Raw genomic sequence first — 64471 nt, forward strand, 5'->3', positions numbered from 1 at the left:
TGAGAGAAAGGGAAATTACATATTTTTTCTTGTAAATCTGCTCTTGAAAACGAGAAAATCCAAAAGCAGATCCAAGCTCACACATCAGTATAGAGATAGATTTAAAAAATCCAGATTGTTTTCCTTTAACAAGGAGTGAAACAAGAGATCACATTTTAGAGAAAATCCAAAAGCAGATCCAAGCTCACACATCAACATAGAAATAGATAAAAAAATCCAGATTTTTTTACTTTAACGAAGACTGAAACAAAAGCAAATCACATTTTAGAGAAAATCCAGAAGCAGATCAGTATAGAGATAGATAAAAAAATCCAGATTTTTTTTTCCTTTAACAAAGACTGAAACAAAAGCAAATCACATTTTAGAGAAAATCCAGAAGCAGATCAGTATAGAGATAGATAAAAAAATCCAGATTTTTTTTCCTTTAACAAAGACTGAAACAAAAGCAAATCACATTTTAGAGAAAATCCAAAAGCAGATCCAAGCTCAAAAATCAAAGTAGAGATAAACAAAAATCCAGGGAGGTTTCACAGACTATTGAACATGTTGCCATCAGAGCTGGGAGATAAGTTACAGATACCAGGCTAAGAAGTGGTGGGAATAAAGATTTCATTCTCTTCATACTTGGACAACTCTTTATTAGTTAACTCCCCCCTCAAAATTCATTAACTGCCTCATTTCTCTTGTCATACTCCAGGCTGGGGTAGTTACTGAAGAAAGATCAAGGGTTAAGCTGCAACAACCACAACAGCACAAGGCTTGGAAAGAAATAATAATAAAAAAAAAAAACAAACCCTCCATCCAATTTCTCCCCCAAATTAAATCAAGAACATTCCTAATTAGTTTTTACACCGGAGACATCTAGTGGGAAATGAAAGAAGTGAAAGAGCCACGAGCTGCCTTCAGCCTTTCATTAATATTTGCTCCCCAATGCAGGTCAAACAAATCTACCTCACAGTTTGAGATGAGCAGCCTGAAAGCTGATGGATTATTTGCTGCTCGGGTTTGTGCCACCCATTTTGGGTAATTACTCCCAGGGCTTTTTCCCTCTTGGCTTCAGAGCTTCTGCAGGAGAATGAAACCAAGTTGGGCTCCCTGAGATCTCTTCTGCTTTTAATAACTTTGTGGTTCTCATCGGCAAAGGTCACTTGGCCATTTGTTGGGTTTGTGGGGGGCACCTTGGCTGTTGCAGGGGTGCCCTGGTATGAGGAGTGGCACCATCCAGGGCACCCTGTGCTGCCTCCCAGCCCTGATGCCCTGGCAGTGCCCAAGTGCTGGAGATTCTGCTCTGCTGTCCCAATTGAGCAAGTGGGCCCAGTTTGTCCCAGTGTGGGGGTGCCCAAAGCTGGGCATTCCAAACCCTCTGGGCCATTGCCCAGCAACTGTTCCCAAGGGCCCATTGGCAGCAGCTGCCCAGGGCACAGCTGAGCCCTCAGGCTGGGAGCTGGCTGGGAAAGAAGCCTGGCAGAGGAGCTGGGAGAACTGCCCTGCAGGGACTCCTTGGCACCTCCACACCCACCTGAGGGCTCAGCTCTGCTCAGGGGCCAGCAATCCAAAATCCCCCCTGAGTGCCAGAGTCAGATCCCCCAGGGTGGAACTCCCTGCCCTGGGGGAGGCACTGGGGGCTCCCACCCAAACCTCAGGGGAGACAATCTTGGCCTTTGGGCACCTCTGGCACCACTCCTGGCATCCAGAGCAGGAGCAGACCCTGCACAGGAGGAGCCCCCCACTCTCCACCAGACTCTGCCATCATCTGCACCAACAGCTTTGTCCCCTCCTTTGCCTTTGGCCTCGGGGGAACCACGTGGGGCTCAGCACAGGGGCCACCAAACCCCCCTGTGTTTGTGCCCCAGGGGGCTGGGTTAGACTGCTGGGCTTGGGGGTTAAACCCAATTGCTCTTTGTGCCACTGCATTGATTGCAATATTGGTATTAAATTGGAACTCTGCCTTATGATCTCTCTTGTGTTGGGTTTGTTTCTCCTGCAGGTTCACCTTTAAACCAGCACATTCCAAAGGGAAACAGGTTTTGGTGACCCCAGCGAGTTCCTCAGAGATGATACATCAATATCTGTGTGCAGGGGCAAGAGCAGAACTGGCTCCATCAGCCTGGAATCAAAGAGCCCTCTCTGGGCAGATGGAAAGGCTGTAAATCCATTTTCATCACCCCAGATGTCCCTTCAGAGCTGGGTGGTGGCACCAAGTCCCACCAGCTGATTCCCCGTGGGACAGAAATCTAAATAAAATAGCTCTATGTGGCAATTTCCTTCCTTTTCTCCAAAATTGTGATTTTTCCTTCCTGTTTTCTCCCTGCAGATGTCCTGGGAAGTCTCCAAACATTCAGGCAACTCTTGTGCTGAATTACAAACCTCCTCAAGACCTGCTTCCTTTTTAGCCCTCAAAATTCCACCCAGTTTAGGAGTTCCAAACCTCCTCCAGACCTGCTCCCTTTTAGTCCTCAAAATTCCACCCAATATGGGAATTACAAACCTCCTCCAGACCTGCTCCCTTTTAGCCCTCAAAATTCCACCCAATTTAGGAGTTCCAAACCTCCTCCAGACCTGCTCCCTTTTAGCCCTCAAAATTCCACCCAATTTAGGAGTTCCAAACCTCCTCCAGACCTGCTCCCTTTTAGTCCTCAAAATTCCACCCAATATGGGAATTACAAACCTCCTCCAGACCTGCTCCCTTTTAGCCCTCAAAATTCCACCCAATTTAGGAGTTCCAAACCTCCTCCAGACCTGCTCCCTTTTAGTCCTCAAAATTCTGTTGTGTTGAGTTCGTTTCTCCTGCAGGTTCACCTTTAAACCAGCACAACTGGTGGCTTTGCTGAGGCCCAACATTCCCCACACCATTCCCACCCTTCCATGGGGGTCACACACAGAGCAGGGAGTTCAGCAGGTGTTTAAGTCATCCTGAGACCAAGAATGAAACCTGGAAAGGATGGAGAGGAGGTGAATCCCCTGCCCTGTGTCGTGGCAGTCACTTCAAGCTGCAAACAAACCTTAAACCAGGCTGGGTTTATAGCCCAGTGCACAGATACAGATCCTCTGCCTTGGAAAGGACAAGTTCAGCTGCAAGGCCCTTTATTTTCTATTTCCTTCTTCCTTTCTGTTCCCTTCCATGTCCCAACCCCTGGGAGGGTTTAGAGAGAGGCACAAACTCCCCCTAGGGAGTGTCTCCCCAGTTTAGGGGTTGTGATATTTCCCAGCAGAGTTTTGCTGAACTGGAGCTGCTGGTGCTGAACTTCCCAGCTGGGAAAAAAACATCCTTTCTACTGGAGAGTGTGAAGTTCAGCTTTTCAGGGCAGGGAAATTCCCCCTGGGATGGGAAAAGCTGCAGCTGATCAGCACATCCATAAAAATAATAAAAGAGGCATCGTGACTGCACCGAGATAATGACAGGAAATAAAGGGGTTTGTGCACTGAAAATTCCAGTTTATTTAAGCAAAATGCTGCTCCAAAGAGACCTCCTGGGTGAAAACTCAGTGGGAATGCAGGGATGGGATCCCTCCTGTCCCTGTATGGGAACCAGGGATTGTCCTGAGTGGAAAGGGATTGCTGAGTCCCCACCCTGGCCCTGCACAGGACATTTCTGGGGTTCTGTCAAGTTTGGAATCAACTCTGTAACCTGTGCAAGGCTCAAATCCTTCCCCATCACAGACTTGGTCTTTGCCTACACACAGAGACTCCTACAAAGCACCTGGGAAAGGGAATCTGCAGTTCCAGAGCAATCCTGACCAGCACTTCACACAAATCTTACAGTCAGAGCCCACAAAGTGGACTTTGCAAAGCAAGAGAAGACACTGCTGGCCCTTCAAGGGTTTGTAAACCAAACTCACTGTTCATAAAAGGTGTGAAATGGGAGAAAGGGCCTAAGGAAAGGAGCAGCAAAAAGGTATTTCTTGGCACACAAAGTGTCACAGAACTCCTCCAAGTTGTATGGCTGAAAATCCAGCCCCAAGAGTGGCAGCTGATGGAACCCCCAGAGAATCACAGAATGGATTGGGTTGGAAAAGCCCTCTGAGATCATCAAGTCCAACCCTTGGTCCAACTCCAGTCCCTTTACCAGATCATGGCACTCAGTGCCACGGCCAAGCTCAGTTTCAAACCCTCCAGGGATGGGGAATCCACCCCCTCTCTGGGCAGCCCATTCCAATCCCTGAGCACTCTCTCTGCAAAGAATTTCTTCCTGCTCTCCAACTTCAATTTCCCCTCCCATCATCCACCTTCTGTCCTCCCCACTGGGAATAAATCCTCTGAAGAGAAGTCTAAAGGTTCTTAGACTCCTCTTCCAAGAGTTCTGAAGATCTCTTTATGTTAGAAATAGTGCAAACTCCTCTAGATTAGATGTATGGAAGGAAAACCTCCTGAGAGAGATGGGATGGGGTTCCCAGAGAAGCTGTGGCTGCTTCAGCCCTGAGAGTGTCCAAGGCCAGGCTGGAGCCCCCTGGGACAGTGGGAGGTGTTCCTGGGATAGTGGGAGGTGTCCCTGCCCAGGGCAGGGGTGGCACTGGGTGACCTTCAAGGTCCCTCCATCCCACCCCATTCCAGGGCTCCTGCCCATCCCTGGCAGCTCCAGCTCCGTCCCACCAGCAGCTCTGGGGGTCTCAGCCCCTCCTCAGCTCCAGCCCAGAGGCAGCTGAAAGACTTGGGGTTCAACTGGCACTGGGATGGATTTCAACTGGCAGGGACTGGGGTGAGGTGGGATATTGGGAAGGGATTGTCCCCTGGAAGATGGGGAGGGGCTGGAATGGGATCCAGAGAAGACCTGAGAGCCCCTTCCAGGGCCTGAAGGGGCTCCAAGAGCTGGAGAGGGACTGGGGACAAGGGATGGAGGGACAGGACACAGGGAATGGCTTTCCACTGCTGAGGGCAGGGATAGGTGGGATATTGGGAAGGAATTCCTGGCTGTGAGGGTGGGGAATTCCCAGAAAAGCTGTGGCTGCTCCATCCCTGAGTTTCCAAGGCCAGGTTGAAGTGACCTGGGACAGTGGGAGGTGTCCCTGCCCAGGGCAGGGGTGGGATTGATTGATCTTTAAGGTCCCTTCCCATCCAGACCATTCCATGATTCCATGTGCTGATTTAGATGGGATATTGGGAAGGAATTCCTGGCTGTGAGGATGGGGAGGGATGGGCTGGGATTCCCAGAGAAGCTGTGGCTGCCCCATCCCTGGGAGTGTCCAAGGCCAGGCTGGAGCCCCCTGGGACAGTGGGAGGTGTCCCTGCCCAGGGCAGGAGTGGAGAAAGAACTTTAAGCTCCCTTCCAACCCAAACCAATCCATGGGATTATTGATGCCTAAGGATTTAGTGTGTTCTTGTAGATTTTTAGCACCTCATAAGTTGCAGAGACTCTTCCAGGTTGCTCACATCCCAAAGTCAGTCACTAAAGCCCTTTCCCACAAATCTGGGACCTTCCTCATGCCCTGCCAGGGCCATGGTGTTTGTGGGAAGCCACCTGTAGAAAGCAAGAAGACAAAACACAAGAAGAATGTCCTGAAGACCCCCCATGGGTGGGGCACAGAGGGAAATGAAGATCATGGTTAGTTGTTAATATCTCATATGTTAATTACTACAGAGGTTCTAAAGTTGTCCCATTCCTGGTCAGGTGTGTGCTGACCTGGTGTGCACCTTGGAGGCTTCTCATAAAGGCAACCTGTGTATTTTCCTCCATTAAACTGGTTTTGAGTGTCTGTTTTCACAGGAATTAGGCAACACCATCTGGCAGCATCCAATCCCAAATTCCACAACCATTTAGCAGAAAACAAACTCCCTCAAACCCTCCGTGCCAGGACTGCACCCCTGGCCAGGCTGGAGCTGAACATGCACCTTGAAAGGGGTTAGATCAGAGCCCAGCAAGGAATAATTCCCTCCTTTCTCTGCAACAATTATCCCTCCCCAGTCAACCCCCCCAGGGTTGGATTTCAGGGATTCAGGGGCTGTTTCCAAGCCCAACCATTACCAGTGAACATGGTGACATTAATATGAGTAAATGCAGGAAAAAGGATGAAATAAAACATATCCTATTGAAGGAAATGAGAGCTCCTTAAGAAAGAAAAACACACATAGGAAAGATGTGGGCATATCAGGATACAAATGAGCCCCTGGGGAGCTCTGGATTCCACAGGCATGAGGTTATTGCAGGGCTTGATAGCACAGTGAGCACCTGCAGAGATGAATTACAGCCTTGTCCAGGCCATGAGCATCCAGCTCTGACATCTCAGGAAGTGCTTATGTTATATTTCAAATCCCACTGCCAACTGCACAAATATCAACTGAATCAATCACAGGTATAAAAGGCATTATCTGAAGGACTTGCAAAAGCTGAACAAGCCACCTCTCCTCTTCTGAAAGTAGTGGCAGCCTTAAATCATCAGCTGGGCTTTTTGTGCTGCTGCACCTGAAGGGCAGGAACTGAGAATCAGAGAATCAGAGAATGGATTGGGTTGGAAAAGCCCTCCGAGATCATCGAGTCCAACCCTTGGTCCAACTCCAGTCCCTTTACCAGATCATGGCACTCAGTGCCACGGCCAAGCTCAGGTTCAAACCCTCCAGGGATGGGGAATCCACCCCCTCTCTGGGCAGCCCATTCCAATCCCTGAGCACTCTCTCTGCAAAGAATTTCTTTCTGCTCTCCAACTTCAATTTCCCCTGGCAGAGCTTGAGCCCATTGTGCCCCCTTGTCCTATTGCTGAGTGCCTGGGAGAAGAGACCAACCCCCACCTGGCCACAACTTCCCTTCAGGCAGTTCCAGACAGTGCTGAGGTCACCTCTGAGCCTCCTCTTCTCCAGGCTGAACACCCCCAGCTCCCTCAGCCTCTCCCCACAGCACTTGTGCTCCAGTCCCTTCTCCAGCCTCGTTGCTCTTCTCTTCTCACTTGGGTTGGAAGAGACCTCTGAGATCATCAAATCCAACCCTTGATCCAACCCCACTGGGATCACTCTGGCACTCTGTGCCCTGGGCTGGTGATCCCAGTGGGGTTGGATCAAGACATGGTGGATTCTCTGTCCCTGGAGGTGTTTCAGAGGACACTCAGTGCCACATCCAGTCCCTTCTCCAGCCTCGTTGCTCTTCTCTGGCCCCGCTCCAGCCCCTCAATCTCTTTCCTCAACTGAGGGGCCCAGAACTGAACACAACACTCAAGGTGTGGCCTCCCCAAGGCAGAGTCCCCATAAGCTCTTACTAGATTAATTTGTTATTTTTCCTTGTTTGCCACGGGAGTCTTAATTACTCTTGCTCCAAATGCAGCTCCCATCCATCTTAATCAAGCAGGGACTATTTGGCCATGCTGTTAAATCATCTGGTGGAACAGCCCTGGAAAAGTTTGTTCTGCAGTGAAAAAATGGCTGAGAAAAGAAGCAAAGGCAAATATGTCTCTGTCCATCTCGGCCCCAGCAGCTGGAAGATGGAGTGGCCACTCTGCTCCACATTCCCAGAGTTCCTGGAAGGGAGTTTGGAGTCACTTCTTCTGGGAAACGTGAAAAAAAAGGGGCGAGTTTTGGAGTTGGAATGAGAAGGAAAGCAGGATCTAAACTCCATAGAAGGGATGGGATGGGGTGGGATGGGATGGGATGGGATGGGATCAGGTGGGATGGGATGGGATGGGATGGGATGGGATGGGATGGGATGGGATGGGATGGGATGGGATGGGATGGGATGGGATGGGGTGGGGTGGGGTGGGGTGGGGTGGGGTGGGGTGGGGTGGGGTGGGGTGGGGTGGGGTGGGGTGGGGTGGGGTGGGGTGGGACAGGATGGGGCTTGGATGGGATGTGGTTGGGATGGGATGGATCGGGATGGGATGGGGTGAGATGGGTTGGGGTGGGATGGGATGGGATGGGGTGAGATGGGTTGGGATGGGGTGGGGTGGGGTGGGACATGATGGGGCTTGGATGGGATGGGGTTGGGATGAGATGGATCGGGCGGGATTGAACGGGATGAGATGGGTTGGGGTTGGGATTGAATGGGATGGGATGGGTTGGTTTGGATTGGGATGGGGTTGGGATTGAACGGGACGAGATGGGTTGGGGTTGGATTGGGGTTGGGATGGGATGAGTTGGGTTGACATGAGTTGGGTTGGACCTTGAAGCTCATCCAGCTCCAGGACACCTTCCCCCAGCCCAGGTTGCTCCAAGCCCTGTCCAGTTGAACATTTCCATGTGTATTTTCCACTCCACACTTTGCCATGGGATGGTTTCAGCACTGGATGCAGCATCAGGGTAACTGGTGGGTGTTTAACACGGACATTTCAGTGGGGTTTGGCCTTTTCCAACCCTGTGCCAATTCCCAGCACCAGTTTTGGTGCCAGTCCCTCAGTCCCCTCAATGGTCCCTCTGGTTATGAGCAGTTCAAGTTATGAGCAAGTTATGAGCAGTTTCTCTTAAAAAAAATCAACCTTCCATTTTTCAGAAATATCAAAGAGAGTAAAAAAAAGCATCTGCAGGACTTGACCTTCTTTTCACCCTCTTCTTGCTGTTGAGTTTCAGACCCTTTGAGTGAGAAAACCGAATTTATTTCAGCTTTTGGCTGGTTTTGTGTTTGTTTTTTTTTTTTAAGTTGTGATTGAAAGTGCCAAATAAAAGACTTGGGATGTGAAAATTCTCTCTCTGCCCATCGTGGGTCACAGAACTCTGAGCACATCACAGGAGGTTTCCCTAATTCAGCATCATGGGCCAATTTCAGCCCCTCATGAATCTCTGGGCAATGTTTGGCCCAGGGAGTTTTTCCTCCAACTTTTATTCCACTGGTGTCAATTTTTATGGAAATGCTTTATGGAAATTGTGTGAACTAAAGAACAATTCTGAACCTTCCAAATCCATCTTGGTTTTAGGTCTTCCCTAATCCCTGCAAACCAAAATGCAGATTTTTGTGGAACTGCAACTTCCCAGCACCCAAAGAATTAATTCTGCAGAGCTGAACTGCCATAATAATAACAATAATAATAATAATAATAATAATAATAATAATAATAATAATAATAATAATAATAATAATAATAATAATAATAATAATAATAATAATAATAATAATTATTATTATTATTATTATTATTAATATAATAATAATGATGATAATAATAATAAATAATAATAATAAATAGTAATGATGATAATAATAATAAATAATAAAAATAATTATGATGATAATAATAAATAATTATAAATAAAAATAATAATGATGATAGTAATAAATAATAATAATAAACAGTAATGATGATGATAATAATAATAATAATAATAAATAATATAAATAATAATGATGATAATAATAAATATAAATAAAAATAATAATGGTGATAGTAATAAATAATAATAATAAACAGTAATGATAACAATAATAATAATAATAATAATAAAATAAATGATGATAATAATAAATAATAATAAATAATAATAATAAATAATAATAAATAATAAATAATGATGATAATAATAAATAATAATAATAAACAGCAATGATGATGATGATGATAATAATAATGATATTAAAAATAATAATAAATAATGATTATGATAATAATAAATAATAATAAATAACAATAAATAAATAATAATAATAATGATAATAATAAATAATAATAATAAATAGTAATGATGATGATGATAATAATAATAATAATGCTAATAATAAATAGTAATAATAATGATGATAATAATGAATAATGATAAATAAAAAATAATAATGATGATAAAAATAAATAATACTAATAAACAGTAATGGTAATAATAATAAAAATAATAATTAATATAATAATAATAATAATAATAATAATAATAATAATAATGATAATACTAATAATAATAATAATAGACCCCACTGGTACATTTAAGGAGGATGTTTCTCCTTGTTCTGAGAGTTTCATCTGATACAGGAAAGCTCCTGAACTGCCTCCAAGGTTGGTGGGAATTGTTCCCTACCTGGAGGAAACACAATCCTGTCCCAGCTCCTGGGCCACATTGTCCCATTAATCCACCCCAATCCCTCCATCCTCTGCCCTTCCCAGAGGTTCCTCTCATTTTAATCCTCAAAAAACTCCCACTCCTAAATCCAGATTTTCCAAGGAAATTTTCCTAATTAAGATTTCATTAAGAGTTTGCAGTGGCAGAAATGAGACGACCCGAGGTCGGATCACAGGGAAATGGAATGATAAAAACAAAAGAGGTTCACGTTTCCTAAAAAAAATATTTAAAAATAAATTAAAGAAGAAAAAGAAAAAAGAAAAAAAAGAAGAAAAAGAAAAGGAAAAAAAAGAAAAAAGAAAAAAAGAAAAAAAAAGAAGAAAGAAAAAAGAAAAAAGGAAAAAAGAAAAAAGAAAAAAGAAAGGAAAAAAGAAAAAAGAAAAAAAGAAAAGAAAGGAAAATAAAGAAAAAAGAAAAGAGAAAAAAAGAAAAAAGAAAAAAGAAAAAGAAAAAAGAAAAAAAAGGAAAAGAAAAGAAAGAAAAAGAAGAAAAAAGAAAAAAAGAAAAAAGAAAAAAGAAAAAGAAAATAGAAAAAAGAAAAAAGAAAAAAGAAAAAGAAAAAAGAAAAAAAGAAAAGAAAAAAGAAAAAAGAAAAAGAAAAAAGAAAGGAAAAGAAAAGAAAGAAAAAAAATGAAAAAGGGAAAAAAAGAAAAAAGAAAAGAAAGAAAAAAACAAAAAAGAAAAAGAAAATAGGAAAAAAAGAAAAAGAAAAAAGAAAAGGAAAGAAAAAGAAGAAAAAAGAAAAAAGAGAAAAAAGAAAAAAGAGAAAAAAGAAAAAGAGAAAAAAGAAAAAAGGAAAAAAGAAAAAAGGAAAAAAGAAAAAAGGAAAAATAGAAAGAAAAAAAGAAAAAGAAAATAGAAAAAAGAAATAGAAAAAAAAAAGAAGAAAAAAGAAAAAAAAGAAAAAACAAGTCCAGCCCCCCTCTGCCTGTGCTCAGCTGCAGGGAGGTGAAAGGCTAAATGTGGACAGACTGGGAAGATGGAAGTGGTTCCTAAGCTTTCTGCTGGGAATACTTAACAGCATAAGCATCTTTCCCCTGGAGACCTTCCCCACCATTTGGTCCAATTTCTTCCTCCAAGAACTGAACCAAGTGGTGATGTAATGCCCCAGGGAGAACATTCCTCTCGAAAAAGAGTCTCTTCCTAGGGAGAAGTTGGAAGAAAACATCTTAATATTGTTTAAACAGCTTTTGGCACAGGCACACCGGGAGTGCTGAGCTCAGGACTGAGCTCAGGAAAGGCTGCAAGAATGGGAAGGGTAAGTTTGAGGATTGAGTTTAAGGATTTAGTTTAAGGATTTAGTTTGAGGCTTCTCAACTACCAGCCCAAGTCCTCAGTGATCCTGAGTGGAATAAGGAATGAAAAGCCCTTTTTCAGAAGCTAAAAAGAGGGACAACTGTTAATAAATTTCTAATAAAAGAGGGAGACTTTAAGGCTACTTGGTGTGTCAGAAGGAAACCACTTGTTTAAATCTGCTTAAAGCCTTATCATTTTTACTCCTGCACAAAAAAGGCACTTAAACCACAAGGCTGAGGCTTTCTGGGGCTCTGGCAGGGGGAAACTGTGCCAGCCATGGGGAAACTGTGCCAGCCATGGGGAGGAGCTGCTGACAGCACAGCTTTGGCTTAGGGAGTGTGTGACACACCCTGTGCCCCCCCAGCTGCTCAACTCCCCTCCCTGCACCCTCCCCCTGTGTGCTGGTTTAAAGGTGAAGCTGCAGGAGAAATGAACCCAACACAAGAGAGATTATAAATCAGAGTTACAATTTAATACCAATATTGCAATCAATGCAGTGGCACAAAGAGCAATTGGGTTTAACCCCCAAGCCCAGCAGTCTAACCCAGCCCCCTGGGGCACAAACACAGGGGGGTTTGGTGGCCCCTGTGCTGAGCCCCACGTGGTTCCCCCGAGGCCAAAGGCAAAGGAGGGGACAAAGGTGTTGGTGCAGATGATGGCAGAGTCTGGAGGAGAGTGGGGGGCTCCTCCTGTGCAGGGTCTGCTCCTGCTCTGGATGCCAGGAGTGGTGCCAGAGGTGCCCAAAGGCCAAGATTGTCTCCCCTCAGGTTTGGGTGGGAGCCCCCAGTGCCTCCCCCAGGGCAGGGAGTTCCAGCCTGGGGGATCTGACTCTGGCACTCAGGGGGGATTTTGGACTCGTTGCTGGCCCCTGAGCAGAGCTGAGCCCTCAGGTGGGTGTGGAGGTGCCAAGGAGTCCCTGCAGGGCAGTTCTCCCAGCTCCTCTGCCAGGCTTCTTTCCCAGCCAGCTCCCAGCCTGAGGGCTCAGCTGTGCCCTGGGCAGCTGCTGCCAATGGGCCCTTGGGAACAGTTGCTGGGCAATGGCCCAGAGGGTTTGGAATGCCCAGCTTTGGTCACCCCCACACTGGGACAAACTGGGCCCACCTGCTCAACTGGGACACTCAAGATGTTTGTTGTCAGCTGGAACACCCTGCACCAACCTGGCACAGCTGGCACTGCAGAGCTGCACTTTGGGGTGTTACACAAGAGGAAGGAGCTCTGGGCACACAGAGCAGGAGGCAGCACATTCCAGAGCCAAGGGATGCAGGAAAAGCCAGGATGGTCCAGCAAACCTCTGTGAGGAGCAGAAATCAAATCTAAAACAAGCATTTGAGGCTTGTACTGCACAGCTTGGATTAGGTCATGCTTAGCACTGATAAAAGCTCCATGTGCACCACCTTATTCCTTATATAAACCTTAAGCTTTCCTTGCAAAACACACCCAGGGCACTTCAGGGATTTTTTCCTTGCCAGCAAAATGGCTTTTTATTCCTCATTAATATTTGTACCCACACAATTACTCCTTCCTCAATAGCACACCCGAGGCCACTCAGCAGCTCCAGGGCCCAGTTCAAATGTGAATTCCCTGCCAGCCTTAATAGATTTGCATTAGTGGGGATTCTTTACTCCCAAGGCTCAGCAGTTCTGACCTGCTGGGCCCAGGGTAGTTGTTTGTCCAAAGCTCTGGGTGCCACAGGCAGGTTATTTATGGCAGGGGGAAGTTTGGCTTCCAAGCACCTCCTGGAGAACTCACTGGATTTAATGGATGGTGATAGCAGAGCCAGGTTTTTCACCCTGATGTTACAAGTGCTGGCAAAGCACAGAGAGCAGAGGGAGCAACGTCTCCATCCAAGAACAGCACGAACCCAAAGCAGAGCAGGGAGGGAATGAAAAGCCCAGTTTGTTAATTCCTACCTTGTTTGGTTTTCTGCATCACTGGGGCTTTCTAGGAATGACCATCATTTGTGTTTGCAGCTTCTCCTCAGGCTTTGAGGAACTTTGTAACCTTTAACAGCTTGATGGTGATTTAAAAGCAATTTATCTGCTAATAAAACCAATTTATCTACTAATAAAACCAATTTATCTACTAATAAAACCAACTTACCTACTTTAAAATATTAAGTTTTGCATCTTATCTGTTCTCATAGGATGAGGTTGTGAGGGATAAAAGTTCTGGTGCCTGATAATTGAATTTTAGTCCTTCCCTGCTCCAGTTCTGAGGCCTCTGGGCACAGGGACAGCATCCAAAGTTGGTGTTGTTGTTGTAATTAATAAGAAATATCCGTGTTCAGGCTGTAAAACATGATGAAATATTTCAGTTGCACAGAGAAAAGGCTTCACTGCTCTGCTTGGCACTGCTAAAACCAGCAGAGAATCCACCATAAAGAGCATATTTAGGCCAGTCCACTGCAGGCTTCTGTCGAGAGGTTTTACTGCTCCTTTCTTGTGGCTGCAGATTTTTCAGTTCCTTGGTAGACCCTAAACTTTTAAAGCCTCGAATCACAACTATTTATCACCCATCAGGGAGCTCCATAAAATGTATTTTCCTCCAGCATGACTATTCTCATAAAAAAACTAATTTAAAGGGGGAGAAAAAAAAAAAAAAGACAATTAGGGATATTTTTTAAAAAATCTCCATTATAGCCCAACGAACAAGGATTTCTTAAAACTCCAAAGTCTGACCCACAAAAATTAATGCCACCTGCAAGCTGTAAATTTATGCATTATTTCATTTTTTTTTTCCTCCCCAAAGTATTTTCTTTGGCTGTTACATCCAGCTGAACGAGGCCTAAAAATTGTCAAACTAAATTCTTGTTTCAGAGTAAAGCTCCAAGTCCTGCCAGTTTGAGTGAAACCCTCAGCCAGGTTTGGGGAATATCTTGTATTTATTTTGGCTGCAGCACAGGGGAGGGGAGGGAGAACATTTTCCATCCCATCCCAACGCAGTCAAAAAAAAAAAGGGTTGAAATATTGCACAATAAAAGCCATTCATTATATCTGTCTCCTCTGCCTTCCAAAAACAAGAAGGGCTGACCAGTTCCAAAGCTGTGCAGGGGGCAGGAAGATGGGAGTCAAAGGGGTCATGGAAAGAACCCAAGACTAACACCAGCAGTTCAGGTTGGAGGCAGGGAATGTGTTCCATGCCCTCATTCCCAGCACACAGGTTTCCCTTCTTCCCTTTTTCCAAAGCCTGGCTCAAGGAGTTAATTGCTCTGTTATGCCCAATTTACAGGGCTTAATTACTAAACTAATACATTAAGGCTGTTTGTCTGCAAGTGACAGGCCCAGCTCCAGCTTTTCTGCTGGGACTCGGTGAAATCAGAGCTGATTTCAAGTTAAAAGGTTTGGATTTGCAGTTTTTCTCCTGGTTTCAAACCCCTGCAAGCTGAAGGAACACCCCACTCCACTCCAGTTTGTGTTTCCAGTGCGCACCTACCTGTTGAAAATGAAGTTCCTTTCCTTGCCCACTCTGTATTTAAACTATGCTTGAAATACTTGGATTTTTCCCCCCCTTTTTCCATTTCCTTGTCCACAGCTCTGACAATGCTTTGCTTCTTTCTGCCTGGGTCAGCCCAGCCCTAAACTCTTCCCAGGAATATGAGGGTGAGGATTCGGATGGAGGAAGAGGAAGAGCAAAGCACAAACATTTCAGTGTAATAAAGACACAACTCCAGGAGCTTTTTGCTGGGCTGGGGGAGCTGCTGGTTGTTGTTCCAAGGGAAATGTTCCCTCAGCTTTGGAAAATCAGACCTGAAGATGAAACTCTGCTGGTCACAAGTCTTGGGGAACTGCACAAACCATGGGGACCTCCAGAGGCCGTCCAGGTTCTGTCCCTACCCCGAGGAAGGATCATGTGTCATTCCTGAGAGGAATTTGTTTAATCTGTTCCTAAAGGCCTCCAGTGATGGAGATTCCACACCTTTCCCAAGCCCTGTATTCCCATTCCCAACTATCTCTTCCTTAATGTTCAACAGAAACATTTTTAATTAATTCAAACACATTTTTTACCCCTCTCTGCACAGACATAAAGAACAGATTATTGGCCCCTGCTTCTGTTACACCTTCTCTGTGACTGAAGATTCCGGAATCCTCTCTGGATTAAGGAGGAAATTTATTTTGAGGACAAATTCTATACAGAGGATGGACAAAAGGAAACAAAGGCCAGTCCCCAGTGGTGTCCCCAGGGGTCTGTGTTGGGGCCAGTCCTGTTTAACATCTTCATTGATGGTTTAGATGAGGGGACTGAGTCCATCCTCAGCAAATTTGCTGCTGACACCAAGTTGGGAGGGAGTGTCGAGCTGCTGGAAGGCAGGAGGGCTCTGCAGAGGGATCTGGATGGACTTGAGGGATGGGCTGATCCCAATGGGATGGAGTTCACCAAGGCCAAGTGCAGGTCCTGCCCTTTGGCCACCCCAAGCCCTGCAGAGCTCCAGGCTGGGCACAGAGTGGCTGGAGAGCAGCCAGGCAGAGGGACCTGGGGGGACTGAGGGACAGGAAGCTCAACAGGAGCCACCAGTGTGTCCAGGTGGCCAAGAAGGCCAAGGGGATCCTGGCCTGGATCCAAAGTAGCGTGGCCAGCAGGCCCAGGGCAGTGACCCTTCCCCTGGACTCTGCCTTGGGGAGGCCACACCTTGAGTGTTGTGTTCAGTTCTGGGCCCCTCAGTTGAGGCAAGAGATTGAGGGGCTGGAGCGGGGCCAGAGAAGAGCAACGAGGCTGGAGAAGGGACTGGATGTGGCACTGAGTGTCCTCTGAAACACCTCCAGGGACAGAGAATCCACCATGTCTTGATCCAACCCCACTGGGATCACCAGCCCAGGGCCCAGAGTGCCAGAGTGATCCCAGTGGGGTTGGATCAAGGGTTGGATTTGATGATCTCAGAGGTCTCTTCCAACCCAAGTGAGAAGAGCAACGAGGCTGGAGAAGGGACTGGAGCACAAGTGCTGTGGGGAGAGGCTGAGGGAGCTGGGGGTGTTCAGCCTGGAGAAGAGGAGGCTCAGAGGTGACCTCAGCACTGTCTGGAACTGCCTGAAGGGAAGTTCTGGCCAGGTGGGGGTTGGTCTCTTCTCCCAGGCACTCAGCAATAGGACAAGGGGGCACGATGGGCTCAAGCTCTGCCAGGGGAAATTGAAGTTGGAGAGCAGAAAGAAATTCTTTGCAGAGAGAGTGCTCAGGGATTGGAATGGGCTGCCCAGAGAGGGGGTGGATTCCCCATCCCTGGAGGGTTTGAACCTGAGCTTGGCCGTGGCACTGAGTGCTATGATCTGGTAAAGGGACTGGAGTTGGACCAAGGGTTGGACTTGATGATCTCAGAGGGCTTTTCCAACCCAATCCATTCTAGGATTCTGTGATTCTGTGGATGTGGCACTGAGGGAGAATCCGCCAGGTCTTGATCCAACCCTACTGTGATCACCAGCCCAGGGCACAGAGTGCCCTGGGCTGGTGATCACAGTGGGGTTGGATCAAGGGTTGGACTTGCTGATCTGGGAGGGCTTTTCCAACCCAATCCATTCTATGATTCTATTCTATGAAAAAAGTAGAAATACCTCCTGGCAATAACTGCAACCTCCTGATTTCTTGCAGTTCCAACCTCACTAAGCATCCACAAATTCTCAACAACCCTTTTCAACCAAGCTGTGCCAGGAGGAAAATCCAAGCTTTGTTTTGTTCCTGACTCTTCCCACCTCACAGCTGGAGTGCCCTCAGGAAAGCTCAAGGGAGAATTTCCTGTGCACAGAACATCACACAGAGCTTAAATCAACCCCCCCAGTATCAAACATGAAGTTCCTGCCAGCTCTTCTCTTGGCCTGGCAGTTCCAGCCTGGCATTCAGCATCTCAAACTCACCCTTTCACTCACCTCAAAGCTGCCAGACTGACCCAGACAGCTCGAGTGCAACTCCAGGGCTTTAGTTTAAAAAAAGAAATCAAGTAGTTTTCATATAAAAGCCCTAACTTTAGTACACAATAATTTCATTTTCCCAGATAAATTCCACCCTTCAGTTGCTGCTTTGTTTGGCTTTGAACATTACAAGTAGCAGCTCTAATTTACTAATTTTTTAGTAAATTTTAGATTTTTAGCCTTAGCAAATCCTCAAAGATTTGTCCACTCTGACACATTTGCAGTTCCCTTTCCAAGCAGAAACTCATGTCAGGCTGCCCTCTCCTGGCAGCCCAGAAACTCCTGCCAGGCTGCTCCAAATCCAGCAGCAAAGCCCAAAATAAACCATCAAGGAAAAGTGGGTTTGGAGGGATTTCAGACATGGAGATGTGGCACTTGGGGCCACAGTTTATGGCCCACATGGCAGGGCTGGGCTCTGACCTTAAAGCTCTTTTCCAGCCTCACTGAGTCCACAACTTGAGCAGCATTTCAGTGAATTTTCTTTCAAGCTGCCTCAGGAGTTGCCTTGGGAGAAACAAACATAAAATTCAAACTGCTCTGTTTGCTTTTAAGCTCTACAAAAGTAGCCAAGTACAGAAAAAGTATTTTATTCCACACCACTAATGCCACAACAGGGTTGCAGGGGGATGGGGTTGGCCATAAACCCATTTCCTCCAGGCTGGCACAGGGAGTTGCAGAAGATGGGAACAGGTTCCCCATCTCGTCCCATTCCCCTTTGGGCCAGAAGGTTATTATTATTATTATTATTATTATTATTATTATTATTATTATTATTATTATCATCATCATCATCATCAACACTTATCACTGTTATTTTATTTTATTATTATTTAACACTTTTATTATTGCTCTATTATTATTTATTAACATTTTTATCATTATTTTATTATTATTATTTAACTTATTTTTCTATTATTATTTATTACCACTTTTATCATTATATTATTTTATTATTATTATTTAACTTTTATTATTGCTCTGTTATCATTATTTATTAACATTTTATCATTATTTCATTATTATTTAACACTTTTATTATTGTTCTATTATTGTTTTTATCACTTTTATCATTATTATTTTATTATTATTTAACACTTATTATTGTTCTATTATTGTTTTTATCACTTAAATAATAATAAAATAATAGAATGATAAAAGTGATAATAATAGCACAATAATAAAAGTGTTAAATAATAAAATAATAGAACAATAATAAGTGTTTTATCATTCTATTATTATTTTTATCACTTAAATAATAATAAAATAATATAATGATAAAAGTGATAATAATAGCACAATAATAAAAGTGTTAAATAATAAAATAATAGAATGATAAAACACTTATTATTGTTCTATTATTATTTTTATCACTTAAATATTAATAAAATAATATGATAAAAGTGATAATAATAGCACAATAATAAGTGTTAAATAATAATAAAATAATATAATGATAAAACACTTTTATTATTGTTCTATTATTATTTTTATCACTTAAATATTAATAAAATAATGATAAAAGTGATAATAATAGCACAATAATAAAAGTGTTAAATAATAAAATAATAGAACAATAATAAGTGTTTTATCATTATATTATTATTTTTATCACTTAAATAATAATAAAATAATATAATGATAAAAGTGATAATAATAGCACAATAATAAGTGTTAAATAATAATAAAATAATAGAATGATAAAACACTTATTATTGTTCTATTATTATTTTTATCACTTAAATAATAATAAAATAATATGATAAAAGTGATAATAATAGCACAATAATAAGTGTTAAATAATAATAAAATAATATAATGATAAAACACTTTTATTATTGTTCTATTATTATTTTTATCACTTAAATATTAATAAAATAATATAATGATAAAAGTGATAATACTAGCACAATAATAAAAGTGTTAAATAATAATAAAATAATATAATGATAAAACACTTTTATTATTGTTCTATTATCATTTTTATCACTTTTATCATCATATTATTTTATTATTATTTAACACTTTTATTATTGTTCCATTATTATTATCTAATTATTATTTTGGTTCTTTCCTTATAAACTACCATTGAAATCTGCAGGAATTTTCTTCTAGATTACAAAACTATCCTGAGAAACTCCCTTGAGAGTCTCTGCAAATGGACAGAAAGCTCCAGCACGTGGGAACCAAACAGTTCAGGGCAGCTGGAGTTGAAAGGACACGTCCTTTATGTCCTGCTGGAACTACCAAAGACAAACCCACACCCAGCAGGAGTGAAGAATTTTTTATTCTCTTGATTATCTGCCACAACTGCACCAAACCCAACCCCTGGGCCAAGCCAGTTTGCCACACAGGTCTGATCTTCAAGCATTTCACAACTAATTTCCTTGCCTTGATGTCTAAACTATCCAGAAAGTGAACAAGGCCAAGGAAGGGGAAGAGAGAAGGGAACAGCACTCGAGAGAGAGAACATGAACTGGAACAATCAACTTCACTTCAGGAAATCAGCAACAGCTGAAACCTCGCCAGGGGTTACACCCTCCAGAGGTATTTCTGCTTTTTCAGGCTGTTTTTGGTGATTTCTGTCCTTATTTACAGAATTTGATATTCTCCTTTTCTTGGTTTGAGCCCCAGGAGCTTCCTGAGGTGTGGCTGAACTTCTCCTCCTCTGCCTCCTGCAAGAACCACCAGCGAGATGAGCAGAGTCCTCGTTTTCCTTCCCCAGGGCTGAGAACACGACTGGGTTTTGCACTCTGGGGTGAATATTCCCAGCTCCTGCCAGGATGGATGTGCTGATCCTCCTGCTCCTTCTGAGAGCAGACCCTGGCAGGGGAGGCTGTTCTGGAGCCTCCACAGGGAGCTGAATCCAAGCCAGTCCCCCAGCTCCTGGTGCTCTGCTCAGCCTCATGCTGCGCCTCACCCTCACCTCCCCACTGCTGCTGCTCCTCCCTCCAGGGAGCTGCAAGGAGCCTGCAGGGACAGACAGAAATTCTTCCACATTATAAGATGAAACTGGAAGATCAATTCCAGTTATTTTCAAGTTTTCAGCATGAGGAAAATAGGTGTCACTTCTTCTTCTTCTTCTTCTTGCTGGAATACCTTTAGCAGAGTCTGTCTGAGGACACAGAGTCCCCTGGGCACCCTCATGGACATCCTTGGCCTGTTGTTCCAGAAATTCCAGCCCAGTCAGGAGATTTCCTTGTAGCTGCTTATTTTCTATCAAGGAACTGCTCTCTTTTGCTTCATTTTCACATGCAGTCTCTTTTACTTGCTGGAAATACTCAGATGTATTAAAATAATCTTCTGCATCTGGCACAATGTTTGAAAACTGGAGGGATAAAAATAGGAATTCATTTGTTTAGATACAGGCAAAAAGTAAACCACAAAACTTTGTTTCAACTAAACAACTATTAGTGTTTTCCTCACCAAGTCCAGCCCTTATCATGGAATGGATTGGGTTGGAAAAGCCCTCTGAGATCATCAAGTCCAACCCTTGATCCAACCCCACTGTGATCACCAGCCCAGGGCACAGAGTGCCCTGGGCTGGTGATCACAGTAGGGTTGGATCAAGACATGATGATCCCAGTGGGGTTGGATCAAGACCTGGTGGATTCTCCCTCAGTGCCACATCCATAAAATCAAAGAATCACAGAATGGATTGGGTTGGAAAAGCCCTCCGAGATCCTCAAGTCCAACCCTTGGTCCAACTCCAGTCCCTTTACCAGATCATGGCACTCACCCCCCACCTGGCCACAACTTCCCTCCAGGGAGTTGGAACAGACTGCCTGGAGGGGCCACGGGATCTCCATCCTTGGAAGGAGGTAGAACTCAACTGAGAAGGGCTGTGAGCACCCTGGTGTAGGGGAAGGTGTCCCAGCCCATGGGAGGTCCCTTCCAACTCAGCCATCCCAGGATTCTGTGGGTCTCAAACAGCCTGAGCTTGGCCTCACACTGAACCAGCTTCCAGGATTGTGTGTGTCACTTTGGGGTTTTGGAGGAGGGAAGTTCTGGCCAGGAGAAGAGGAGGCTCAGAGGTGACCTCAGCACTGTCTGGAACTGCCTGAAGGGAAGTTCTGGCCAGGTGGGGGTTGGTCTCTTCTCCCAGGCACTCAGCAATAGGACAAGGGGGCACGATGGGCTCAAGCTCTGCCAGGGGAAATTGAAGTTGGAGAGCAGAAAGAAATTGTTTGCAGAGAGAGTGCTCAGGGATTGGAATGGGCTGCCCAGAGAGGGGGTGGATTCCCCATCCCTGGAGGTTTTTAACCTGAGATTGGCCGTGGCACTGAGTGAGAATCCACCATGTCTTGATCCAACCACGTCTTGATCCAACCCCACTGTGATCACTCTGTGCCATGGGCTGGTGATCACAGTGGGGTTGGATCAAGGGTTGGATTGATGATCTCAGAGGTCTCTTCCAACTCAGCTGATTCTGTGATTCTGTGATCTCTGGCTGTTGGACACACAGGCCACTGAAGCACCTTCAGAGGGCACTACCTGGGCTCCTCTGCAGTGCTGAGGTGCAAATGAGGGTGTGGATGTCTCCAGAACTCTGCATGTGACAGGCCTTGCTTGGCCACCCCCTGAGTGAAGAGAAGTTGTGGCCAGGTGGGGGTTGGTCTCTTCTCCCAGGCACTCAGCAATAGGACAAGGGGGCACGATGGGCTCAAGCTCTGCCAGGGGAAATTGAAGTTGGAGAGCAGAAAGAAATTCTTTGCAGAGAGAGTGCTCAGGCATTGGAATGGGCTGCCCAGAGAGGGGGTGGATTCCCCATCCCTGGAGGGTTTGAACCTGAGCTTGGCCGTGGCACTGAGTGCCATGATCTGGTAAAGGGACTGGAGTTGGACCAAGGGTTGGACTTGATGATCTCGGGGGGCTTTTCCAACCCAATCCATTCTAGGATTCATCACTCTTAGTGGGTTCCCCACCCCAAACTGGCTTTCCTGCTCCTTAAGCAAAGCAGTTACCTCATGATCAGTGCCAGCACCAGAGTGCTGGAAGGTTCCACCCCTGGACCTGCCAGGTGCTGTCAGTTCCAGGTCCTCAGGGCTTGGAGACACCCAGATGTTCTTCCCTCTCATCCCTTTAGCCTTCTCCTGGATGTCCTTCCAAGCATGCCTGGATTTGGGACTATCCAAAACTGCACCCTCTGGATTAGAACACACACACACACACACACACACAGAGTTAATTGACTCTGGGAATGCACCAAAGCTCTTTTCATTATTACAACAAAAGCTTTGTAGTATTTTGCTTCCATAAAGTAACCTTGTAAACCATTCCAGATAAATAGTGGGAAAAATTCCAAGAGAAAGCTCTGCACATCCCTTAACTCTTCAAGCTCAACTCACCAGCTCCAAGGACTAAGAAAATATTAGTGCCCAATCAAAGAAAAAAGGTGCTTTCTTTGCCAGCCTTACACTGGAGTCCAACAAGAGTTAAATTTATTCAGTTGGACATTTTTAGATCCTTGAGACTCTCTTATTACAAAAGGAATGAAAAATAAAAAATAAATAAGAGCCTTGTTATTGATGACAAAGCTCGAGGTAACCAGGAACAGGTTTTTTATATGAGTGTTGAAATAAAAAAATAATAGAATTAATAGAAAGAGTAAAACTAAAAACTTACCTGAAAAAAGTGGATATGCCTTTGGTGAGTCTGGAGATGAGACAGAAGAAAAAACCTCTGGAATTTCAGGGATAGGGCTGAGAAGGGGTTTCTTGGAAGCCAGTTCTCTTGCCCCATATAAAGATCTTCTAACTCTTCTCTTTCTTCTTTTCCCATTGCCTGTTTGTCTTGTTTTCTGAGAAGATGGAGAAGCCTGATTAGAGCACAGTGTAATTATAATGATCCTCTACAGTATTTTCCAACAAAGAAGTGACACCAATTGCTGGATTTTGATGCACAGCAACTGTTTCCCCTAAAATGAAGCTTCCACTTGTTGTGCCATCTACAAGTTAATCTAAAAACTCAAAGCAAAGAATTACTTTAAGTGAATTTTTTCATTCACTTCACCAAATCTGGAAGGTGAAGAAATGAGTCTTTCAGCTCAAAACTGTAATTTCTTCACTCATGCTTGGACTGAAAAGGAATAATGTGCTTTTTCTTTCAATGTAAGAAAGAAAAAATCTTGTAGAAGCCTCAAAGCTTTGACACTTAGAACAGGCCTGGGGAAGTTCCAGCAAGGACTGGGCAAATTCCAACATCCAACTTGGTAAGAGAAGAGCCATAAACTCATTTGCTGAAGACTGAAAAGTGATCAAAAAGCCTAATTTTGGCCCTGAAAACATTTCAATAATCCTGCCAGCCAGTCCTGCCCAGCAGGCAGGGAGATGAGTGGCAGGAAAAGCTGGGAAACCACCTGGGAATGAAGAAGGAAACACAGGAAACACACACACAACACTCACAACTCTTCACAAAGATCAAAATAATCCTGGCAAACACAAGGAGAGGAGCAAAGGCAGTGCAGGGGCTGCCACTCACTTGTGTCCTTTTGGATGTGCTTGGATTCTTTTGCCCTTGGATCTTGCTCTTCCTTGGATTTCTGGTGCCTTCAGCATTGCCTGTGGATCCCAAGGAGCTCTCAGGCTCCTCAGCCTTGGCCCTGCACTGGGAGGGAAAGTTTTTGGGGGGTTTTTATCAAGTTTTCATCTTCTGTAATTCCTTTCAGAAAAGGTGGGTGAGTTTTTTTCATATTCCTCTTTTTTTTTTTTTGCCTTTCCTCTCCAATAACCCACAGAACTCTGAAAGCACTTCTGAATTAATTCTATGCCCCTTCAAACTCCAGCAAGCACAACATTTGCTGGAATTATTTGGGAAAGCTCCAGGAAAAGTCAATAGAAACAGTAAACTTAAATATCAGGCTATAAATAAAAATGTTTTTAATAACTGGAAACCACTTTCCCTCAGAATTCTCATTTCCTGAGGACAATTACAGGAGATATTTCCATAGATCTGGATATTCACAATCCTCAGACCTGAGGCTGTAACAGCATCAGGAGGTTCAAAAGACAACAATTCTGCCTGAAGAAGTTTAAAAAACCAACAAAAAATCATTGCTAAAGAAACTTACCCTCCTTTTAGGAGAAGGAGCTTTTGCTGTATCAGGTTTGTCAGTTTGTGCTGTTATAGAGGAGAAAAAAATGAATTTTGATTCAGTTTCAGTGCTAAAGTTAATTCTATTTTGAGGAATTTATCCCCATAATTTTGTCAGTTTGTGCTGTTATAGAGGAGAAAAAAATGAATTTTGATTCAGTTTCAGTGCTAAAGTTAATTCTATTTTGAGGAATTTATCCCCATAATTTTGTCAGTTTGTGCTGTTATAGAGGAGAAAAAAATGAATTTTGATTCAGTTTCAGTGCTAAAGTTAATTCTATTTTGAGGAATTTATCCCCATAATTTCTAATATTATGGGGATATTATTAAGTAGTAACTCAAACTTGAGGACTATCAAATGTGGCAAGATAAAAAAATAACACCTTGCTTTACAAAATAAAAAAACTAAACTTGAAAGGATTTGATAAAAAATAATTAGCATTAAAACAGCTGTCAGAGGTAAATACATATGAAAAAACCACTTGCAGTTCTTTTGTTGTCCTTTTGCTACATAAAAATCATCAAAATTATAATATCAGGAGCAAGACTGCAACGATTTAAAGCAGCAAATTGAAATTTTAAACACTTCAGCTGCTGCCAAGAGATTTAGAGGAAAGCAGAAACAAATTTTAGCACAACAGAAATATGTTCTCTGAATAAAAAAAACCCCAAGCTGACAAAAATATAAACTAAAAAAAATAATTCTCAACTTTAAGATACAAAAAGATTGTTCATTTACAAAGATCTGAGTTACCTTCAGCAGGTGAAGGGTCTTCTGCAGGAACAGGATCCTCCAGGAGCTCTTGGAGAGGCTCAACATGTTCCTTCAAAGAAAAAAAAAATGAAAAATGAAACAAAAATTGAGCATTCAGGGATTGTTTTTACAGTTAGGAAGACAAACCAGCCAAATTTACAGGGTGCCAGTGGCAGTGCAGGCTGGGCAGGGGGTGGGCAGGGCTGGGGCTCAGCCCTGGGCAGGCCCCTCTGCGCAGGGGGGTGTTGGCAGGCAAGCTCTGGTCAAAGATTTCAGGGCTTAGAACTTCTCCAAAAGTCACTTTTTTCTTCTTTGGTGTTGTGAAGTTGAGACTTTCAGTGGTGTCTGTTGGAATAAAACACATGAGGAGTTCAGTGAGTGTGAAATTGGGACAGAATGGGCTTTTTTTTGAGGGGGGGGTCTTAATCCTGCCCCCAAATCACTCCCAAAACACATTTTACACCTGCTGTTCATTCCCTCAGAATTTTCAGAGCTTTATCACAGTGTAAAGAATTAAGGAAGAGACTGGAAGTGACCTCCTGCTCCATAAGTCTCAGCTGACAAGTGTAAAATTCCCTGAAATCCAGTGGGTCTGTTCTGGTGTTGGAGGAGTTTTGGGGTTCAGTGACTTTATTCTGGTCTAAGGGACTTTCTGAAGATTTGGGGTGACAATAATTTGCTTTTTCTCAGCCATTCTTTTCCTTGGCAATTTTATTTTCCATGGATGTCCCCCAGGAGCTGATTCAGGGGTGGTTAATGCAGATCATCCACCACATTTGGCAAAGAGGCAGAACTTTATCATCTCATATAATACTCAGCCTATTAAAAAAAAACTGAGGCAGATTTAATAAAAAAAAAATGGGGCTCTGACCTGTTTCTGATGCTTCAAAGGCTTTTTCAGAAGAGGCTGGGACAGATTCACCTCCTCCTCCTCCATCATCTGCAACACTCAAGTATTCCTGTCAAATTTAAGTGATACAATTCAATACTATTTAATTATAAATAACAACTTTAATTAAAATATCCTTACCCAAAGTGAAGATAACTTGTGGTGGAAGCAACATTTTGTTTTAAAAACTTGTTGGATGAATGAATAAAACTTGGAAAACATTCATATCAGAGAATTCTGGAATGGTTTGGCTTGAAGGGACCTGAAAGATGATCCATTTCCACCCCTGCCCTGGGCAGGGACACCTCCCACTGTCCCAGGGACACCTCCCACTGTCCCAGGTCACCCCAGCCTGGCCTTGGACACTCCCAGGGATGGGGCAGCCACAGCTTCTCTGGGAATTCCTCCCATCCCTCCCCACCCTCCCAGGGAGGGATTTCTTCCCAATATCCCATCTAAACCAGCACATGGAATCATGGAATGGGTTGGGTTGGAAGGGACCTTAAAATCATCCAGTGCCACCCCCTGCCCTGGGCAGGGACACCTCCCACTGTCCCAGGGTCACCTCCCACTGTCCCAGGGACACCTCCCACTGTCCCAGGGGGTTCCAACCTTGGACATTCCCAGGGATGGGGCAGCCACAGCTGCTCTGGGAATCCCATCCCAGGCCCTCCCCACCCTCCCAGGGAAGGATTCCTTCCCAATATCCCATCTAAACCAGCACATGGAATCATGGAATGCTTTGGGATGGAGGGACCTCAAAGTCCTTCCAGTGCCACCCCTGCTCTGGGCAGAGACACCTCCCACTGTCCCAGGGTGCTCCAACCTGGCCTTGGGCACTCCCAGGGATGGAGCAGCCACAGCTTCTCTGGGAATCCCATCCCATCCCTCCCCACCCTCCCAGGGAAGGATTCCTTCCCAATATTCCATCTAAACCAGCACATGGAATCAGGGAATGGTTTGGGTTGGAAGAGACCTTCAAGATCATCCAGTTCCACCCCCTGCCCTGGGCAGGGACACCTCCCACTGTCCCAGGGACACCTCCCACTGTCCCAGGGACACCTCCCACACCTCCCACTGTCCCAGGGGGCTCCAATCTGACCTTGGGCACTTCCAGGGATGGAACAGCCACAGCTTCTCTGCCCAACCTGTGCCAGGACCTGCCCACCCCCAAAGAGAAGGATTTCTTCCCCAAATCCCACCTAACCCTGACCTTTTCCAGTTTAAAACCCCTTGTCCTGTCACTCCATGCCCTTGGAAAGTGTCTTTACATCTTCCCTGGAAGCTCCTTGAGGTCCTGGAAGGTGCAACTGGGTCAACCCCAGACCTTCTCATAACATGAAAGCTTCAAGCAAAGCTTCCAAGATGAGCAAGTAGCATTAAATCATTTTCTATCCATATCAATTAGTGAAGAAAGGATATTTAACAATGATTCAATAATGACTCTGCAGCAGCTCCTCCTCAGTGCTGGGACCTCCCTGGAAGTGCCAAACCAACCTTTGGGCTGTCCAGGAGCTGCTTCTTGGGGGTTTTCTTCAGGATGGAGGTCAGGGAGCCACTCCTGGGAAGGCCATTGAAGGGACAACCCCCATTTTGTCGTGGTGTGACAGGAGGTGTGACAAGGGCTTTGCTCCCATCCAACACCCCCAGGTTTGGTTCCTCCCCAAATCCAACCTGCTTCCTGCTGGGACCTGAGAGAACATCACTCCTGGTGGCAGCAGGGCTGAGCTCAGACCTGCCAGCTGTGGAGCAAAGGGACAGATGTGACAGTTAAAGGCTGAAGGAAAACTGAGGAGATTTATAGCTCATGTTGTTAATCCTCAAAAGTACAAACACCTCCACAGGTTCTGGGCAGCAACATCCCAGAAAAACCCACTGGTTGGGAAATTTTGGCTCTTATTGTGCCATTCAGTATTTTTGGAAATGTAGAAAACACACAACAAGGAGCTTTGCATGAAGGGAAACACATTTTGCAGAGGGATTTCTCCCTCACCCACAGAAAATCTGTGGAGGGGGGAAATCAATGTGCTTTCTACAGAGGAACTGCACACTCACATCCCTTTCTCCTTCACAGGCACGAGGAACTCAACTGCATTTTCCCCTAAAAAAGGCCTGACTGGAAAATTCCAGAAAACCAAAGGATTATTTCCAGCCTGTCTCCAGTTTGGGCTTTTCCCCACCAAGCTGGGACATCCCACCCAAGAGGTCCTGCCTCACCTCCCTCATAAAATCTATTTCCTTCCTGTGAGTTAAACCAGGTTTAAAGCTTTGCTGTGCTGAACAAACTCCAAAGTCTGGTTTTAAACCGAGCTTTGAGCCCCGCTCCAAAGTCTGGTTTTAAACCGAGCTTTGAGCCCCGCTCCAAAGTCTGGTTTTAAACCGAGCTTTGAGCCCCGCTCCAAAGTCTGGTTTTAAACCGAGCTTTGAGCCCCGCTCCAAAGTCTGGTTTTAAACCGAGCTTTGAGCCCCGCTCCAAAGTCTGGTTTTAAACCGAGCTTTGAGCCCCGCTCCAAAGTCTGGTTTTAAACCGAGCTTTGAGCCCCGCTCCAAAGTCTGGTTTTAAACCGAGCTTTGAGCCCCGCTCCAAAGTCTGGTTTTAAACCGAGCTTTGAGCCCCGCTCCAAAGTCTGGTTTTAAACCGAGCTTTGAGCCCCGCTCCAAAGTCTGGTTTTAAACCGAGCTTTGAGCCCCGCTCCAAAGTCTGGTTTTAAACCGAGCTTTGAGCCCCGCTCCAAAGTCTGGTTTTAAACCGAGCTTTGAGCCCCGCTCCAAAGTCTGGTTTTAAACCGAGCTTTGAGCCCCGCTCCAAAGTCTGGTTTTAAACCGAGCTTTGAGCCCCGCTCCAAAGTCTGGTTTTAAACCGAGCTTTGAGCCCCGCTCCAAAGTCTGGTTTTAAACCGAGCTTTGAGCCCCGCTCCAAAGTCTGGTTTTAAACCGAGCTTTGAGCCCCGCTCCAAAGTCTGGTTTTAAACCGAGCTTTGAGCCCCGCTCCAAAGTCCGGTTTTAAACCGAGCTTTGAGCCCCGCTCCAAAGTCCGGTTTTAAACTGAGCTTTGAGCCCCGCTCCAAAGTCTGGTTTTAAACCGAGCTTTGAGCCCCGCTCCAAAGTCTGGTCTTAAACCGAGCTTTGAGCCCCACTCCAAAGTCTGGTTTTAAACTGAGCTTTGAGCCACAGCAGCAACTTTAGGGGTGTTCCCCCATCAGCCTTTATGGCAAAGTCACACCAGAATTCTCCTCCCCACAAATTGTAGACAAGGGGACAGAGAGAGGAAACATTTCCTTACAAATATTCAATATTTGACTTCCTAATGAGAATAAAACAAAGATTATAAAGGTGATAAAACCTCTTACCATGGCCTGTTTCCAGCAGCTCTCCAGTTACAACAGTCCCCAAGGACTCAGGAGGGTTTTGCTGCTCAGAAACCCACTCCTAAAGAAAGTTACAAGATTTATATCTATTTATCTATCCATGTCTATACCTCATCAATTTATAAAGACACACATGATAAAGAAATAAAAAAAAACTACCTAAAAATGCTGCTTTGTGGAGGTTTTTAATCCCCCTCAAACAGATTTCAGAGTTTCCTCAATCATTCACTACTTCAGTTGAATTTCTTTTCCCCAAAACACCCAGGCTAAAAGTTCAAATAGAAGAAATGAAAACCCTGTTTATTTTAATCACTAATTAAGGAGTTTGCTGCTAATTGTAAGTACCTGGGGAGCAGCAGGTGCAGATAAAATGCTGCAGGTTCTGGGCTCAGACTTGCTGGTTTTGGTCACATTTTCACTGACATTTGCTCTCAAATCAGCTCCACTCTTGTCCAACAGGAACTTTCCCCTCCACTGCTCCAGGTTGGGCTCTTTTTTCAAAGGTACCTTGTTCTGAGCTGCAGCAATTAAATAGAAAACAAAAGCCAAAGAAAGCACAAAGAAACTTCAGGTTTGTCAATGAATTTGCTTTGTGTTTCTTCACTAAGAGATGCAAAAGGTTCGGGGTGGGAAGAACAGAGATGCACTTTTTTAGTTTTACTTTGAAAATAACATTAAAAAACATTCAAATTAAAGGAAATTATTTTCAAATAAATGTGTTGAAGAGCATCAATGTAAGAGAAATCAAATAAAAAATATTCTCAGTTTCAGGATCATCAATGTCAGAGAAATAAAATAAAAAATATTCTCAGTTTCAAGAGCATCAATGTCAGAGAAAACAAATAAAAAATATTCTGTTTTAAGATCATCAATATCAGAGAAATAAAATAAAAAATATTGTTTCAAGATCATCAATATCAGAGAAATACAATAAAAAATATTCTGTTTTAAGATCATCAATATCAGAGAAATAAAATAAAAAATATTCTGTTTCAAGATCATCAATATCAGAGAAATACAATAAAAAATATTCTGTTTTAAGATCATCAATATCAGAGAAATAAAATAAAAAATATTCTGTTTCAAGATCATCAATATCAGAGAAATACAATAAAAAATATTGTTTCAAGATCATCAATATCAGAGAAATAAAATAAAAAATATTCTGTTTCAAGAGCATCAATATCAGAGAAATAAAATAAAAAAATATTCTGTTTCAAGATCATCAATATCAGAGAAATAAAATAAAAAATATTCTGTTTCAAGAGCATCAATGCCAGAGAAATAAAATAAAAAATATTCTGTTTCAAGAGCATCAATATCAGAGAAATAAAATAAAAAATATTCTGTTTTAAGATCATCAATATTAGAGAAATGAAATAAAAAAAAATTCTGTTTCAAGAGCATCAATGCCAGAAAATAAAATAAAAATCATTCTCAGTTTCAGGATCATCAATATCAGAGAAATCAAATAAAAAATATTCTGTTTTATCATCAATATCAGAGAAATCAAATAAAAATCATTCTCAGTTTCAGGATCATCAATATCAGAGAAATTAAACAAAAAATATTCTGTTTCAAGAGCATCAATGCCAGAAAATAAAATAAAAAAATATTCTCAGTCTCTTGGAAAAGGTGTGAAAACACTCAAGCTTATGGAAAAGCACAAAGACTACAAATCCAGGAATTAAAACTAAGAAAAGAGTCACACAAATACTGGTTTTCATTTTAGTTCAGGGGTTATTCTGAGGAATCACAATTCAGGCTGCACTAAGATGGTTTAAAGCAGCAAAAAAAGCCTCAAATGAAACACAAAAACACCCACAGCAAGCCTGGGAAGGGAGGATTAATTTGCTTTATAGGAAGTATTTTTAGTTTCAGGCTTTTTAGCCTAAAGGAAGACTTGATGTTGAGGACAAAGCAGAATATTTAATAACTTACAAGAGGCTCCTTCCTGGGAAGCCTCAGCCAGGTGGGACAGCCCAGAGAGTCCAGTTTCCTCTTCAGCCTCTTGGAGGGATTCAAGGAATGTCTGAAAGGCCTCAATTCTGCCCTTCAGTGGCCTGACATCTCCATCTTTGAAAGGACTGACCTGCCAAAACAAAGTTAACCCCATCAGACTCTTTTTGCCCCACCATAAGGACTTGGTTACTTTGCATTGTACTTTGATGTAAAAAAAAAATATAAAGAACCAAGTCTTGTATTTAATCAGTTGTAGGTGTATGGTAAGAATAAGCAAAAAAGGAATTTTTTCAAGAAATATGTGAAGTTTTACTGTATTTAATAATCTGCTCCTCTAGACCATGTGCAGAACTTGCTTTGCCTGGGCTGGGTCAAGGCAACAAATCTGACTGAACAAGTCACTTTTGCTCAGCCTGACTGCACCTGCAACACTTTAACTTAATTCCCCAAAAACCAAGCATGGCAAACACAGGAAAGGACCACAAGCTGAAATTCGTGGGCAAGCTCAACATGCAGAGAAGATTCCAGTCTCTACACAGTGTGAACAAAACCTGGAATATCTCCTTATCCTAGTCAGGTGTCCAAGGGAAGGCAGCAGAACCAGGTGGTGCCTTGTGCTGGATCTCTCCCTCCTCCTCCCTCTGCTGGATCCCCTCCCTCCTCCTCCCTCTGCTGGATCCCTTCCCTCCTCCTCCCTCTGCTGGATCCCTTCCCTCCTCCTCCCTCTGCTGGATCCCTTCCCTCCCTCCTCCTTCTGCTGCTGGATCCTTTCCTCCCCTCCCTCTGCTGGATCCCCTCCCTCCTCCTCCCTCTGCTGGATCCCTTCCCTCCTCCTCCCTCTGCTGGATCCCTTCCCTCCCTCCTCCTCCCTCTGCTGGATCCCTTCCCTCCTCCTCCCTCTGCTGGATCCCTTCCCTCCTCCTCCCTCTGCTGGATCCCTTCCCTCCTCCTCCCTCTGCTGGATCCCTTCCCTCCTCCTCCCTCTGCTGGATCCCCTCCCTCCTCCTTCCTCTGCTGGATCCCTTCCCTCCTCCTCCCTCTGCTGGATCCCCTCCCTCCTCCTCCCTCTGCTGGATCCCCTCCCTCCTCCTCCCTCTGCTGGATCCCCTCCCTCCTCCTCCCTCTGCTGGATCCCCTCCCTCCTCCTCCCTCTGCTGGATCCCCTCCCTCCCTCCTCCTTCTGCTGCTGGATCCTTTCCTCCCCTCCCTCTGCTGGATCCCCTCCCTCCTCCTCCCTCTGCTGGATCCCTTCCCTCCCTCCTCCTTCTGCTGCTGGATCCTTTCCTCCCCTCCCTCTGCTGGATCCCCTCCCTCCTCCTCCCTCTGCTGGATCCCTTCCCTCCCTCCTCCTTCTGCTGCTGGATCCTTTCCTCCCCTCCCTCTGCTGGATCCCTCCCTCCCTCCTCCTTCTGCTGGATCCCCTCCTTCCTCCTCCCTCTGCTGGATCCCCTCCCTCCTCCTCCCTCTGCTGGATCCCCTCCCTCCTCCTCCCTCTGCTGGATCCCCTCCCTCCTCCTCCCTCTGCTGGATCCCCTCCCTCCTCCTCCCTCTGCTGGATCCCCTCCCTCCTCCTCCCTCTGCTGGATCCCTCCCTCCTCCTCCTTCAGCTGGATCCTTTCCCTCCTTCTCCCTCTGCTGGATCCTTCCCTCCTCCCTCTGCTGGATCCCTTCCCTCCTCCTCCCTCCTCCTCCCTCTGCTGGATCCCTCCCCCCTCCTCCTTCTGCTGGATTCCCTCCCTCCTCCTCCCTCTGCTGGATCCCCTCCCTCCTCCTCTCTCTGCTGGATCCCTTCCCTCCTCCTCTCTCTGCTGGATCCCTTCCCTCCTCCTCCCTCTGCTGGATCCTTTCCCTCCTCCTCTCTCTGCTGGATCCCTCCCTCCCTCTGCCAGATCCTTCCCTCCTCCTCCCTCTGCTGGATCCTTCCACCCTCCTCCTCCTTCTGCTGGATCCCTCCCTCCTCCTCCTCCTCCTCCTGCTGGATCTCTCCCTGCTCCTCCTGCCAGCACTTGTGTGTTCCTGGAAGGGCAGAACTGCCCCAGCTGAGGTTTGGGGAGGGCTCTCACCTCTGTCCCAGCTTCTCTCTGCCTGTTGCTCCTCTCCTGGGCCAGGAACTGGATCAGGGTGTTGTTCTCTGGGGAGCCTCGAATGCCAATGGTTGATCTTCGCCTGAATTTTAACAGACTTGGAGAATTCTCTGCAAAAGGAACAAGAGAAGAGAACAGAAAATAAAACAAAGAGAGAAAAAGATTTTAGCTGGGTTAAAACTTGGTTGTAGTAATGCCAAGGTCATGGGTTCAATCTCCTGTGTAGGCCACTGACTTAAGAGTTGGACTTCATGATCCTTGTGGGTCCTTCCAACTCAGGACAGTCTGTGAATTTTTTTTTAATGCCTAAAGCTTTAAAATGTTTTTCTTTTCTTTCTAAAGGTGATTTATGCTGTTTATGGAAAGACTTAAAGTTACCTGTTCAGCTCAAGAAATTTTCCTGAACAAAAGCAAATGAACTGCCTAAAAGCAAGTTAATATTTAACTAATCACATACCAAGTGAGGAGCAGGGTGGCTTTCACAGGTTCACTTGCTAGTTAAGGGACTGGCTTTAGAACTTGGAGAATTTGTCTTGCAATTCCCTTGTGAAACTCAAGAGCTAAATAGAATCACAGAATGGATTGGGTTGGAAAAGACCTCCAAGATCATCAAGTCCAACCCTTGATCCAACCCCACTGTGATCATCCAGAGTGCCCTGGGCTGGTGATCACAGTAGGGTTGGATCAAGATGTGGTGGATTCTCCCTCAGTGCCACATCCATAAAATCAAAGAATCATAGAATGGATTGGGTTGGAAAAGCCCTCACAGATCACCAAGGCCAACCCTTGGTCCAACTCCAGTCCCTTTACCAGATCATGGCACTCAGTGCCACGGCCAAGCTCAGGTTCAAACCCTCCAGGGATGGGGAATCCACCCCCTCTCTGGGCAGCCCATTCCAATCCCTGAGCACTCTCTCTGCAAAGAATTTCTTTCTGCTCTCCAACTTCAATTTCCCCTGGCAGAGCTTGAGCCCATCGTGCCCCCTTGTCCTATTGCTGAGTGCCTGGGAGAAGAGACCAGCCCCCACCTGGCCACAACTTCCCTTCAGGCAGTTCCAGACAGTGCTGAGGTCACCTCTGAGCCTCCTCTTCTCCAGGCTGAACACCCCCAGCTCCCTCAGCCTCTCCCCACAGCACTTGTGCTCCAGTCCCTTCTCCAGACTCGTTGCTCTTCTCACTTGGGTTGGAAGAGACCTCTGAGATCATCAAATCCAACCCTTGATCCAACCCCACTGGGATCACTCTGGCACTCTGTGCCCTGGGCTGGTGATCACAGTAGGGTTGGATCAAGACATGGTGGATTCTCTGTCCCTGGAGGTGTTTCAGAGGACACTCAGTGCCACATCCAGTCCCTTCTCCACCCTCGTTGCTCTTCTCTGGACCATTAACTATGTGGGTTATATCCTATAAACATTAGAGTTAACCCAAATATATCTCCTATGTATTACATATATTTGTGCTTTATATGTGTTTATATACACACACATATATAAATATATATATATAATATATAGGATTTTACACCAACTTTCTATCAGACTCTGCTCCTTGGGCACATTCACAGCCAGTCAGAGCACTTGGATCTGCCCTAAATTGGGTCAGATGCCCTGGAGATGCCCCTCTGAGAAAGGGCAACAACCACCATGCCAAGGTCAGGGGTTCAATCCCCTGTGTGGGCCATTGACTGAAGAGTTGGACTCGATGATCCCTGGGGGGTCCCCCCAACTCAGACCAGTCTGGGATTCTGGGATTGGTCTCTCCAGCCTCACCTTTACAAGGGTCACCAAAACTTCCTGCAGCAATCCCAAAGTCAGCAATTGTTCCAGCAGCAAAATCAGCAGGTTCTTCCCTCTGTTCTTCAGACACCCCCACCTCAGGTTTGCCTCCTGCTCTGCCCCCCACAAGAGCCAAACGGAAATCAGTGCCCAGAGAGACAGACCTGCTGCATGGCACGTTCCCCCTCCTGCCCAAAGGCAGGGTGGGCTCAGTGCCCACATCCCCCTGCAGGGCACCAAAGCAGCCCCCAGGGTGCCCCCTGGGCTGGGACAATTCCTCCACCAGCTGTTTGGGGTATTTCAGGGCACGTTTCCGTGGCCCTCTCTGGGTCCCATTGCTCAAATTCTCCTTCTTGGAGGCCCTGCTGCCTTTGGGTTTAGTCACTTTGCAGATCTTCTGGTCTTTTGGCAGAGGGAAAGAAGCTTCTTCCTTCTCTTCAGGGCAAGCACTCTCATTTTCTCTCACTTTCAGAGGACTCTTGGATTGTCTGGGCATTGTTTGTCATTGACTTTAAGAAATATTCACTCAGCCTTTGCTCCTGTAATTAGATTCCAAAAGGAAAACCAGATTATTATTAGATTATTACTTTATTTGCTCAAGCTTCTCCCAATCCCATATTTTCCCTGAGCAAGGTGTTTCAGTGTGGTAGAAAGGGAAATTTATCTCCAGAAAGCTACAGGGAAAGGACTGGAACTAGGAAGAAAAATGCACAGCAATAGAAAAAATGTAATAAACATAAGTAATATAAAGAATACAAGAAACTGGATATAAACAATAAACATGCACAGAAGTGGCTCACAGGGCCATGATTTCAATCTGTTAAGCTTATCAGGATAAAATACATGTATAAAACATTAACCACAACCACACTGTGACTGTTTTGCTCCAAGTGTTGCAACAAGTCTTAGCAGTTTAATAGTACTTTTAATAACACTAATTAGTATCAGCAGAGAGAGAAGGCAAGTCTGGCCCCCTCCCAGCCCCTGGGGACCCCTCAGAACCCCCCAGGGACCCCCTCCCAGTCCCAAAGGGACCCCCTCCAGCCCGTTACAGCCCCTCAGGGACCCCCTCCCAGCTCCTCGGGACCCTGTCAGGATCCCCCCTCACAGCACATCAGGATCTTCTAAGGGAACCCTCCCAGCCCCACAGGGACCCCCTCCCAGCCCCCTATAGCCCCTCAGAGATCCCTGGGACCCTGTCGGGATGTCCCGTCACAGCACCTCAGGACCCCCTTAGGGACCCCCGCCCGGCCCCTCAGGGACACCCTCAGAACCCCACAGGGACCCCCTCAGGGACCAACCTCCCGACCCCAGAGGGACCCCCTCAGGGACCAACCTCCCGGCCCCACAGGGGAGCCCCTCCCCAGGCCCCACAGGGGAGCCCCTCCCCAGGCCCCACAGGGACACCTCCCCAGGCCCTCAGCCTCCTCAGAACCCCACAGGGATCCCCTCCCGGCCCCTCAGCCTCCTCAGAACCCCACAGGGATCCCCTCCCGGCCCCTCAGCCTCCTCAGAACCCCACAGGGATCCCCTCCCGGCCCCTCAGCCCCTTCACCTCCGCCCTCCCCTCCCGCTCGCGCCTCACCCGCTCCCGCCTCACTTCGAAACCGCAGCTCCGCCGCGTATCCCTCCGCGCCACCGCCCCTCTGGCCCAGCCGTGCCCCTCCACAGCCCACCCCGCTTCCCGCAGCACCGGAGGGATGGAGAATCATCGCAGGAGGCTCCGAACAGCCGTGTGTGCTCGGGGGGCCGCGGGGCCCGGTGCGGACCGAGGGACTCTTTCGGCGGCGGAAGGATCGCGGCGAATTGATATCGAGGTAACGATCCACGTGAATTCATTCAACGGCCGCACCCACGTGACGCGCAACAACCAATCACAGGCGCCAAACAGCATATTATGCAAATAACCCATCTTTGTCCCGCCTCCCCAGGGCGGAGCGCGGTGGTGATTGGACAACGTGCGCTGCTGCGCGGCGCTGATTGGCCACGCCTCACGTCTGTCAACGCTCGGGCGCTTCCGGGTGCGGCGGCGGCGGGCGCAGCATGAGGCGGGTGACGCTGTTCGTGAACGGCACTGCCCGCAACGGGAAGGTGAGGCCTGGACGGACCCACCGCGGGGCTGCTGCCGTGGGGTGGGCACACACCGGGCATGGCTGGCCCCTCCGGAGGGGTTCCGGTCCCTCCAGGGCGGCCCGGCCCGCGGTGGGGCCCGGCCGAGCGCTCCGGTGGCTCCTGGGCCTGGTGGGCGCCCTGTGGGGGGCTGAGGGAAGGCCGAGGAGTTTAAGGAGCTGTTGGGGACGCTCTGTGGCTTTGCTGGGTCGGTGGGGTTGGTTGTGACAGCGCAGCCCGGTGGGGGGACCCTTTGGGGGTACCCACCCCGGGAATTATCGCCCCTGGGTGGTTAAAGCTCTGTGAAAAGCAGCGAGGGTGGAGAAGGGACTGGATGTGGCTCTGAGTGTCCTCTGAAACACCTCCAGGGACAGAGAATCCAACATGTCTTGATCCAACCCTACTGTGATCACCAGCCCAGGGCACAGAGTGCCAGAGTGATCCCAGTGGGGTTGGATCAAGGGTTGGATTTGATGATCTCAGAGGTCTCTTCCAACCCAAGTGAGAAGAGCAACGAGGCTGGAGAAGGGACTGGAGCACAAGTGCTGTGGGGAGAGGCTGAGGGAGCTGGGGGTGTTCAGCCTGGAGAAGAGGAGGCTCAGAGGTGACCTCAGCACTGTCTGGAACTGCCTGAAGGGAAGTTGTGGCCAGCTGGGGGTTGGTCTCTTCTCCCAGGCACTCAGCAATAGGACAAGGGGGCACGATGGGCTCAAGCTCTGCCAGGGGAAATTGAAGTTGGAGAGCAGAAAGAAATTCTTTGCAGAGAGAGTGCTCAGGGATTGGAATGGGCTGCCCAGAGAGGGGGTGGATTCCCCATCCCTGGAGGGTTTGAACCTGAGCTTGGCCGTGGCACTGAGTGCCATGATCTGGTAAAGGGACTGGAGTTGGACCAAGGGTTGGACTTGATAATCTCAGAGGGCTTTTCCAACCCAATCCATTCTATGATTCTTTGATTTTATGGATGTGGCACTGAGGGAGAATCCACCATGTCTTGATCCAACCCCACTGTGAGAATCCATGTCTTGATCCAACCCCACTGGGATCATCATGTGTTGATCCAACCCCACTGTGATCACCAGCCCAGGGCACTCCGTGCCCTGGGCTGGTGATCACAGTGGGGTTGGATCAAGGGCTGTACTTGGTAATCTCAGAGGGCTTTTCCAACCCAATCCATTCTATGATATCCTCACAAGGGTGGGACTAGTTGGTTTCCAGGCCTTGCCAGGAGGCCCTGGGGCTGCAATGCCAAATTTAAGCCTGGATTTGCTGTTGCCATTCATATTTTGGGTGCAGGAGGTGACAGGACTTGGCTGGTGTAGTTCTATTGAATGTTCCCCACCATCCTGATACTCCATCCTTAGAGTTACTGTGGCTGTACTTTAATCTTAGAGTTTATAAATGGTACCCATGATCCTAATTTCTTCATCCATTTGATGGGACTGTACTTTAATGGAATATTTCTATTAAATTTTATCCATTATCCTGATTTTTCCATCCACAGACAGTTGATGTGACTGTACTTTAATAGTATATTTCTCTTAAATTTTACCCATTATCCTAATTTTTCTATTTACAGAAGTTGATGTGATTGTCCTTTAATGGAATATTTCTGTTAAATTATATCCATGACCCTCATTTTTCCATCCACAGGAGTTGATGTGATTGTCCTTTAATGGAATATTTCTATTAAATTATATCCATTATCCTGATTTTTCTATTCACAGGAGTTGATGTGATTGTCCTTTAATGGAATATTTCTATTAAATGTTATCCATTCTATTAAATGTTATCCTGATTTTTCCATCCACAGGAGTTGAGGAGATTGTCCTTTAATGGAATATTTCTATTAAATTATATCCATGACCCTCATTTTTCCATCCACAGGGGTTGATGTGATTGTCCTTTAATGGAATATTTCCCTTTAATTTTATCCCTGATCCTGATTTGTCCATCCCCACAGTTGATGTGATTGTCTTTTAATGGAATATTTCTATTAAATTATATCCATGATCCTGATTTTTCCATCTCCAGGAGTTGATGTGTTTGTCTTTTAATGGAATATTTCTATTAAATTTTATCCAAGTCTGACTATTTCATCCACAGACAGTTGATGTGGATGTCCTTTAATGGAATATTTCTATTAAATGTTATCCCTGATCCTGATTTTTCCATCCACAGACAGTTGATGTGACTGTACTTTAATAGTATATTTCTATTAAATTTTACCCATTATCCTAATTTTTCTATTTACAGAAGTTGATGTGATTGTCCTTTAATGGAATATTTCTGTCAAATTATATCCATGACCCTCATTTTTCCATCCACAGGGGTTGATGTGATTGTCCTTTAATGGAATATTTCCCTTTAATTTTATCCCTGATCCTGATTTTTCCATCCCCACAGCTGATGTGATTGTCTTTTAATGGAATATTTCTATTAAATTATATCCATGATCCTGATTTTTCCATCCCCACAGCTGATGTGATTGTCCTTTAATGGAATATTTCTCTTTAATTTTATCCCTGATCCTGATTTTTCCATCCACAGACAGTTGATGTGATTGTCCTTTAATGGAATATTTCTATTAAATGTTATCCCTGATCCTGATTTTTCCATCCACAGGAGTTGAGGAGACTGTACTTTAATGGAGTATTTCTATTAAATTTTATCCAAGATCCTGATTTTTCCATCTACAGAATTTGATGTGATTGTCTTTTAATGGAATATTTCTCTTTAATTTTATCCCTGATCCTGATTTTTCCATCCCCACAGTTGATGTGATTGTCCTTCAATGGAATATTTCTATTAAATGTTGTCCATGATCCTGATTTTTCCTTCCCTCAGTTGATGTGACTGTCCTTTAATGGAATATTTCTGTTAAATGTTGTCCATTATCCTGATTTTTCCATCCCCACAGTTCATGTGATTGTCCTTTAATGGAATATTTCTGTTAAATTATATCCATGCTCCTGATTTTTCCTTCCCTCAGTTGATATGATTGTCCTTTAATGGAATATTTCTACTAAATGTTGTCCCTGATCCTGATTTTTCCCTCCCCACAGTTGATGTGATTGTCCTTTAATGGAATATTTCTATTAAATTTTATCCATTATCCTGATTTTTCCATTCACAGACAGTTGATGTGATTGTCCTTTAATGGAATATTTCTATTAAATTTTATCCATTATCCTGATTTTTCCATTCACAGACAGTTGATGTGATTGTCCTTTAATGGAATATTTCTATTAAATGTTATCCCTGATCCTGATTTTTCCTTCCCTCAGTTGATGTGACTGTCCTTAATGGAATATTTCTATTAAATGTTATCCCTGATCCTGATTTTTCCATCCACAGGGGTTGATGTGATTGTCCTTTAATGGAATATTTCTATTAAATGTTATCCCTGATCCTGATTTTTCCATCCCCATTTCCCAATATTCTCCATGATCCTGATTTTTCCATCCACAGACAGTTCTTGTGATTGTCCTTTAATGGAATATTTCTATTAAGTGTTGTCCATTATCCTTATTTTTCCATCCCCATTTCCCAATATTCTCCATGATCCTGATTTTTCCATCTACAGAAGTTGATGTCATTGTCCTTTAATGGAATATTTCTGTTAAATTATATCCATGACCCTGATTTTTCCATCCCCATTTCCCAATACTCTCCATGATCCTGATTTTTCCATCCACAGACAGTTGATGTGACTGTCCTTTAATGGAATATTTCTATTAAATTTTATCCCTGATGCTGATTTTTCCATCCACATTTCCAAATACTGTCCCTGATCCTGATTTTTCCTTCCCTCAGTTGATGTGATTGTCCTTTAATGGAATATTTCTGTTAAATTTTATCCATTATCCTGATTATTCCATCCCCACAGTTGATGTGACTGTCCTTTAATGGAATATTTCTATTAAATGTTATCCATGATCCTGATTTTTCCTTCCCTCAGTTGATGTGATTGTCCTTTAATGGAATATTTCTATTAAATTATATCCATGACCCTCATTTTTCCATCCACAGGGGTTGATGTGATTGTCCTTTAATGGAATATTTCCCTTTAATTTTATCCCTGATCCTGATTTTTCCATCCCCACAGTTGATGTGATTGTCCTTTAATGGAATATTTCTATTAAATTTTATCCATTATCTTGATTTTTCCATCCACAGGAGTTGATGTGACTATCCTTTAATGGAATATTTCTTTTAAATTTTATCCATTATCCTGATTTTTTCCATTCACAGACAGTTGATGTGATTGTCCTTTAATGGAATATTTCTATTAAATGTTATCCATGATCCTGATTTTTCCATCCACAGACAGTTGATGTGATTGTCCTTTAATGGAATATTTCTATTAAATGTTATCCCTGATCCTGATTTTTCCTTCCCTCAGTTGATGTGATTGTCCTTTAATGGTGTATTTCTATTAAATTTTATCCCTGACCCTGATTTTTCCATCCCCATTTCCCAATACCCTCCATGATCCTGATTTTTCCATCCACAGACAGTTCTTGTGATTGTCCTTTCATGGAATATTTCTGTTAAATTATATCCATTATCCTGATTTTTCCATCCACAGACCGTTGATGTGATTGTCCTTTAATGGAATATTTCTATTAAATTTTATCCCTGATCCTGATTTTTCCATCCCCACAGTTGATGTGACTGTCCTTTAATGGAATATTTCTATTCAATGTTATCCATTATCCTGATTTTTCCATCCACAGGAGTTGAGGAGATTGTCCTTTAATGGAATATTTCTGTTAAATTATATCCCTGACCCTGATTTTTCCATCCCCATTTCCCAATACTCTCCATGATCCTGATTTTCCCTGCCCTCCAACCACTCCACGTGTCTTTCCTTCAATCTCACCCTTCTAAACCTGTCCATGATCCTCCTTTTTTCCCACCCTGAGTGCCAACAATGGGCCTCCAATTCAACCTTTGAGCTCAGGGAGGGACAAACACTTGGAGCATCAAAACCAGCACCAATTCTTTGGGAAAATCAAGATCTGACTCACCCTGTTCTTGCTCAACACTCATTTTTTCCCTGCTGCTCTTGGGGTCTTGGGAGCTGTGCAAGACCCAGGTGGGTTTGAACCAAAATCCTTCTGTATTTCCCTCCCTCTGTGAGAGATATTTTAATTAAGAATCTCTATTAATAACCTGGCTGGGTGTGGAATGGCAGAGTTGTACAAACCCAGTTTGCTGAAGCTGTTTTTGGTTTTCTCTCCCCAGGTTGTGGCTGTTTATGGGACGCTCTCAGACCTGCTCTCTGTGGCCAGTAACAAGCTGGGAATCAAAGCCACCAGTGTGTACAATGGCAAAGGGGGACTCATTGATGACATTGCCTTAATTAGGTGAGGCTTGGCCAATTAAATGCACATCAGGATTAATCATCCTCCCTAATCAATAACCAGGACTCATTGATGACATTGCCTTAATTAGGTGAGGCTTGACCAATAAAATGCATTAAGGGACCAGCCTGTTAATTCCCCTTAATCAATAACCAGGACTCATTGATGACATTGCCTTAATTAGGTGAGGATTGGCCAATTAAATGCACATCAGGATTAATCATCCTCCCTAATCAATAACCAGGACTCATTGATGATATTGCCTTAATTAGGTGAGGATTGGCCAATTAAATGCACATCAGGATTAATCCTGTTAATCCTCCTTAATCAATAACCAGGACTCATTGATGACATTGCCTTAATTGGGTGAGGATTGACCAATTAAATGCATTAAGGGACCAGCCTGTTAATTCCCCTTAATCAATAACCAGGACTCATTGATGACATTGCCTTAATTAGGTGAGGATTGGCCAATTAAATGCACATCAGGATTAAGGGACCAGCCTGCTAATTCTCCTTAATCAATAACCAGGACTCATTGACTGTAATTAGGTGAGAATTGGCCAATTAAATGCACATCAGGATTAATCCTGTTAATCCTCCTTAATCAATAACCAGGACTCATTGATGACATTGCCTTAATTAGGTGAGGGTTGGCCAATTAAATGCACATCAGGATTAAGGGACCAGCCTGCTAATTCTCCCTAATCAATAACCAGGACTCATTGATGACATTGCCTTAATTAGGTGAGGATTGGCCAATTAAATGCATTAAGGGACCAGCCTGCTAATTCTCCTTAATCAATAACCAGGACTCATTGATGATATTGCCTTAATTAGGTGAGGATTTACTAATTAAATGCACATCAGGATTAAGGGACCAGCCTGCTAATTCTCCCTAATCAATAACCAGGACTCATTGATGATATTGCCTTAATTAGGTGAGGATTGGCCAATTAAATGCATTAAGGGACCAGCCTGTTAATTCCCCTTAATCAATAACCAGGACTCATTGATGACATTGCCTTAATTAGGTGAGGATTAACTAATAAAATGCATTAAGAGACCAACTTGTTAATTCTCCTTTATCAATAACCAGGACTCATTGATGACATTGCCTTAATTAGGTGAGGATTGGCCAATTAAATGCATTAAGGGACCAGCCTGTTAATTCCCCTTAATCAATAACCAGGACTCACTGATGACATTGCCTTAATTAGGGGAGGATTAACTAATTAAATGCACATCAGGATTAAGGGACCAGCCTGTTAATTCCCCTTAATCAATACCAGGACTCATTGATGATATTGCCTTAATTAGGTGAGGCTTGGCCAATTAAATGCCCATCAGGATTAATCCTGTTAATTCTCCCTAATCAATATCCAGGCCTTCATTCCAAACACACATTTTAATTTCCAACCTGGATTCTCAAAGGGCTTTTCATCCCCCCAGCAAAAAACAATCCTGGATTTGGAATTTCAGGGCATTTCTTGATTGATTGATCATTTCTTGATTGATTAATCATTTCTCCATTGATTGATCATTCTCTATTGATTGATCATTTCCCCATTGATCATTTCTCCATTGATCATTTCTCTATTGATTGATCATCTCTCCATTGATTAATCATTTCTCTGTTGATTAATTATTTCTCTGTTGATTGATCATTTCTCTATTGATAATCATTTTTCCATTGATGAATCATTTCTCCATTGATTGATAATTTTTCTATTGATTAATCATTTCTCCATTGATCATTTCTCCATTGATTAATCATTTCTCCATTGATTGATCATTTCTCCATTGATTGATCATTTCCTCATTGATTGATCATCTCTCCATTGATTGGTCATTTCCTCATTGATTGATCATTTCTACATTGATTAATCATTTCTCCATTGATCATTTCTCCATTGATTGATAATTTTTCTATTGATTACTCATTTCTCCATTGATCATTTCTCCATTGATTGATCATTTCTCCATTGATTGATCATTTCTCCATTGATTGATCATTTCTCTATTGATTGATCATTTATTGATTGATCATTTCTCTATTGATTGATCATCTCTCCATTGTTGGATCATTTCTCCATTGATCATTTCTGTATTGATTAATCATTTCTCCATTGATTGGTCATTTCTCCATTGATTGATCATTCCTCCATTGATTGATCATTTCTCTATTGACTGATCATTCCTCCATTGATTGATCATTTCTCCATTGATCATTTCTCCATTGATTGATCATCTCTCCATTGATTGATCATTTCTCCATTGATCATTTCTCCATTGATTGATCATTTCTGTATTGATTGATCATTTCTCCATTGATTGATCATTTCTCCATTGATTGATCATTTATTGATTGATCATTTCTCCATTGATTGATCATTTCCCTGTTGATTGATCATTTCTCCATTGATTGATCATCTCTCCATTGATTGATTATCTCTCCATTGATTGATCATTCTCCATTGATTGATCATTTCTCCATTGATCATTTCTCCATTGATTGATCATTTCTCCATTGATCATTTCTCCATTGATTGATCATTTCTCCATTGATTGATCATTTATTGATTGATCATTTCTCCATTGATTGATCATTTCTCCATTGATCATTTCTCCATTGATTGATCATTTATTGATTGATCATTTCTCTATTGATCATTTCTCCATTGATTGATCATTTCTCCATTGATTGATCATTTCTCCATTGATCATTTCTGTATTGATAAATCATTTCTCCATTGATTGATCATTTCTCCATTGATCATTCTCCATTGATTGATCATTTCTCCATTGATCATTTCTGTATTGATTAATCATTTCTCCATTGATTGATCATTTCTCCATTGATTGATCATTTCTCCATTGATCATTCTCCATTGATTGATCATTTCTCCATTAATCATTTCTCCATTGATCATTTCTCCATTGATTGGTCATTTCTCCATTGATTAATCAGAGCTTGATACAAACTGTGATTGAGACCTTTGACCCTTCCTGGGGTTAAAATCCCTCCTGGCATGGTGAGATCTGGGAAATCTATTTATTTACCAGGAAATCCCACTATTCCAGGCAACCTTTGGATCAGAATTTTTCCTGAAAAAAGAGACAAATTCTGTCATTTTTTTGCCTTCCAGAATAATCCCAGACTGGGGAGAAAAGCAGCAATTTTGTAATAATTTCTGAGTACCAAAAATTCTCCTTCCTTGGTTCATACAGATAAATCTTTAGTGAAGTGAATCCATTAAAATCCACTGAAAAATAAAAATAAAAACCAGCTAATGAAGTTCCAGCTAATGGGAACTGGTTATAATTTACCTGAAAATAGCCAGGAGGGGGTTGCTTGTCATGAGATGCACAAAAAATTCTAATTAATCTTCTTTTTCTCCTCCTCTCCCCTCTCAGGGATGATGATGTTTTGTTTGTCTGTGAAGGGGAGCCCTTCATTGGTAAGTCTGTCAGTCTTAGATTTGGATATAAAATAAAAAAAAATATATAAATTCCCTTTAATAGAAAGAGCTTTTATTTTGCTTTAGTATCAATGTCTGATATTTGTATATAAAATAAAAAAAAATAAAAATTGCCTTTAAGAAAGAGGTTTTATTTTGCTTTCATATCAATGTCTTATATTTCTATAAAATAAAAAAAAATACATAAACTGCCTTTAATAGAAAGGTTTTATTTTGCTTTGATATCAATGTCTTATATTTGTATAAAATAAAAAAAATACATAAACTGCCTTTAATAGAAAGGTTTTATTTTGCTTTGATATCAATGTAAGTCTTATATTTGTATATAAAATAAAAAAAATACATAAATTGCCTTTAATAGAAAGAGCTTTTATTTTGCTTTCGTATCAATCTCTTATATTTGTATATAAAGTAAAAAAATATATAAATTGCCTTTAAGAAAGAGGTTTTATTTTGCTTTCATATCAATGTAAGTCTTATATTTGTATATAAAATAAAAAAATACATAAATTGCCTTTAATAGAAAGGTTTTATTTTGCTTTTGTATCAATGTAAGTCTTATATTTGTATATAAAATAAAAAAAATACATAAATTGCCTTTAATAGAAAGGTTTTATTTTGCTTTCATATCAATGTAAGTCTTATATTTCTATAAAATAAAAAAAATATATAAATTGCCTTTAATAGAAAGAGGTTTTATTTTGCTTTCGTATCAATGTCTTATATTTCTATAAAATAAAAAAAATATATAAACTGCCTTTAATAGAAAGAGGTTTTATTTTGCTTTCCTATCAATGTCTGATATTTGGATATAAAATAAAAAAAAATAAATTGCCTTTAATAGAAACAGCTTTTATTTTGCTTTTGTATCAATGTCTTATTGTATATAAAATTAAAAAAAATATATAAATTGCCTTTAATAGAAGGAGGTTTTATTTTGCTTTCCTATCAATGTCTTATATTTCTATAAAATAAAAAAAATATATAAACTGCCTTTAATAGAAAGAGGTTTTATTTTGCTTTCCTATCAATGTCTGATATTTGTATATTTAATAAAAAAAATATAAATTGCCTTGAATAGAAAGAGCTTTTATTTTGCATTCCTATCAATGTCTGATATTTGTATATAAAATAAAAAAAATAAAAATTGCCTTTAAGAAAGAGGTTTTATTTTGCTTTGATATCAATGTCTTATATTTGTATAAAATAAAAAAAAATACATAAACTGCCTTTAATAGAAAGGTTTTATTTTGCTTTCCTATCAGTGTAAGTCTTATATTTGTATAAAAAATAAAAAAAATATATAAATTGCCTTTAAGAAAGAGGTTTTATTTTGCTTTCCTATCAATGTAAGTCTTATATTTCTATAAAATAAAAAAAAAATATAAATTGCCTTTAATAGAAAGAGCTTTTATTTTGCTTTCTTATCAATGTCTTATATTTCTATAAAATAAAAAAAAATATAAATTCCCTTGACTAGAAAGAGGTTTTATTTTGATTTCATATCAATGTAAGTCTTATATCTGTATATAAAATAAAAAAAATATATAAATTGCCTTTAACAGAAAGAGGTTTTATTTTGCTTTTGTATCAATGTCTTATATTTCTATAAAATAAAAAAATATATATAAATTGCCTTTAATAGAAAGAGGTTTTATTTTGCTTTCATATCAATGTAAGTCTTATATCTGTATATAAAATAAAAAAATATATAAATTCCCTTTAACAGAAAGGTTTTATTTTGCTTTCATATCAATGTAAGTCTTATATTTCTATAAAATAAAAAAAATATATAAATTGCCTTTAATAGAAAGAGGTTTTATTTTGCTTTCGTATCAATGTCTTATATTTCTATAAAATAAAAAAAATATATAAACTGCCTTTAATAGAAAGAGCTTTTATTTTGCTTTCCTATCAATGTCTGATATTTGGATATAAAATAAAAAAAAATAAATTGCCTTTAATAGAAACAGCTTTTATTTTGCTTTTGTATCAATGTCTTATTGTATATAAAATTAAAAAAAATATATAAATTGCCTTTAATAGAAAGAGGTTTTATTTTGCTTTCTTATCAATGTAAGTCTTATATTTGTATATAAAATAAAAAATATATATAAATTGCCTTTAATAGAAAGAACTTTTATTTTGCATTCCTATCAATGTCTGATATTTGTATATAAAATAAAAAAATATAAATTGCCTTTAATAGAAAGAGCTTTTATTTTGCATTCCTATCAATGTCTGATATTTGTATATTTAATAAAAAAAATATAAATTGCCTTGAATAGAAAGAGATTTTATTTTGCTTTCGTATCAATGTCTTATATTTCTATAAAATAAAAAAAATATATAAACTGCCTTTAATAGAAAGAGCTTTTATTTTGCTTTGATATCAATCTAAGCTTTTATTGCCCGTTATTTTCAGAACAGGGAAGTAATTAAGAAAATATTCACAATTATTTCCTAATGGCCACTCTTTTGGCATAACAATTTAATGTATTCAAAGGATGTATTTCTGTGTAAATCAATAACCTGGGCTGTGTTTGTGCCCCTGCAGATCCTCAGAGTGATGGGAGAGCTCAGGAGGAGCTCACAGGGGCCCACACAGACTGGCTGACCCTCAACGTGGGGGGCAGATACTTCACCACCACAAGGTAAAAAAAAAAATGCTTTTAGACCCCCCCCCCCCCAAAAAAATAGGATTTCAGGGCAGCAAAAAAAGCTTGGAAAATAACTCACCATGCAGCAGGAGCTTCTCTGACTTCTCCAACTTTCCCCGTGTGTTTTTTCGCCGCCCCAGTTTGGCGAGAAATTAAATTGTTAAAACATTTTCTTTATGAAATAAAAGGCAAATTTCCCCTGCCTTGGTTTTCCAGGAGCACTTTGGTTAACAAGGAGCCTGACAGCATGTTGGCCCACATGTTTAAAGATAAAGGTGAGTAGTTTGACATAAACTTGATTTTTTTTCAAGTAATAAATTAGCAAAATAGGCAAAAAACACTGTCAGGACTCTAAAAACACCAAAAATACCAAATCAGAACATAAAACTGGTTTTTTAATAACTCCTTATTTCTCTGTTGCCCTCCTGATGTTTTTGGACTGAAAATGTAACTCCCATCCATATTATTTGAAATCCTTTTTTTGTTTGTTGAGTTGATTTTAGGTTGTCATTTTTTCTGTTTGTTGATTTTAGGTTGTCATTTTTTTCTGTTTGTTGAGTTGATTTTAGGTTGTCTTTTTTTCTGTTTGTTGATTTTAGGTTGTTATTTTTTCTATTTGTTGATTTGATTTTAGGTTGTCATTTTTTCTGTTTCCTGAGTTGATTTCAGGTTGTCATTTTTTCTGTTTGTTGAGTTGATTTCAGGTTGTCATTTTTTCTGTTTGTTGATTTCAGGTTGTCATTTTTTCTATTTGTTGAGTTGATTTTAGGTTGTCATTTTTTCTGTTGAGTTGATTTCAGGTTGTAATTTTTTTGTTTGTTGATTTCAGGTTGTCTTTTTTTCTGTTTCCTGAGTTGATTTTAGGTTGTCATTTTTTCTATTTGTTGAGTTGATTTCAGGTTGTCATTTTTTCTGTTTCCTGAGTTGATTTCAGGTTGTCATTTTTTCTGTTGAGTTGATTTTAGGTTGTCATTTTTTCTGTTTGTTGATTTCAGGTTGTCATTTTTTCTATTTGTTGAGTTGATTTTAGGTTGTCATTTTTTCTGTTTCCTGAGTTGATTTCAGGTTGTCATTTTTCCTGTTGCATCGTGCTGAGTTTTCTCAGGAGAATCAACCCTTGGGAGACCATCAGACTAAAATCTTAGTGCTGCTCTTATTCTTATGGATGTTATAAAATATTTGGGTTATTTACAGCAGCAGCAGGTTGATTTTAAGGTGGTTTGTCCCCCCATTTCAAGGGGATTTTTCTCCTTTTCAAAACAACGTGTGTTTCACATCCCGCCCCGCTTTGGTAACAAAAACCTGCAAGTGAAGCAAAATAACACATCAAATTGAATTCTATATATTAATTTATCCAACTTAATGATCTATTTATATGTTGTGGCCACAGATGCCTGGGGAAACAAGCAGGATCAGAGAGGAGCATTCCTCATTGACCGAAGCCCTGAGTACTTTGAGCCCATCTTGAACTATTTACGGCACGGACAGCTCATTGTTAACGATGGTATTAATTTGTTGGGTAGGTACCACCTGTCTGACCTCTCATTCTTCCTCCTGGGGAGCTGAGCTGGGCCCTCAGCTGAGGCCAGAGGGGCCTTTGGGTGCTCATCAACGTGGTTTGCTTGGAGTTCCTTTCGTCTGGTTTTAGTCTTGAGCGTTGCAGGTTCATGTGGTTGATTTAGTGGAGGTGGGCTGGAGTTAGTGGAGATGGGCTGGAGTCAGTGGAGGTGGGCTGGAGTTAGTGGAGGTGGGCTGGAGTTAGTGGAGGTGGGCTGGAGTCAGTGGAGGTGGGCTGGAGTTAGTGGAGGTGGGCTGGAGTCAGTGGAGATGGGCTGGAGTCAGTGGAGGTGGGCTGGAGTTAGTGGAGGTGGGCTGGAGTCAGTGGAGGTGGGCTGGAGTCAGTGGAGCTGGACTGGAGTTAGTGGAGCTGGGCTGGAGTCAGTGGAGGTGGGCTGGAGTCAGTGGAGGTGGGCTGGAGTCAGTGGAGGTGGGCTGGAGTTAGTGGAGATGGGCTGGAGTCAGTGGAGGTGGGCTGGAGTCAGTGGAGGTGGGCTGGAGTCAGTGGAGGTGGGCTGGAGTCAGTGGAGGTGATGGGCTGGAGTCAGTGGAGGTGGGCTGGAGTCAGTGGAGATGGTGGGCTGGAGTTAGTGGAGATGGTGGGCTGGAGTTAGTGGAGATGGGCTGGAGTTAGTGGAGATGGGCTGGAGTTAGTGGAGATGGGCTGGAGTCAGTGGAGGTGGGCTGGAGTCAGTGGAGGTGGGCTGGAGTCAGTGGAGGTGGGACGGAGTCAGTGGAGGTGGGACGGAGTCAGTGGAGGTGGGACGGAGTCAGTGGAGGTGGGACGGAGTCAGTGGAGGTGGGCTGGAGTCAGTGGAGGTGGGCTGGAGTTAATGGAGGTGGGCTGGAGTTAGGGGAGATGGGCTGGAGTTAGTGGAGGTGGGCTGGAGTTAATGGAGGTGGGCTGGAGTTAGGGGAGATGGGCTGGAGTTAGTGGAGATGGGCTGGACTTGATGGAGATGATGGGCTTGAGTTAATGGAGATGGTGGGTTTGAGTTAATGGAGATGGTGGGTTTGAGTTAATGGAGATGGTGGGTTTGAGTTAATGGAGATGGTGGGCTTGAGTTAATGGAGATGGTGGGTTGGAGTTAGTGGAGATGATGGGCTGGAGTTAGTGGCGGTGAACTGGAGTTAATGGAGATGGTGGGCTGGAGTTTGTGGAGATGGGCTGGAGTTTGTGGAGATGGGCTGGAGTTAGTGGAGATGGGCTGGAGTTAGTGGAGGTAGGTTTGACTTAATGGAGATGGGCTTGACTTAATGGAGATAGATAGGCTTGGCTTGATGGAGGTAGGTAGGCTTGACTTGATGGAGGTAGGTGGGCTTGACTTGATGGAGGTAGATAGGCTTGACTTGATGGAGGTAGATAGGCTTGACTTAATGGAGGTAGATAGGCTTGGCTTGGTAAAGGTGGGCTTGGCTTGGTGGAGGTGGGCTTGGCTTGATGGAGACGGGCTGGACTTAATGGAGATTGCTTAATGGAGGTGGGCTTGAGTTAATGGAGGTGGGCTTGACGTGATGGAGATGGGCTGTTTGTTTATCTTGGGAGCCTTTCAGTTTTCCCTCCTGGATTCCTGCCTGGAATTCTGGAGTTGATACGTTGCAAACTTCCTGGCTGAGTTATTTTTCCCTTTTAGCTTCAAGCAAGCTTTTCCTCTGCCCAGTTCCATCTAATCCCATGTCTGTGCTTGCTCCCCCATGGGGAGAAGGGTGATCCAGGATTAACAATTCCCTGGAAATAACAATCCCTTTTATTTTTCCAGGTGTCCTGGAAGAGGCCAGATTTTTTGGGATCGATTCACTCATCGAGCACCTCGAAGTAGCCATTAAGGTAACTTGGTGGAACACCTGAATGCCCCTGCCCTGCTCCTCCAGGGGCTGCATCCTTTAGTGCTGGCTGTGTCAGCTGTTCCACAACATTCCCAACAGAATTCCCAGCCAGCTGAGGATCACTCTCCCATCTCCAGGAAGGAGTTTGTGCGCTTCCTGCTGGCAACTCCCACCAAATCCGAGCTGCGCTGTCAGGTGAGGCCACACACTTGTCTTCCAACAAAATTCTGGGAATTTCTTCCCAACATCTGCTCTAAACCTTCCGAGTCCTGCCCTTTGGCCACCCCAAGCCATGCAGAGGTCCAGGCTGGGCACAGAGTGGCTGGAGAGCAGCCAGGCAGAGGGACCTGGGGGGACTGAGGGACAGGAAGCTCAACAGGAGCCACCAGTGTGTCCAGGTGGCCAAGAAGGCCAAGGGGATCCTGGCCTGGATCCAAACTAGTGTGGCCAGCAGGCCCAGGGCAGTGACCCTTCCCCTGGACTCTGCCTTGGGGAGGCCACACCTTGAGTGTTGTGTTCAGTTCTGGGCCCCTCAGTTGAGGAAAGAGATTGAGGGGCTGGAGCGGGGCCAGAGAAGAGCAACGAGGCTGGAGAAGGGACTGGATGTGGCACTGAGTGTCCTCTGAAACACCTCCAGGGACAGAGAATCCAACATGTCTTGATCCAACCCCACTGGGATCACCAGCCCAGGGCAATCTGTGCCCCACTCTGTGCCCTGGGCTGGTGATCCCAGTGGGGTTGGATGAAGGGTTGGATTTGATGATCTCAGAGGTCTCTTCCAACCCAAGTGAGAAGAGCAACGAGGCTGGAGAAGGGACTGGAGCACAAGTGCTGTGGGGAGAGGCTGAGGGAGCTGGGGGTGTTGAGCCTGGAGAAGAGGAGGCTCAGAGGTGACCTCAGCACTGTCTGGAACTGCCTGAAGGGAAGTTCTGGCCAGCTGGGGGTTGGTCTCTTCTCCCAGGCACTCAGCAATAGGACAAGGGGGCACGATGGGCTCAAGCTCTGCCAGGGGAAATTGAAGTTGGAGAGCAGAAAGAAATTCTTTGCAGAGAGAGTGCTCAGGGATTGGAATGGGCTGCCCAGAGAGGGGGTGGATTCCCCATCCCTGGAGGGTTTGAACCTGAGCTTGGCCGTGGCACTGAGTGCCATGATCTGGTAAAGGGACTGGAGTTGGACCAAGGGTTGGCCTTGGTGATCTGGGAGGCCTTTTCCAACCCAATCCATTCTATGATTCTGTGATTCTCTTTTATCTTAAAACCATTGACCCCTGTGCTGGCTTGTGAAGGTCAATAATAACGATCCCAGGCCTGGGGATGAAAACTGGAATACCTTTATTGAACACCCAACACCCAATTTAAGGTTTCAGGGCATCACATGCTAATAGGGAGGAAGGGTTATGGTAATCATGGGAGGGATTATTTTAATTAGGGGATTGCCCAATGCTTGGTAAGTTACAGAAACAGTCACTGTTCTGTTCTGTCAGGGATTTACATGAGGGAAGAGAGCAAGGGGTTACAGCATTGTCTGATAACATTCATTCTGGAGTCCTTTCTTATCTCAAGGCAGGAGACAGATTATCATCAAGTTGAGCATCACCAGGCCCTTTCTGTTCTTGGTGATGGAATTTCTTTCATCCTTTGTTGACCAAGTTTCACTGTTTAAGCTTATCAGTTTCTTGCTCTTTGGCAGCTCAGTTTTCAGAACCCAACACTGGCTCTCTCTGGAGTGTTGGGATCTGGTGCTGGAATGTGCCAATGGGAAATTCATCAGTGTGTTCTTTTGATTTTGGTTCTGAGCTGGGGCACAGTGACCTTGACTTGGCACTCAGGTGTTCTTTGGGCTGCTCTCCTGCTTCAGGGGGAGGGTTTCCTGGAGGAGCAAATCCTTCAGCTGCTCCATTTAAATGTCAAACAAACCAAGACAGTTCTTGAGAGCTTTGCATTTGCATTTCATTCCTCTTATGGTCTTGTGTGTATTTATCTGTACAGAAACATGGACTGGTTTGGGTTGGAAAGAACCATAAAGATCATCTCATTCCACCCCTGCCCTGGGCAGGGATACCTCCCACTGTCCCAGGGACACCTCCCACTGTCCCAGGGACACCTCCCACTGTCCCAGGGACACTCCCACTGACCCAGGGACACCTCCCACTGTCCCAGGGACACCTCCCACTGTCCCAGGGATACCTCCCACTGACCCAGGGACACTCCCACTGACCCAGGGACACTCCCACTGTCCCAGGGACACCTCCCACTGTCCCAGGGACACCTCCCACTGTCCCAGGGACACTCCCACTGTCCCAGGGATACCTCCCACTGTCCCAGGGACACTCCCACTGACCCAGGGATACCTCCCACTGTCCCAGGGATACCTCCCACTGTCCCAGGGACACTCCCACTGTCCCAGGGACACCTCCCACTGACCCAGGGACACTCCCACTGTCCCAGGGATACCTCCCACTGACACAGGGACACCTCCCACTGTCCCAGGGACACTCCCACTGTCCCAGGGACACCTCCCACTGTCCCAGGGACACTTCCACTGTCCCAGGGACACCTCCCACTGTCCCAGGGATACCTCCCACTGTCCCAGGGACACTCCCACTGTCCCAGGGATACCTCCCACTGTCCCAGGGACACTCCCACTGTCCCAGGGTGCTCCAACCTGCCCTTGGACACTCCCAGGGATGGGGCAGCCACAGCTTCTCTGGGCACCCTGTGCCAGGGCCTGCCCACCCTCACAGGGAAGGGTTCCTTCCTAATACCCCATCTAACCCTGCCCTCTGGCAGTTTAAAAACCATCCCCACTTGTCCTGTCTCTCTGCCCATATCAAAAGTCCCTCTCCCTTCTTTTTAGAAGCCCCTTTAGCTGGTGGGGGCCCTTCAGGACCTTCCAGAATCTCTTGTTTATCTTCTCTATCTATATTTATATACACACTTACATATATGTAGACAATTCACTGCCTTGTGTCCTGATCCAGCCCTTTCTCTCTGTAACCTTTCTAAGGGTTCCTTCCTTGGCATTTTCAGGGGCTCAACTTCAGTGGGGCGGATCTTTCCCGCCTGGATCTTCGCTACATCAACTTCAAGATGGCCAACCTGAGCCGCTGCAACCTGGCCCATGCCAACCTGTGCTGTGCCAACCTGGAGAGAGCTGACCTGTCAGGATCTGTGCTGGATGTAAGAGCTGCTGCACCTGGGAGGGCTGGGCTGGGCTGGGCTGGGCTGGTGTTACCAGGGGGTGGTTGGCACAAACACAGCAGTGTCAGACACCAAGGTCGTCAATGCAGCGCTCCAGGCTGGGCACAGAGTGGCTGGAGAGCAGCCAGGCAGAGGGACCTGGGGGGACTGAGGGACAGGAAGCTCAACAGGAGCCACCAGTGTGTCCAGGTGGCCAAGAAGGCCAAGGGGATCCTGGCCTGGATCCAAACCAGCGTGGCCAGCAGGCCCAGGGCAGTGACCCTTCCCCTGGACTCTGCCTTGGGGAGGCCACACCTTGAGTGTTGTGTTCAGTTCTGGGCCCCTCAGTTGAGGCAAGAGATTGAGGGGCTGGAGCGGGGCCAGAGAAGAGCAACGAGGCTGGAGAAGGGACTGGATGTGGCACTGAGTGTCCTCTGAAACACCTCCAGGGACAGAGAATCCACCATGTCTTGATCCAACCCCACTGTGATCACCAGCCCAGGGCACAGAGTGCCAGAGTGATCCCAGTGGGGTTGGATCAAGGGTTGGATTTAATGATCTCAGAGGTCTCTTCCAACCCAAGTGAGAAGAGCAACGAGGCTGGAGAAGGGACTGGAGCACAAGTGCTGTGGGGAGAGGCTGAGGGAGCTGGGGGTGTTCAGCCTGGAGAAGAGGAGGCTCAGAGGTGACCTCAGCACTGTCTGGAACTGCCTGAAGGGAAGTTGTGGCCAGCTGGGGGTTGGTCTCTTCTCCCAGGCACTCAGCAATAGGACAAGGGGGCACGATGGGCTCAAGCTCTGCCAGGGGAAATTGAAGTTGGAGAGCAGAAAGAAATTCTTTGCAGAGAGAGTGCTCAGGGATTGGAATGGGCTGCCCAGAGAGGGGGTGGATTCCCCATCCCTGGAGGGTTTGAAACTGAGCTTGGCCATGGCACTGAGTGCCATGATCTGGTAAAGGGACTGGAGTTGGACCAAGGGCTGGACTTGATGATCTGGGAGGGCTTTTCCAACCCAATCCATTCTAGGATTTGATCAATTGTAGTTACAAAAGCTTTTACACTTCACAGCAACAATTGAGTAGGAGTCACTTCCAAAGCAGAAAGTTGAAGTATAATCTGCTTGGTTTTCTTGTCATTCTCCCCTGTCCCTGCCATGCTGTGTGTGCCAGTGTGCCAACCTGCAGGGGGTGAAGATGCTGTGCTCCAACGCGGAGGGGGCGTCCCTGAAGGGCTGCAACTTCGAAGATCCCTCAGGCCTCAAAGCTAACCTGGAAGGTGAGAAGTTTCTGCCTGTGCATCTGTGCAAGCTGAAACCTGTGTTTGTGTTTTTATGTGGCACAGAAAAGGTCCAGCTGTGGTTTGTAGTACCCTGAGAATCACAGAATGAGACTGTTCTGAGTTGGAAGGACCCACAAGGATCATCGAGTCCAACTCTTCAGTCAATGGCCCACACAGGGGATTGAACCCATGACCTTGGCATTATTACAGCCAAGTTTTAACCAACTGAGCTGATCTCAGTGGCCCCTCAGAAGAGCTGGACTGAGTGTGGGACCATCTCAACACTGAATCCCCACTTCTGCCTTGTCCTCTCCCAGTTCCCAGTGTGGAGCTGCTCTGCTTGTGGCTGGTTTGTGGAGCGGCTGGTTTGGTGGAGCTGTTGAGCTTGTGGCTGGTTTTGTGGGGCTGCTGTGCCTCTGACTGGTTTTGTGGAGCTGCTGAGCTTGTGGTTGGTTTTGTGGAGCTGCTGTGCCTTTGGCTCGTTTTGTGGGGCTGCTCTGCTTGTGGCTGGTTTGTGGAGCAGCTGGTTTGGTGGAGCTGCTGTTCTTGTGGCTGGTTTGTTTTGTGGAGCTGCTGTGCTTGTGGGTGGTTTGGTGGAGCTGCTGGTTTCGAGCTGCTCTGCTTGTGGCTAGTTTGGAGCTGCTCTGCTTGTGGCTGGTTTTGTGGAGCTGCTCTGCTTGTGGCTGGTTTTGTGGAGCTGCTCTGCTTGTGGCTGGTTTTGTGGAGCTGCCGTACCTGTGGCTGGTTTGTTTGGTGGAGCTGCTGTGCCCTCTGACTGGTTTTGTGGAGCTGTTCTGCCTCTGCCTCGTTTTGTGGAGCTGCTGTTGGTACCTCTGGCTGGTTTGGAGCTGCTGAGCTTGTGGCTGGTTTTGTGGAGCTGGTTTTGTGGCTGGTTTGAAGCTGCTGAGCTTGTGGCTGGTTTGAAGCTGCTGAGCTTGTGGCTGGTTTTGTGGAGCTGCTGAGCTTGTGGCTGGTTTTGTGGAGCTGCTGTGCCTGTGGCTGGTTTGGTGGAGCTGCTGTGCCCTCTGGCTGGTTTGGTGGAGCTCCTGTGCCTGTGGCTGGTTTGTTTGGTGGAGCTGCTGTGCCCTCTGACTGGTTTTGTGGAGCTGCTGAGCCTGTGGCTGGTGTGGTGGAGCTGCTGTGCCTGTGGCTGGTTTGGTGGAGCTGCTGTGCCTGTGGCTGGTGTGGTGGAGCTGCTGTGCCTGTGGCTGGTTTGGTGGAGCTGCTGTGCCTCTGCCTGGTTTGGTGGAGCTGTTTTTGTGGCTGGTTTTGCTCACAGAGCTCCTCCTGTGTGTGTCCCAGGTGCCAACCTGAAGGGGGTGGACATGGAGGGCAGTCAGATGACAGGAATCAACCTGCGAGTTGCAACGCTGAAAAACGCCAAACTCAAGAACTGCAACCTCAGAGGAGCAACGTTGGCAGGGACTGACTTGGAAGTGAGTGAGGGTTCAGTTTATATCCCAGTCAGCTGGAATTTGGGGATTGCTGCTTTGGGCTGACTTCTCCAGCCCCAGAGTGGAGTTAACTGGAGTCAGAGTAAAGGTTTGAATTGAGTTCTGAGTGCACTCAATTAACACTTTGCTTTCCTCTGCCCTTCAGAACTGTGACCTGTCAGGCTGTGACCTCCAAGAAGCCAACCTGAGGGGCTCCAATGTGAAAGGAGCCATCTTTGAGGAGATGCTGACCCCCCTGCACATGTCCCAGAGCGTCAGATAGGGAGGAGAACATGGCCAGGAGGAAGGAATCCAAGCATTTATCAGGACCTGCTTCACCTCCTCCCCTTCCTGAGTTAGAAATCATGGTTATCACACAACTCACATTTGCAGTAGTGCCTAAGTAGACTCTTTTTGATCACTTTTAGGGAGGGAGGTTTTGTTTCAGAGGCAGAAACAGAGTGAGGAAGGGGCTGGTTCTGGAACCAGAAAGTGTGGCTGGTTTAGGGGGGAGGGTTCAATCCTTTCATTGTTCAGCATTGCCTCACTTTGGAATGCATTTTCTTTTATAAAGCACAATATATGCAATTCTATTTATGAAATCTGTAGCTGCAATATGAATAGAAAATGTTATTCCTGTCTAGTAGCAACCAAGTTCAGGTTTACAGGTAGACAAATGTATTTACAGGCAGTGTCTTCATTCCTGCAGGGTGTTAATGGCAGGGCTCAGGTGAGGCCAGGAGGTGTTCAGGTCTCTTCTGGGCTGGAAGAAGGGACTGACTGTCCTCAGGTACTGCTGGGGAGCACTTTGAGTGCAGTTTTAGAGCAGCTTCATCACCTAAATGAGCAGAGGAAGCTGCTTCCCTGCAGGGACCTGCCCACACCCAGCTCTGGGCAGAGATGGCATTTCTTAGTTAATCCTCTCCAAATGAGTGGGAAATTGCACTATCAGTCACAGCTGGTAACAAGAATTCTGCTTTCTGTGTCCTGGCCACTCCAGACTGGAGTTGCTGTAGCTTTTTCATGCTTTGTTGGGAGTTAAATGTACAGAGGAGAACACAGGAGTGTCCCCATGGCAGAGAGAAGCTCTGGGGCCACAGCTCCTTCTCCCCACTCCTCTCCCACCTCCAGCAGGTGAAGAAATGGCCCTGTGTCCCCTCTGGACTATGCAAACACTCCCTGAGAGCTTGAGCATAACCCTTTTCCCAGCCACAGCCACTCTGGGCTGCTTCAAGTGGCTGGCAGAGCATCTTGCCTGGGGCCCAGAGCCCTTCCAGACTCCCTTTACCTGTGGAAAAAGCAGGGAAAGGTGATTTTTGGTGGGAGTTGGGCAGGGCAGGAGCCTCTGAGCATCCCTTGCTGTGGGGCTGCCCTTGAGCTGCTCCACTGGAGGATCAACGTAGTTCTCAACTAACATTTATTTTAGACACAATCAAAAAGCACATGGAGAGATACCAAAAAACCAGGAGAAAAGGTGCATCAAGAACTTACCTCAGAGATGCTTTCACCACCCCAAAGTTCAAACTGACCTTGAATCTAAGGAGGTGCAGCTGTTACAGGGAGAGTAAGAACCAGGGGATCCCAAAAAAACCTGGAATTTGGGGCCCTGGTTGGAGTTTCCCAGGAGTTGGGGCCCCACAGTTGTGCAGTGGGTTTTCTCTTGCAGTGCAATTCTCTGTCCTCAAGTCTTGTTGTGTGTGTTGTTACAAAAAAATGCTGCTTTGCCACCAATCTGGGAAGCTCAGTGATGATTCTGGATCAGGATAGGATGGAATTTTTAGGGGGAATTGCAGGATTCTCCCTTCTTTTCAAGTTGGCTTGACCCAGGTGTGTGCCATGAACTTCCAGGACTCAAAATCCCATTGTCATGTGGGTCAAAATTGGGATTATTTCCTCCAGATTCCTCTGGATAATTCTCTAGGATAACACCATATCCTTGGTGAATGCCCTGTAGATTCCAGGGAAATCTCTCAGTGGGATTTTGGAGTCCTTTCTCCCACCCCAAGGCTTTCCCTGGGGGGAAAATGTGTGTGTTGCAGTAGGAGAAGATTCCTAAGGCTTAGAGAAATAAATGAATTATTTTTCTTTATCATATTTTGTAGCTGGCAGAAGTAAAATATTGTATGGGGGGGGGGAAAAAAGACTCTATTTTCATAATCACTGTGTATAAAATAATCTTATTTGATCTTGAATAATCACAGCATGTGGCATCACCATTCACAGCTGAATTTAAGGTACCTCTTTTGCTATGACAGAGCTGGATGAGGAGCCCCAAGGGGCCTGTGCAGAAATTCCAGCCTAATTTAAGTTGCATTAATAAAAGTGTGAAAGAGAAAAGTGTGTCTTGCTTGTCTTAATTTAAATAAACAACCCCACACAGGAAGAATCTAAGCCTAAAATTATTGTGGAAAAACAGAAGGACTTTGGGGGGGTTTCTGCAGGTTCTGATACAAAAATTCAGAGAATTTTCATGAGGGTTTTTTTTGTTGATTTGTCATTAATTTCCAACACTTTTCAGCTTTTTTGTCCCCATACTTAATAAAGTACTTAATAAAATGGAGGCAGAATTCTTTGCCCCCCAATTCCACAGGTTTGTGGAGAGGCTGATCCTCACCCAGGCCCAAAATCTCATTGTGGGATTCTCTGAAATGCTCCAGCACAGACAAACATTGGCCTTGGCTTTGGTGATTTGAGAGGAATAAACTGATTGTACAAACTCATCATACAAACAGCATTTCTGGGGGCTGTGGAGCAGCTGGAGAGCAAAACCTCTGGTTGGTGGCTCAGTTTGGCACCTCCAGCACAGGCCTTGGGGCAGGAGGGGTGTCTGAAAAGCCCAGGAGGTGCCCCCTGGGTTGGGAAGTGTGTCCAACACTCCTGGGAAAAGAGATCTGGGTATTGGGATGGGAATCACCAGCCCAGGGTTTCATGGAGTCCTGGAATGGGGTGGGTGGGAAGGGACATTAAAGATCATCCAATTCCACCCCCTGCCCTGGGCAGGGACACCTCCCACTGTCCCAGGGACACCTCCCACTGTCCCAGGGGGCTCCAAACTGGCCTCGGACACTCCCAGGGATGGGGCAGCCACAGCTTCTCTGGGAATCCCATCCCAGCCCTCCCCACCCTCACAACCAACAATCCCTTCCCAATATCCCACCTCACCCCACTCCCTGCCAGTTGAAATCCATCCCAGTGCCAGTTGAACCCCAAGTCTTTCAGCTGCCTCTGGGCTGGAGCTGAGGAGGGGCTGAGACCCCCAGAGCTGCTGGTGGGACGGAGCTGGAGCTGCCAGGGATGGGCAGGAGCCCTGGAATGGGGTGGGATGGAGGGACCTTGAAGGTCACCCAGTGCCACCCCTGCCCTGGGCAGGGACACCTCCCACTGTCCCAGGGGGCTCCAGCCTGGCCTTGGACACTCCCAGGGGTGGGGCAGCCACAGCTTCTCTGGGAATCCCATCCCAGCCCTCCCCACTCACCCAGGGAGGGATTTCCCCCCAAAATCCCATCCAACCCTTGGCAGTGGGACACCATCCCCGTTGTCCTGTCCCTCCAGGCCCCTGGGAAAAGGATTTGGGAGTCCCACCCCCAACAGCAAATCCAGTAGCAATAAAGCTCTTTTTCAACCCACCAGCCTCGTCCACTTGAGCAGTTTAATCCCAATTTGCATTTTGCAGAGCAGAGACATCAAGGCACTTCCATTGAGATATTAAGGAGGAGGAATTCCTTCCCAATATCCCACCTATCCCTGCCCTCTGGCAGTGGGAAGCCATTCCCTGTATCCTGTCCCTCCATCCCTTGTCCCAAGTCCCTCTCCAGCTCTCCTGGAGCCCCGTTAAACCCTGGAAGATGCTCCAAGATCTCCTGGAATCCTTCTCTTCTCTAAGCTGAACAATCCCATCATTCCCAGCCAGGAATTCCTTCCCAATATCCCATCTAAACCATTCCCTGTGTCCTGTCCCTCCATCCCTTGTCCCAAGTCCCTCTCCAGCTCTCCTGGAGCCCCTTTAGGCCCTGGACAAGTCCTTGACTTCCATGAAGGCACCAACCAGGACTGGCAAGGAGATCCCTCTCCCCAAACCAGACAATGCTGCAGTTCTGGGATCTTTCCTGCTCCATCTCCATCCCCCAAATCAGAGCAGTTTGGTGTTTCCACCTCTCAGAGCTGGGAAAGGTTCTGTGGAAACCAAACCCCACCTGTGATCTTGCTGTTAACCTCCTTTCTGGAACTTAGGACTGGCCTGGAGTTGAGGAGGAGCTCACTGAGCTTTGGGAGCTGTGGAGAATCCTGGAATATTCCCAGTTAATGGGACCCACAAGGAGCACAGAAGTCCAACAGCTGTAACAGAAACCTGTGGAGAAAGAGTTGCTGAAAACTGTCCAGGGCAAACTGTGATTAAACTCAGAGAATTAATGAGCTGCAATTACTGAGCCAACAAGGCCCCCTTATCTCTTTAATTGTCATCCCTCAGAATCACAAAAAATCTTTTATTTGCCTTTAAATGGCCTTAATTTTGGCAAGACTCCTGAGGGAAGGAAGGAGCCTCCAACCCTGCCAGGAAAATCCTCTGTGCCCAAGGCAGAGGAACATCCTCCCACTAAACCCAACTATTTTCACAGCTTGAGCAGCTCCTCAGCTGAAGTTAAATGTTGGCTGCCCTTGCCATGAGTGGGAGGAGCATTAGGGCAGGAAGAATGACTCCTTGCGGAGAGTCATTAAATCCTCCTTAAATTATTTACTTCTTAAATTACTTTTAATCCCTCAAGCTCCGACAGGTCCCAGGAGCCAGAACAGAGGATGTTTGGAGAACATGAGACACTCCAATGGCTCAGAAAAGTGCAGGGCAAGTCAAAATTGCTGCCAGGTGGACAAAAAAATAAAACAAACTCTCCCAAACAATCCTGTTCCTGCAGTCGAGATGACTGAATTCAACTCCTGCATCAAAGAGCTGCTTTAGAAACCTGCAGTGCAGACTCTCAGGGGTGAGGAACATGGAATGGTTTGGGTTGGGAAGGACCTTAAAGACCATCCCATTCCACCCCTGCCCTGGGCAGGGACACCTCCCACAGTTCCAGGGACACCTCCCACTGTCCCAGGTTGCTCCAACCTGGCCTTGGACACTCCCAGGGATGGAGCAGCCACAGCTTCTCTGGAAATTCCATCCCATCCCTCCCCACCCTCCCAGGGAAGGATTTCTTCCCAATATCCCATTTAACCAGCACATGGAATCAGGGAATGGTTTGGGTGGGAAGAGACCATGAAGATCATCCCATTCCACCCCCTGCCATGGGCAGGGACACCTTTCACCATTCCAGGGGCCTCCAGCCTGGCCTTGAACACTCCCAGGGATGGGGCAGCCACAGCTTCTCTGGGAATTCCATCCCAGCCCTTTCCCACCCTCGCAGGAAAGAATTTCTTCCCAACATCCCATCTAAACCAGCACATGGAATCATGGAATGGTTTGGGTTGGGAGGGACCTTAAAACCATCTCATTCCAACCCCTGCCCTGGGCAGGGACACCTCCCACTGTCCCAGGGACACCTCCCACTGTCCCAGGGGCCTCCAGCCTGGCCTTGGACACTCCCAGGGATGGAGCAGCCACAGCTTCTCTGGGAATCCCATCCCAGCCCTCCCCGGGAGGGATTTCCCCCAAAATCCCATCCAACCCTTGGCAGTGGGACACCATCCCCCTTGTCCTGTCCCTCCAGGCCCCTGGGAAAAGGATTTGGGAGTCCCACCCACAGCAGCAAATCCAGTAGCAATAAAGCTCTTTTACAACCCACCAGCCTCGTCCACTTGAGCAGTTTAATCCCAATTTGCATTTTGCAGAGCAGAGACATCAAGGCACTTCCACTGAGATATTAAGGAGGAGGAATTCCTTCCCAATATCCCACCTATCCCTGCCCTCTGCAGTGGGAAGCCATTCCCTGTATCCTGTCCCTCCACCCCTTATCCCAAGTCCCTCTCCAGCTCTTCTGGAGCCCCTTCAGGCCCTGGGCAAGTCCTTGACTTCCATGAAGGCACCAACCAGGACTGGCAGGATCTCCAAGGAGGAGAATTCCCAGGGAGCAATCAGAGTGCTCTGTGTGCAATCACAGACTCCTGCTCAGCCTCCAAAGGGCTGTTTCCTTCAGGGCTGAGAGAAAGATGAGTGTCAGGATGTGGATTCCCATCTCTGGGAGTGTCCAAGGCCAGGTTGGAGCAACCTGGGCTGGTGGAAGGTGTCCCTGCCCATGGCAGGGGGTGGCACTGGGTCATCCTCAGGGTCCCTTCACACCCAACCCACTCTGTGATCCTCAGAGGTTGAATCCCTCACCTCAGCAAAGTCACACTCAGCCAAGAACTCTTCCTTAGGAACCAGAAGCCACTGAGAGCAAAGATCTTGAGTGTCCCAGTTGAACAGGTGGGCCCAGTTTGTCCCAGTGTGGGGGTGACCAAAGCTGGGCATTCCAAACCCTCTGGGCCATTGCCCAGCAACTGTTCCCAAGGGCCCATTGGCAGCAGCTGCCCAGGGCACAGC

The 64471-nt window shown here is 45.0% G+C and overlaps 2 protein-coding genes across 3 annotated transcripts; one reads left to right on the plus strand and one right to left on the minus strand.

The window, feature by feature from the left end:
* Positions 1-19410: 19410 nt before the first annotated feature.
* Positions 19411-36753, minus strand: CDCA2 (cell division cycle associated 2). 2 transcript variants are annotated; one of them, XM_071579114.1, is made up of 15 exons: positions 36651-36753; positions 35060-35604; positions 33270-33400; positions 31186-31336; positions 29590-29762; positions 29227-29305; positions 27374-27618; positions 25859-25946; positions 25148-25332; positions 24988-25057; positions 24211-24260; positions 23622-23747; positions 22767-22941; positions 22106-22287; positions 19411-20469 (listed from the first exon to the last, which is right to left on the minus strand). In XM_071579114.1, the coding sequence occupies exons 2-15, from the start codon at positions 35559-35561 to the stop codon at positions 19633-19635; spliced, it is 2994 nt and encodes a 997-aa protein (XP_071435215.1). In that variant the 5' UTR covers positions 35562-35604; positions 36651-36753; the 3' UTR covers positions 19411-19632. The 2 variants fall into 2 exon arrangements, with proteins under 2 accessions (XP_071435215.1, XP_071435216.1); XM_071579115.1 differs by having other exon boundaries at positions 36666-36688.
* Positions 36754-37082: 329 nt separating this feature from the next.
* KCTD9 (potassium channel tetramerization domain containing 9) lies at positions 37083-60284 on the plus strand. Its single transcript, XM_071579254.1, has 12 exons — positions 37083-37156; positions 42422-42543; positions 45958-46001; positions 48580-48676; positions 48899-48957; positions 50073-50201; positions 52000-52067; positions 52166-52261; positions 55096-55245; positions 56413-56518; positions 57824-57957; positions 58121-60284. Exons 1-12 carry the CDS (start codon positions 37109-37111, stop codon positions 58235-58237), a joined length of 1170 nt encoding a protein of 389 aa, XP_071435355.1. The 5' UTR covers positions 37083-37108; the 3' UTR covers positions 58238-60284.
* Positions 60285-64471: the final 4187 nt, after the last annotated feature.

This window comes from Pithys albifrons, chromosome 29 (assembly GCF_047495875.1).
Source record: "Pithys albifrons albifrons isolate INPA30051 chromosome 29, PitAlb_v1, whole genome shotgun sequence".
NCBI lineage: Eukaryota > Metazoa > Chordata > Aves > Passeriformes > Thamnophilidae > Pithys > Pithys albifrons.

Bases quoted from the DNA above. Each gene is read 5' to 3' on its own strand.
- KCTD9 (XM_071579254.1), top strand. From the start codon at position 37,109: ATGAGGCGGGTGACGCTGTTCGTGAACGGCACTGCCCGCAACGGGAAG. The intron at 48,958-50,072 runs GTGAGTAGTTTG...TTGTGGCCACAG, and splicing joins CCACATGTTTAAAGATAAAG to ATGCCTGGGGAAACAAGCAG. The intron at 52,262-55,095 runs GTGAGGCCACAC...TGGCATTTTCAG, and splicing joins AATCCGAGCTGCGCTGTCAG to GGGCTCAACTTCAGTGGGGC.
- CDCA2 (XM_071579114.1), bottom strand. From the start codon at position 35,561: ATGCCCAGACAATCCAAGAGTCCTCTGAAAGTGAGAGAAAATGAGAGT. The intron at 24,261-24,987 runs GTAACTCAGATC...CCTCTATAACAG, and splicing joins AGACCCTTCACCTGCTGAAG to CACAAACTGACAAACCTGAT. The intron at 20,470-22,105 runs GTAACTGCTTTG...TTATCCCTCCAG, and splicing joins GTGCTGGCACTGATCATGAG to TTTTCAAACATTGTGCCAGA.